The sequence below is a fragment of the Mirounga angustirostris genome, unplaced genomic scaffold, assembly GCF_029215605.1.
Source record: "Mirounga angustirostris isolate CCGP_5_RB_7025 unplaced genomic scaffold, mMirAng1.0.hap1 SCAF_6, whole genome shotgun sequence".
NCBI lineage: Eukaryota > Metazoa > Chordata > Mammalia > Carnivora > Phocidae > Mirounga > Mirounga angustirostris.
In genome coordinates, this window is record NW_026991714.1 from 71309402 (window position 1) to 71381490 (window position 72089).

The window sequence follows — 72089 nt, forward strand, 5'->3', positions numbered from 1 at the left end:
TTGTTAATACTTGATTATGTATGCATTCTTGAATAAGACCTCCTTTTACAGATTTCTGTTTCACACTTCCTTCCATACTGCCCAGTACATAACCATGCTCCCGGTTACCCATTATTGTGCTTCTGCTGGGATGCTTGCATCTGTTGGTCATTTTTTTAGTCATGGAATGGATGACTTGTCCAGACCTACAAAACCCATGTGAGACTCCAAAAAGCTGAGACTGTGGACATAAGAAACCTCAAAATCAGTATTTCTTTACAAACATGTCTAAACAATGGGTCGCTATACCAGCTTATCCACTGCAGCTCCGACCTCTCCTGGTACTACATATGTTCTGCTCAGTGAGAGAAGGGGGTGCATTTTGGTGGGTACTTGATGTAGGAGGAGGTGTGCTAAGCCCTTGTCTGTTGGGTGCTTTCACATTCATGGGTCCATTTTTTTTCTCCTCTGACCAGAATTCTCTTCATCCTTTTCTCTCTACAAGTCTTCACTGCCCACAGTCTCCAGCATCATGGGCTATGAAAGGTCTCTGTCTTCCCACATGACCTGTGGTTTGGGATTCCAGAGCTCTCTGTACATCTCTTTATGCTCCCGTAATTACTAACTTGCCATAGTCTGTCCTCATGAATGTGAGGCTCCATAGGAAGGGGGCTGTATAGTGTGGTGGATTCATGAGCTACATGTACAACAAATCGGTAGCTGTTGACTGTTTTGACTAAACCACCACCAACAGTGATTTAGGGGAGAACCGGGGTAAATATGTTTCTTTCTTAGTCTGTTTACCTCCTAATGTGTGATACACTATATTGAAAACTGAAGGCAAAAGACTAAAAGGGGGTCGTGGTATTGAGAATAAATTCCATATTAATGGCATCTTAATGCATTTTCATAGCCACTGAAAGATACTCCTTGACAACTATTGGGCCAAAAAGCTAGAAAATATTTGGGGACAGAATTGTTAACTATGCCTTGGACAAAGTATAGCCTAATTATAGTATCTGACAAGTAGTAATGGGATTTGTAGTTGTTTTACTACTTATTAAATAATACAGTATATTATAATTAGTAAAATTTATTAATCTTAGCTCATAGTTATATTATTTATTGATCCTGTCATGCACCGGGTGTTAGATTAATCAGTCTACATAGGTAATGTCATTTAATTATTCTAGCGACACTGGACCCAATTTTACAGCTGAGTAAACTAAGATGTCGAGGCGTCAACTGAATTCTTTAGGGTCAACTCACAAGTAAGGAGTAAAGTCAAGATTCCGACTGTGTCTCTAAATTCAAATCCTTCCTGTTTACACCTAGAATTGCCACTCCAAAGATGGTAGATCTTGGTTTTCTTCTTGTTCATCATTTCTTTAATATTACTACTCTTTCTCCTTATCTTCAATTGCAGTTTTTTCACTAGAAGCTTCATTGAAATTGCTTATAAAACACAAATATTCACCCTGTTCAGTGCTTGGTTTTCTATTTAGGGCAGGCATTAAGTCCATCCAAAGTCCTTGGCGAACGCTGGAAAGGCTGCTACCAGAAGGGCCCGTGGGCACCAGGAGCCGTCCCTGCACACACATGTGGTAATAGCTCTAGGAAAAGCAAAGACAGGCCTCCACATGGTGGGGGGCGGGAGGGGTGAGGCTGTGAGGGGCAGAAGAGGTCAGGTTGCTTCTTCCTGCCTGCAGTGTGGGAGGGGTTAAGGACTGAGCCCTGTGATTTCCTTCCCCCCCTCAGACAGCCTCCTGAAGGCAGGCAGAACTGGCAGCCCACTTCCCAAGGAGAGCTACTGATCTCTAGCCATAGTTTGGCACGATGAACTGAGCTTTCTGCCTGGGAAGCATCACATTGTGTGACCTGGGATTTCTCCCAGCATGCATCCCATCAGAGAGCATTGCTTCATCATATTAGTTTTGACTGGCTGGGGTAAGACTGCAGGTTTTGCTTTTCTGAAAATCAACCTGCAGCAAATCAGCTTTGTGTATGGATTGAATTTATAAAGCTGTTCACTCCTCGTTTCATTCCCTGGTCTCAGAAACTCTAGAGTGAAATCCAGCAGGCTACCACATTGTGTCCTATCACCTAGTTTCCAGCTTCTGAACCTGGCTGGAGAGGTTTTGTTTTTGTTTTAACACAAGTGAAAATTCAGTCTTGCCATTTCATTCAAAAAGTGAACCTGTTCCAGCTCCCCTGTCAGTTTCAGGGAAACCAGTAGAATATTAAGATAAACTGCATACTTTGTTTCTAAAAGTGAGTCCTAGCTTTTTATCAATCACTCTTTGTGATGCTTGGTTTTAGAGGACCTTGTGGGGAAAACAGCCCAGTGGAAATGTCCACTAAAGATTGAAAAAACAGCAACTATAATCACAATGATGATACTTATGACAGCATAATATCATGTATTAAATATTCACTATGTACTAAGCTGGGCTAAACCCTTTAAATGTATTTTCTAAGTTAATTTTCACAATAATCCTAATAAGTAGGAAATACCATTTCTCACTTTGTTTTAACCACAGATTTAGAGACTTGAGTTAATGATACTCATCAGTTCCCAGCACACTTTCATGACTGGCCTGTGTATGCGAACCCCACTTCTTGCATTTTTAATGTTTTCTTCCTTTGTTCCTAATCTCTGTGCCCATTATCTTCCTCACCAGGCAAATCAACACTTAAGTGTGTCAGTGTATGTCCCTGGATAAGCATGTATTTACCTATCTTTGCTAAACACAGAGCTGTATGTGTTCTTACTTTATGTAACTGCTATTAGAGATTTCTTTTACAGAATCATTTGACACTAAGTTATAAAGCTCTACCTGTGGTGTGGACTTGTGTACGGATTCTGTTGGTTCTAGCCACTACACAGGATTATTATCGACCACATTTGACCTAACCCATGATAGGCAACTGTGGTATTCTACTCCCCACTATCAAAACTCTGCACAATAGTGAACGTACAATGGAAATCACCATTTGTAGGTCAAACATAGTTGAATATTCACAAGATCATGCTATTAAGATAGAAGCTTAGTATCTGGGCAAGCTATACTCAAGATCATATAGACTTTTTAAAAAGACATTGGGAGCAGTTGTAGGTACACAACAGAATTGAGAGGAAAGTACAGATTTCCCACATGCCCCTGCCTCCCACGCGTACACTATCCACACTATCCCCGACTGTCCGCATCCCCACCAGAATGCTACATTTCTTACAACTGGTGAACCTACACTGACAAATCATTATCACCAGCGTCCATTATGACTCGCTCCATGTTGTGCATTCTGTGGGTGTAGACAACTCATAATGACGTGTATCCATCGTGACCAAATGGTACAGAGTAGTTATGCTGCCATAAATAAGAGTCCTCTGTGCTACCTGTTTACCCCTCCTGCCCCCATCTTTTGACTGTGTCCCTAGTTCTGCTTTTCCCAGAATGTCCTGTAGTTGGAATCCTGCAGTAGGTAGCCTTTGAAGATTGGCTGCTTTTACTTTGTAGTATCATTTCATGGCTTCACAGCTCATTCCTTTCTCACACACGTATTCAGTTGTCTGGTTGCACCACCGTGTCTTTATCCACACCCCTGATGAAGAAAATCTTCATTGCTGTCAGGTTTTGGTAATTAAGAATCAAACTGTTGTAAATCTGTGTGCAGGTTTTTGCGTAGACCTTTTCTCAGCCCCAGTAAGGGGCATGATTGCTGGATCCCAAGCTAAGATCCTAAGCTACATTTGGTTTTGTAAGAAACTGCCACATTGGCAGAATTTTTTTGAAGGGCCATAGGTCGGTCATACAAATCTTAGTTTCAGTATGTCCTGTAAATTCTCAGCAGAATTATTATAATGGTTTTGTCAAGTCAGCTTTGTTGGAAGGTCACCATTTCCACATCCTCCCTTCCTAACAGTATTATCAGAATTTCTAGTTTTTGAAACTCAGATTATATTCATACAGAGAGCATCTAGCTATTTCTAATTTCTGTTTCTCTGATGCATGAGGAGGAGTGCCTCTTTTCCTCTGTTAGCCATTTTCTTTTCCTTTTTCTCTGCACTGCCTGGTCACTCTGCCCACTTTTCTGCTAAACATTCTCTTTTTCATATATTTTTTTCAGAATTTTTAGTTTCATGTATGGATCAATTTTCAGTTTTATATGTTGTACATATTTTCTCCTGGCCAGTTACCCTCTCAAACTTAGTTTATGGTGTCCAACGAGTTGTATTTTTGATGTTTCATTTAACAAGTGTTGCTTGCCCTGGGGTTAGATTTTCTTCCATGAATTTTCTATATTAAATTTTAGTTTTGATATTTGGGTATTAATCCAACTGAATTTCATCTTGGAAGAATGAAGTACAGCTCTACCTAGGTTTGGTTTCCCCCAAACCAACTCTTAGACAAGAATTCCAGACAATATGGGCCCCTGGGTGGCTCAGTCGTTAAGCGGCTGCCTTCAGCTCAGGTCATGATCCCAGAGTCCTGGGATCGAGCCCCACATCGGGCTCCCTGCTCAGCGGGAAGCCTGCTTCTCCCTCTCCCACTCCCCCTGCTTGTGTTCCTGCTCTTGCTGTCTCTGTCTATGGCAAATAAATAAATAAAATCTTAAAAAAAAAAATCCAGACAATGCAAGTGATTTATGAGATAATATCTTAGAAGAAAAATCAGCGGGGGAGTGGTTAAGTGAAAAAAGGAAGAGACCTAGTGGAAGATGTGTCTTCCAGCAAGCTACCATGGTGTGTAACTGGGGCGTAACACCACCCTGGGGTCATGTCCCATGGAGGGACATTTGGACTCTCTGCCACTTCTGGGTCACCCTGCCAGTAGATGGGTGGACTCTGGCCCTCACAGAAAGCTCTCAGAGGGTGGATGCTGTGGGCTGCCAAAACCAAGGGCACTTGTCCTGCAACTCATAACAGAGCTCCTCATTTTCTCATTGATCGATTTTATATTGCCATATTTGTCATATGCCCTTTTTCTAGATGCATGGATCTGTTTTCATGATCGTCATGTTTATGTACCTGCATGCATATTTAAAAAAACAGAACTCAAATGGATGGCATTGCACATGATTTGTTAGGCTATTTTGTAGATGAAATATTGATTTGTTGCTGTCTTATTTCTTCCCTTTCTGCCTTAGTAATTGCTAACGATGAGGTGGGGAGATATCCCTGACTTTTCAAAGTTAATCCTTTCAGCCAATCTGTTAACACTCATTCTCTTAATTGATTCTGTTGCATTTTCTATGAGATTTTATATCACTTGCAAAAAAAAATTTTAACCTTTCCATATATTTACCTGTTTGTCTTTCATGTAATGTTACATTAGCCAGGATCACTAGTACCATTTTATACGGTGGCAATGATAAAGTACCATCTTGTATGTCTAATATAAGAGGAGTACCTCTAAAATATTTATATGTGGAATTAATTTTACTGCTCATTCTGAAATCAACTTAAGTTGTCTTTAGGTCTAATTTTTTGAGAATTTGTATCATAATTGAAAGTTAATTTCATCAAATTTTATGTGTCTGACAGAATAATGTCAATATCTCAGTTCATTGATAGGTGTTATTTTAACAGATACACGGATTATATAGTCACCTTTTGTATATCTGGAATGAATTACACTTGGATATTATATTTTTGACCTAGTGAGCTGATGTTTTTTTAGTCCTCTAAAATTCAAATCGTTTTCATTGGCAGTAAGATCACATTTTAGATACTTTCTTTGAATGCACACACACATATATATATCCAGGGATTATTTCATGTGGCCCTTTGTTTCACAGTGGTTTTACACTAAAAACATGTGTTAGATATTCATACCTATTACAATTCTGATTTTTAAGTAGACCTATTTTTAACCATGAAAGCTTTATGTGCAGTTCTCCGTGTGAAATGCCCATTTCAGATCCAGAAACATCCTGATGTACCGGAAAGGGGTTTGGTGAACTAAATCCTTGCGCTCTTAAGATCACAGAAGGGTTTATTCTCCTCAGGTTTTCCCTGCCATCAGATGATCTGCAGTTATTTTTCCTAAGTAAAATGTAAAGCCTTCCCTTGACAGTCTTGCCCGTCAGTTGTCTTCCCATATTTCTGCTCACGTTTTCTGCAAAACTGCTCACGTGTTTCCAGCTCTGCAGCTTGTGTTCTTCCTTTCACCTTTTCCCACCAGACTTTCATCCCTGTCACGTCACTGCCCCATCTGCTCAAGGTCGTGGGGATCCTCCCTCTCACATACCCATGGTCCATTTTCAGCTCTCAGTTTTGTTTACCTCATTTTCCTTTTTTTTTTTCTCCTTTCTTTTTTGAACTAGTTTTCTTTACTGGTCATTATGTTTGTATCCTCTTTTACTTGTCACTCTATCTCATTTTCTGACATCTCTTTTTCTGCTTGTCATCATTGAAGTGCCCCAGGATTGCCATTCTCCCTGCACTTCCAGGTAATGGGACACCTCTCCTTCTCCTGGTGTTCCTACCCACTATATGCTGTAAATGCTTTCTATACCTAGTGACTCCCACACTTCTGTCTATAGCTCAGACCTCTCTCCTGAACTCCACTCTTGAACCTCCAACCGCCTACTCCACACCTGTGCTTCTGTCCGACCTGCCCATCTTCCCACCAAACCGGCATGTGTCATGGCCTCCATTGGCCTACCCAGTCCCCAAACCTTAGTGTCCTATTTAACTCCTACCATTGTCTCTCATAGGTGATTAACCCATTATAAAATTTCTCAAAATATATTCTGACCAATTTTTACCATTTTCACTATAACTAAGGTCCAGGGACAACCTCTCTGTTAGATGATTACAGTGGGCTTGTGAGTAGTTTCCCTGATTCTACTCAACACATGACCAGAGTCATATTTATGCAGTGTGTGCTCATGTTAGCCATCTGTCAAACATCCAGCTCCATGTCCTCACTCCACTCCTGGTGAGGGCACAGTCTTCTCCTGCCTGTAGGCTCTTAGACAGGTTAGACCCCACTTCTTTTCCTGGCCTCATCTCGTGCTGGATTTCTAGCCCATGCTTCTGCAGGCACACTGACCTCCTCCTATTACCACAGCTGGACTCTCCTACTCGGGAATCTTAGACTGGAATGGCCAGCTAACACCTTCTGGTCCTTCATGGTTTCACTCAGCTGTCACTTTCTTTTCTTTTTTTTTTTTTTTTGGCTTTTAAACAACAGAAATTTATTTCTTACACTTCCAGAGTCTGGAGGTCCAAAATCAAGAAGCAACAGATTCCATGTCTGTTGAGGGCCTCACATGACTCGGGGACTCTTATATAAGGGCACTAATCCCTTCATGAGGGCTCTCCCCTTGTGACCTAATCACCTCTCCAAAGCCCCACGCCTAAATACTATTACCTTGGGGATTAGATTTCAAAATATAAATGTGGAGGGGGCACACGAGCATTCAGTCTATAGCATTTCCTAATGTATTTCTTTTTTAAAATTTTGTATTGTTATGTTAATTACCATAAATTACATCATCAGTTTTTCATGTAGTGTTCCATGATTCATTGTTTATGCATAACACCCAGTGCTCCATGCAGAACGTGCCCTCCTTAATACCCATCATCAGGCTAACCCATCCTCCCACCCCCCTCCCCTCTAGAACCCTCAGTTTGTTTTTCAGAGTCCATCGTCTCTCATGGTTCGTCTACCCCTCCTATTTCCCCCGCTTCATTCTTCCCCTCCCGCTACCTTCTTCTTCTTTTTTTTTCTTAACATATATGCATTATTTGCTTCAGAGGTACAGATCTGAGATTCAACAGTCTTGCACAATTCACAGCGCTCACCATAGCACATGCCTTCCCCAGGGTCTATCACCCAGCCACCCCATCCCTCCCACCCCACCCCCCACTCCAGCAACCCTCAGTTTGTTTCCTGAGATTAAGAATTCCTCATATCAGTGAGGTCATATAATACATGTCTTTCTCTAATTGACTTATTTCACTCAGCATAACATACTCTAATCCCATCCACGTCATTGCAAATGGCAAGATCTGATTCCTTTTGATGGCTGCATAATATCCCATTGTATATATATACCACATCTTCTTTATCCATTCATCTGTCGATGGACATCTTGGCTCTTTCGACAGTCTGGCTATTGTGGACATTGCCGCTATATACATTGGGGTGCATGTACCCCTTTGGATCCCTACATTTGTATCTTTGGGGTAAATACCCAGGAGTGCAATTCCTGGGTCGTATGGTAGCTCTATTTTCAACTTTTTGAGGAACCTCCATGCTGTTTTCCAGAGTGGCTGCACCAGCTTGCATTCCCACTAACAGTATAGGAGGGTTCCCCTTTCTCCGCATCCCCGCCAACATCTGTCCTTTCCTGACTTGTTAATTTTAGCCATTTTGACTGGTGTGAGGTGGTATCTCATTGAGGTTTTGATTTGGATTTCCCTGATGCCGAGCGATGTTGAGCCCTTTTTCATGTGTCTGTTGGCCATTTGGATGTCTTCTTTGGAAAAATGTCTGTTCATGTCTTCTGCCCATTTCTTGATTGGATTCTTTGGTCTTTGGGTGTTGAGTTTGATAAGTTCTTTATAGATTTTGGATACTAGCCCTTTATCTGATATGTCATTTGCAAATATCTTCTCCCATTCTGTTGGTTGTCTTTTGGTTTTGTTGACAGTTTCCTTTGCTTTGCAAAAGTTTTTATCTTGATGAAGTCCCAATAGTTCATTTTTGCCCTTGCTTCCTTTGTCTTTGGCGATGTTCCTAGGAAGTTGCTGTGGCGTAGGTCGAAGAGGTTGCTGCTTGTGTTCTCCTTTAGGATTTTGATGGACTCCTGTCTCACATTGAGGTCTTTCAACCATTTGGAGTCTATTTTTGTGGGTGGTGTAAGGAAATGGTCCAGTTTCATTCTTCTGCATGTGGCTGTCCAATTTTCCCAACACCATTTGTTGAAGAGACTGTCTTTTTTCCATTGGACATTCTTTTCTGCTTTGTCAAAGATGAGTTGGCCATAGAGTTGAGGGTCCATTTCTGTGCTCTCTTTTTTTTCCATTGATCTATGTGTCTGTTTTTGTGCCAGTACCATGCTGTCTTGATGATGACAGCTTTGTAATAGAGCTGGAAGTCCGGAATTGTGATGGGGCCAGCTTTACTTTTCTTTTTCAACACTCCTCTGGCTATGCGGGGTCTTTTCTGATTCCATACAAATTTTAGGATGATTTGTTCCATGTCTTTGAAAAAAGTGGATGGTATTTTGATGGGGATTGCATTGAATGTGTAGATTGCTCTAGGTAACATTGACATCTTCACAATATTTGTTCTTCCAATCCATGAGCGTGGAACATTTTTCCATTTCTTTGTGTCTTCCTCAATTTCTTTCATGAGTATTTTATAGTTTTCTGAGTACAGATCCTTTGCCTCTTTGGTTAGATTTATTCCTAGGTATCTTATGGTTTTGGGTGCAATTGTAAATGGGATCGACTCCTTAATTTCTCTTTCTTCTGTCTTGTTGTTGGTGTATAGGAATGCCACTGATTTCTGTGCATTGATTTTATATCCTGCCACTTGACTGAATTCCTGTATGAGTAGTAGCAGTTTTGGGGTGGAGTCTTTTGGGTTTTCCACATAAAACACCATATCATCTGCAAAGAGTGAGAGTTTGACTTCTTCTTTGCCGATTTGGATGCTTTGATTTCTTTTTGTTGTCTGATTGCTGTGGCTAGGACTTTTAATACTGTGTTGAATAGCAGTGGTGGTAGTGGACGTCCCTGCCGCATTCCTGACCTTAGGGGGAAAGCTCTGTTTTTCCCCATTGAGAATGATATTCGCTGTGGGTTTTTCATAGATGGCTTTTATGATATTGAGGTATGTACCCTCTATGCCTAAACTCTGAAGAGTTTTGATCAAGAAAGGATGCTGTACTTTGTCAAATGCTTTTTCTGCATCTCTTGAGAGGATCATACGATTCTTGTTCTTTCTTTTGCTAATGTATTATATCATGTTGTTTGATTTGCAGAGGTTGAACCAACCTTGCAGCCCAGGGATAAATCGCACTTGGTTGTGTTGAATAATCCTTTTAATGTACTGTTGGATCCTATTGGCTAGTATTTTGGTGAGAATTTTTGCATCCATGTTCATCAGGGATATTGGTCTGTAATTCTCCTTTTTGATGGGGTCTTTGTCTGGTTTGGGGATCAAGGTAATGCTGGCCTCATAAAATGAGTTTGGAAGTTTTCCTTCTGTTTCTATTTTTTGGAACAGTTTCAGAAGAATAGGTATTAATTCTTCTTGAAATGTTTGGTAGAATTCCCCTGGGAAGCCATCTGGCCCTGGGCTTTTGTTTGTTGGAAGGTTTTTGATGACTGCTTCAATTTCCTTAGGGTTATAGGTCTGTTCAGGTTTTCTATTTCATCCTGGTTCAGTTTTGGTAGTTGATACATCTCTAGGAATGCATCCATTTCTTCCAAGTTATCTAATTTGCTGGCATAGAGTTGCTCATAATATGTTCTTATAATTGTTTGTAGACACATAGATCAATGGAACAGAATAGAGAGCCCAGAAATGGACCCTCAACTCTATGGTCAACTAATCTTCGACAAAGCAGGAAAGAATGTCCAATGGAACAAAGACAGTCTCTTCAACAAATGGTGTTGGGAAAATTGGATAGCCACATGCAGAAGAATGAAACTGGACCATTTCCTTACACCACACACAAAAATAGACTCCAAATGGTTGAAGGACCTCAATGTGAGACAGGAGTCCATCAAAATCCTAAAGGAGAACACAGGCAGCAACCTCTTCGACCTCAGACACAGCAACTTCTTCCTAGAAACATCGCCAAAGGCAAGGGAAGCAAGGGCAAAAATGAACTATTGGGACTTCATCAAGATAAAAAGCTTTTGCAAAGCAAAGGAAACAGTCAACAAAACCAAAAGACAACCGACAGAATGGGAGAAGATATTTGCAAATGACATATCAGATAAAGGGCTAGTATCCAAAATCTATAAAGAACTCATCAAACTCAATACCCAAAGAACAAAGAATCCAATCAAGAAATGGGCAGAAGACATGAACAGACATTTTTCCAAAGAAGACATCCAAATGGCCAACAGACACATGAAAAAGTGCTCAATATCGCTCAGCATCAGGGAAATCCAAATCAAAACCTCAATGAGATACCACCTCACACCAGTCAGAATGGCTAAAATTAACAAGTCAGGAAACGGCAGATGTTGGCGGGGATGCGGAGAAAGGGGAACCCTCCTACACTGTTGGTGGGAATGCAAGCTGGTGTAGCCACTCTGGAAAACTGTATGGAGGTTCCTCAAAAAGTTGAAAATAGAGCTACCATATGACCCAGCAATTGCACTACTGGGTATTTTCCCCAAAGATACAAAAGTAGGGATCCGAAGGGGTACGTGCACCCCGATGTTTAGAGTAGCAATGTCCACAATAGCCAAACTGTGGAAAGAGCCAAGATGTCCATCGACAGATGAATGGATAAAGAAGAGGTGGTATATATATACAATGGAATATTATGCAGCCATCCAAAGGAATGAGATCTTGCCATTTGCAACGACGTGGATGGAACTGGAGGGTATTATGTTGAGTGAAATAAGTCAAACAGAGAAAGACATGTATCATATGATCTCACTGATATGAGGAATTCTTAATCACAGGAAACAAACTGAGGGTTGCTGGAGTGGGGGGTGGGGTGGGAGGGATGGGGTGACTGGGTGATAGACACTGGGGAGGGTATGTGCTCTGGTAAGCGCTGTGAATTGTGCAAGACTGTTGAATCTCAGATCTGTACCTCTAAACAAATAATGCAATATATGGTAAGAAAAAAAAAAAGAAGAAGAAGGTCGCTGGAGGGGAAGAATGAAGCGGGGGAAATCGGAGGGGTAGACGAACCATGAGAGACGATGGACTCTGAAAAACAAACAGGGTTCTAGAGGGGAGGGGGGTGGGAGGATGGGTTAGCCTGGTGGTGGGTATTGAGGAGGGCACATTCTGCATGGAGCACTGGGCGTTATGCACAAACAATGAATCATGGAACACTTCATCTAAAACTAATGAGGTAATGTATGGGGATTAACATAAGAATAAAAAAAAAGAATGCTTAAAAAAATTGTATTTCTTTGGTGTTGGTTGTGATCTCTCCACTTTCATTCATGATTTTGTTGATTTGGGTGATTTGTCTTTTCTTTTTGATAAGTCTGGCCAGGGGTTGATCAATCTTGTTAATTCTTTCAAAGAACCAGCTCCTAGTTTCGTTGATCTGTTCTACTGTTTTTTTAGTTTCTATTTCATTGATATTTGCTCTGATCTTTATTATTTCTCTTCTCCTGCTGGGTTTAGGCTTTATTTGCTGTTCTTTCTCCAGTTCCTTTAGGTGTAGGGTTAGGTTGTGTACTTGAGACCTTTCTTGTTTCTTGAGAAAGGCTTGTATTGCTATATACTTTCCTCCTAGGACTGCCTTTGCTGCATCCCAAAGATTTTGAATAGTTGTGTTTTCGTTTTCATTGGTTTCCATGAATTTTTAAAATTCTTCTTTAATTTCATGGTTGACCCATTCATTCTTCAGCAGGATGCTCTTTAGCCTCCATGTATTTGAGTTCTTTCCGACTTTCCTCTTGTGATTGAGTTCTAGTTTCAAAGCATTGTGGTCTGAAAATAGGCAGGGAATGAGTGCAATCTTTTGGTACCGGTTGAGACCTGATTTATGACCTAGGATGTGATCGATTCTGGAGAATGTACCATGAGCACTAGAGAAGAATGTGTGTTCCATTGCTTTGGGATGGAGTGTTCTGAATATGTCTGTGAAGTCCATTTGGTCCAGTGTGTCATTTAAAGTCTTTATTTCCTTGTTGATCTTTTGCTTAGACGATCTGTCCATTTCAGTGAGGGGGATGTTAAAGTCCCCCACTATTATTGTATTGTTGTCAATGTGTTTCTTTGCTTTTGTTATTAATTGTCTTATATAATTGGCTGCTCCCATGTTAGGGACATAGATATTTACAATTGTTAGATCTTCTTGTTGGATAGACACTTTAAGTAGGATATAATGTCCTTCCTCATCTCTTATTACAGTCTTTGGTTTAAAATCTAATTTGTCTGATATAAGGATTGCCACCCTAGCTTTCTTTTGGTGTCCATTAGCATGGTAAATTGTTTTCCACCCCTCACTTTCAATCTGGTGGTGTCTTCCGGTTTAAAATGAGTCTCTTGCAGACAGCATATCAATGGGTCTTGTTTTTTAATCCAGTCTGAGAGCCTGTGTCTTTTGATTGGGGCATTTAGCCCATTTACATTCAGGGTAACTATTGAAAGATAGGAATTTAGTGCCATTGTATTGCCTGTAAGGTGACTGTTACTGTATATTGTCTGTGTTCCTTTCTGGTCTATGTTTTTTTAGGGTCTCTCTTTGCTTAGAGGACCCTTTTCAAGATTTCCTGTAGGGCTGGTTTTGTGTTTGCAAATTCCTTTAGTTTTTGTTTGTCCTGGAATCTTTTTATCTCTCCTTCTATTTTCAATGACAGCCTAGATGGATATAGTATTCTTGGCTACATATTTTTCTCATTTAGTGTTCTGAATATATCCTGCCATTCCTTTCTGGCCTGCCAGGTCTCTCTGAATAGGTCTGTTGCCAATCTATCTGATGTCACTTTCTTATCAAGGGTGACCCTACTCGATTTCAAACCACCTCTACCTCCTCCTACCACTTAAATTCCCTATTCCACTTACCTGTTTTTTTTTTTCCATAACCTTTCTAGTCTTCTGACAAACTAAACATTTTCCTGTTATATCTAAGTTCCAAAAAGGCAGGGATTTTTTTTGTCTGTTTTTCCACCAGTATATCTCAATAGTATAGAACAGCACAGTCTCCCTGGGAAAGCAGTTGTGGAATTTCCAGAGCATCTTTGGCTCATTAGATTGAGGAACTGTGGTGGTCGATCCGTTAATGTAAAATATTCTTGATCTTTGTCAGCATGGGCTACTCCACTGGTTGAGTTAGTAAGTTGGTCTTCTGCCGTGGGCCTTACGGGTATATTCCCCAGGCTCTGCTCTTCCTAATACTCCAGTACACCAAAAAGGAAGTTGGGAATATTTTTACTCATCTAATTTTGAAAGTTACATGTTGGCTGTATCTATAACTTAGTAATTGCTATTGATAGCATGGATAACTGCCAGTGTGACATGACCATTCTCCACTTTTAACTCTTAAGGAATTTCTGACCACCCAAACTTCTGTTACTAGTGACAACTCCTAAAAAGTGAATACCGTCAACATAAACATTATCTGCTCCTTTCATCTGGTGTTTAATCTGGGAAGCTACTTGAGTAGTTGTCATTGGCTCTGAAGTTATCCATAACCTAGAAATCTGAAAAAAAATCCCTTGAAATTAATTGGAGTTTTCTTCCCCAAGTGTTTATGCCAAATCACTCTATGAGGCATCAGTAAAAAGAGCAATGGACTTATTCTGCAAATTAAGATTCTTTTCCTAAGAAAGCAATTCTATATGAAGCACCATGTATCGCCCAAGTGTGAAATGATAAATAGGAATATGTACCCAGCCAGGGACCTTTGCAATTAGAGAAAACATTCTTTGCTTCATCTTCTTGCAAGGTCGGGTTCAATTAGCATGTTCATTGGCAGTGGAGTCCTGGCTTTTCTTTACAACCTGTAATAGACTCAATTATTTTTCAGGGTTGCTTCCATTCTGTAAATATGCCAGTATTGCTTGGTTGAAAACTAAACATTTTAACAAGAACTGTAGCTCCTAATTCCTCTTGTTTCTGGAAATCCCCTATAGTGGCAGAAATTCCATACCAAGCATGATGAGTAGCCAAACAGTAAATGGTTTTGCCCAAATGTGCATTGTACATCAAGTGTATACTTGGTGTACTAATAGAAATTCCAACCTTACCTTTGGTTGTCTTCCCTTTCTCTAAATCGGGGCGATCATTTTAACATAGCATGATCAGGCAGATATGTGTAAAATAATGGATAGTCCAACATACTTCTATCAAATGTCAGTGTGACAAAAAAGTACATGAAAAAGTAGGGAGTTCTGCCTGTCAGCGACTCCCCATCTGTTCTCTGCCACAGGAACAACCTATTGGCGGAAATTGTCAGGGTTCAGGCCTCTGGATTACAAATATGGTGATATACTGTGGACAGGATCACAATACCATCAATTCTGTCCCCTTTTCTCTATCATTTCTAGGGCCCAGTTCCTCCCATATGGCTGTGAATTATGTAGCAGAAACTGACAAAAAAAAATGGAATCTCCTAAGTGAATGCTAAGTAAACATATAATTTACAGGCTGCTCTAGCAGATAGTCTTACCATTTTTAAGCTACCATCCTTGTCCACAGAACAGAGCAAACCACGGTCTTATCTCTTTGTTTCTGGACCTTGCTCATTCTGCCATGCAGGAGTCCATATTTTAAAAGCTGGGAGTGTTCCAGAAGTTAATTTGTGAATCAATTGTTTGGAACTTGGAATACATTTTCTCATAGAAACAATATTAAAAATGGTTAGGTTCCCAGGACAACGTATAACATACCGATTTATTCTGTAATAAACATTAATCTAGAACCTAACCAGGCTGGATAAAGCAGGCTTGATTTATTAGTTTCAACGGGAATATATTTTTACCAGAGAGGGAGGCAGAACTCTGTCTTAGCTCCTGCCCTGTCTCAAATGTACACACGTAGGCGTATCCCAACTCCTCGGTACCTGGATTGTGAAAGTGCAGAGCTAGGCTGTGGGGCCACTGTACCAGTCAGTCAGGGCTTCATCTGAGAGATGAAAAGGGGGCATTTAGGAAACTCTATGGAAGCTTAGGGAGAGTGACACATGCAAAATCACCAAAACACAAAAATGCGAACAAAACAAAAAACCCCTGAATACACCGTGTAAAGAACATTTGTTAGAGTGTGAGGCCCTTTTTTGACCTCAGCTGGAGGTGCTCTTCAGGTGACCCCAACTGATAACTGCTCTGTGCGTGCCTGGGAATGGCCATGAGCACACCCAGGTATTGACTCTGGAAAGCTTTATACTTAGAGAAGTCTAAATTATGTTGTGTAACAACCACATCAACTTTAATGGCTTAAAATAGCAAAGCTTTATTCCTCTCTCCATCACATTTTGGAGGCAGGGTTTGGATGCAGAGTTCCTGCTGAGTGTAATCACTCAGAATCCCGAGATAACAGCCCAGCCAACATCATGGTTTCCGTGCATCATGCCAGGGAGAGAAAGCTCAGGAGGACCCCCCCCTCCAGCAGTGAAGTCCTCAGCCTGGAAATGGCCCCTGTTTCCTTCAAATCATTAGCCAGAACTAATCACACATGTTCCCCACCCAGAAAAGGACCAGGAGTGCCATCTTACCATGTATCTAGAAGCAGGGTGAGATGAATGCCTGGGAAGGAAACCAGAAATATTTGTTGAAGGTTTTAAGACTGCCACACGATGATTAACAAACTATACCTAAGCAGGATTGAATAATTACTGTGCAAATTTCTGCTAGTTTTGAAGATCTTAGCTAGGTGCTAGGAGGATGATGGTAAGCAAGGCTTGCAAGCTCAAATGCCTGAATAATTATTGAGGCTGGATTCTGAATGTGCTTTTATAGGCTGTTTTTACCTATATTATAGAACTATCTTTGTGTTCCATTGAACCAAATAGTGAATTTTTCTCGCAAGACAAATACACTCTAACAGAAGGAATTGACTTGAAGCCTTCTCCTGCTGCCAGTGTGATGGAGAATCAATTACGTGATTTTCCCTTTTGTCCTTTGGTCGCAGAAGAGGCTGCTTCTCATGCCTCAGGTCTTCCTCAGGAACCCTTGATCTGTTTGCTTTCTTGTGCAAAATCAAGCATGCATTGTGAAGTGAGATTTAGTACAGTCTGTGGGTTCAAAAGCTACCGTCCCTCTGATTCTCACACCTTCTATGGCATGAAGGAAAGTTCATCATGCAGAGAGTGCCTAGTGCTTATTAGTCACTTAAGTTCTGATCTTTTGAAGAAAAAAATTTTTTTCTGATCATTATAAAAGAAACTATTTCAATATACTGGGTGGAAAATACAATTTTTTTTTATTTTAAAATTCCATGTGCTGAGTTTTTTATATGGGGAATATACCAAATAAACCAAATATTTCTGAAAAATACTGTTTTTCCATATACATAAAAATTTAAAATTTTTATTACAGTGACCTGATTTTTTTGACAAGATGAATAATCATGGCGTGATTGGTTCATTAAATCATTTGGATGTGGTAGTTATATTTTTCCATTTGTGTATGTGTGTTAGAGAATATGTATGTTTTACTTATCTGTTAACATTGTTTCTTATATTAATTTATTCTTTTAGTAATTGAGCAAATATTTATTGAGTATGTACTATGTAACCACCATATAAGAGACCTATAAAGACCCCTACATTCAGCAAGGGTAATTTTAGTGTGATGAGATGGACAGTAAACAATTAAATGAGCCAAGCATATAATATGCCAGATGGTGAGGATGCAATGAAGGGAAATAAAATCAGAAAGGAGAATGGCCCTGTTATGGTTAAGTCTGATTCTTTGAACTGGCAAATTATACTTACCAAAGTATGGATTGATTTATTTAGAACCATTCTATTGTTTAAAATGGGCTGAGAGGGAAGGAAGAGAAAGGGGGAGATAATTTTCAAAAAAGGGACCTTACACTTAATGATGTGATAAAACAGTTGTCTCCTCCACATAGAACTAATATTTTTTTTTATTGCGTTCATCGTGTGTAACTGATCAGAAAGCACCAAAGCACTTTCTGTTGACCTAATTCAGCATCTGCGGGTCTGTCCTCCAGAGAAGTGATAAAACTGAATACACTAAATCTCTCTCCCTTTTATTTATTTTCTTGCCTCTCTTGGGTTCATCCAGCAGGCTAAAGAGTTTCCATGCTGAGCTCCAGTCACTCATTTTTCAAGTGTTACAACACAAAAGCAAAACCTTTTAGGGGAAGGGAGGGAAAAATGAAACGACGAAACCAGAGAGGGAGACAAACCATAAGAGACTCTTAATCTCAGGAAACAAACTGAGGGTTGCTGGAGTGGTGGGGGGTGGGAGGGATGGGGTGGCTGGGTGATAGAAAAAAATTGTGACATCCAAAATAATAAAAAGGAGATCATTTGGGTTGGTGTGTGAGTTAGAGGACCACAGGCACACTCCAGAGTTACAGACAACCACAATAATGCAAATATTGTGATAAAGGGAGTAAAGTGATTTTTTTGGTTTCCCAGTGCATGTCAAAGTTATGTTTACACTATAGTCCGTTAGACGTGTGATAGCATTATGTCTAAAAATGTGTTCATACCTTAATTAAAAGAATAGCTTATTGCTAAAAAATCCTGTCATCTGAGCTTTCAGCGAGTTGTAATCATTTGCTGTAGTCTTTTTGCTTGCCTTGGTGTTGATGGCTGTTGATGACCGACCAGGGTGGTGGCTGCTGAAGGCTGGGGCGGCCGTGGTAAGTTATTAGAATAAGACAACAGTGAAGTGTGTTGCATCGATTGACTCTTCTTTCACAAATGATTTCTCTGTAGCATGTGATGCTGTTTGATAGCATTTTACCCACAGTAGAACTTCTCTCAAAATTGGAGTCCATCCTCTCAAACCCTGCCGCTGCTTTATCAACTAAGTTTATGGGATATTCTCAATCCTTTGTTGTCGTTTCAACAGTCTCCACAGCATCCTCACCAGGAGTAGACTCCTCTTAAGAAACTACTTCTTTGCTTATCCGTAGGAAGCCACTTGTCCATTCAAGTTCTATCATGAGATGGCAGTGATCCGGTTCCATCTTCAGGCCCCGCTTCTGATTCTAGTTCTTGTGCTGTTCCCACCACATCTGCAGTGACTTCCTCCCCTGAAGTCTTGAAACTTCAATTTGTTTATTTTATTTTATTTTATTTGAGACAGAGAGAATGAGAGAGAGAGAGCACATGAGAGGGGGGAGGGTCAGAGGGAGAAGCAGACTCCCCACCGAGCCGGGAGCCCGATGCGGGACTCGATCCCGGGACTCCAGGATCATGACCTGAGCCGAAGGCAGTCGCTTAACCAACTGAGCCACCCAGGCGCCCCCTTCAATTTGTTTTTAAATAAAAATAGTAATATCTGCGAAGTACAAAGTGAAGCACAGTAAGATGAGGTGTGCCTGCATTTCATATCCTATTTTAGCACATAGACTTCCTACATCGTATGTCAGCAAATAAAAATAATCTTTTTACCATTGGCAATGTTAGAAATGGAAATCGTCCTTTTCATCAACCCTTTTGGAAGATTAGTTCCTTCATTAGCATCTACTCTCATGTCAATCACTGGGCCTGCTCAGATTTGAAAGGCAGTGTAGAGGAGAGCCAGTAAAAAATGAAACCCCAAAACTCAAATGAATAAAATGAATAAATAGTCTTTATTTCCTTAAAGAACTTGCTATGAAAAACAAAACGAACACACACAACACGATAAATGATGACAAAGGAATGCCTTGCACTTTTCCGTGAAACATTTACGGGTAACATCCAGGACTATATTTACAAAACAAGAACTATGCTAAAAGAGTGGAATTATTTTGTAACCTGTCCAATTAAACCCAAGTGTAATAAATTCAGATTTTTTAAAATGATGGAAATTATAACTGTTCTCAGTGTTGAACAGCTTTGGAAATGTATGGGTTGTGTGTTTTGTCTGCTAGATTTTAAGAGTGTTTTATTGTGCTCAAGCTTAAGTCAATCAGAAAAAGACAAGTATCCTATGATCTCACTGATATGTGGAATTTGAGAAACAAGACAGAGGATCATAGGGGAAGGGAGGGGAAAATGAAACAAGACGAAAACAGAGAGGGAGACAAACCATAAGAGACTCTTAATCTCAAGAAACAAACTGAGGGTTGCTGGAGTGGTGGGGGGTGAGAGGGATGGGGTGGCTGGGTGATGGACATTGGGGAGGGTATGTGTTGTGGTGAGTGCTGTGAACTGTATAAGACTGATGAATCACAGACCTTTACCCCTGAAATAATATGTTATATGTTAATAAAAAATTAAAATGAATATTATGAATGATAACTAAGCAGGTGCATCAAGCTGATCTTTGATAACCTATGTAATCTTTTAGCTACTGAGCGTGGTTCTCACAGTCATTGTTGAGTAATTGATGTGTGTTGGGGTCAGTATAAAATATTCTGAAGTAGGTTGAATATAATCCCCCAATACGGACACGTTCCCATTCTAAGGACACACATACTGTGTGATATATTGCCAGAGCTAGAATGCCTCTGTGTGGAATCAGTTACTTATAGAAGAGGAATCTTTTTTTCTTTCATGGGGAGACTGATCCACCCCAGTATCTGATACAACACTAGGCTCCTGGTCAGAAGTGGTCTTAGGTTTCTGTAGCCTGTGGGGGATGGTTATCTCTGTTCTCCGCTTGAACTTACCATCATTAGACAATCCCTGATGATTCTCCTCTCTTCCTCACACACAACTGCCCAAATACGAAGCATCTTTACTAGAAACTGAAACTGCAAATCAAAGTGTATGCCCTTGTGATTTTGAATGGCAGCGAACTTACGGAACCAAAATGTGTCTCGTCTGCCAGTGTTTTTCCAGTATTTCTGGCTCTTTGGGCAACCCTACCTGTCTCTGATTAGAATTCAGCTTTCGCAACTCTGAGGGATGACAGCTCATCTGATGCCACCTGCATACGGTGTGAAGACACGCCATAAACTATGTCTTAGACCAAACTGTTAAAACGTCAAACTTTGATGAAAATCCACCCAGCTGTATTTTGGCTGGTTTGAGTATTGACAAAAGGGGAAGAAATTCAGTTAGGCAGCTAATATGCTTCCAACAGCAAAAGGCCATTCTTTGCTTGATTTCCTTAGAATAAACTAGGCCGGCATCTTCTCTTTCCTCTACAAGGGGAATCAGGCAGTGAGGACGTGTTTCAAAGTGTTGGAATGACCGAGAGGGGAGATCTCCATGCTGCTCTTCATTCTACTGATGCTGAAACATAGTTCACTTGAGAAAGAAAGCAGCTTTCCAGAAAGCATTAAATCAGTTATACTAAGTACCAAAGACATTGATACATAAGTCCTCAGTTTTTTTTTAACACTCCTGAATCCAAATGACACTAAAACTTATTTTTTTAATTTATTTTTATTTTTGGTTTATGTTCAATTAGCCAACATATAGTACATCATTAGTTTTTGATGTAGTGTTCAATGATTCATTACTTGTAACACCCAGTGCTCATCACATCACGTGCCCTCCTTAATACCCATCACCAGATTTCCCCAACCTTCCACCCCCACCTTCTGAAATCCTCAGTTTGTTTTCCAGAGTCCAGAGTCTCTCATGGTTCATCTCCCTCTCTGATTTCTTCCCCTTCAGTTTTCCCTCCCTTCCCCTGTGGTCCTCCGTGCTACTGCTTATATTCCACTGGAGGGGATTTTGCTAAGTAAAACTTACTTTTTATGTAAGTTTGCATTACTGTGCTTGTGCATGTAGCATTCATGAGATGAATTGTTGCAGGCAGGCAGATGTGGTTCCTCTGATAGAATTCAGATCAAATTCAGGCATTACTCTCATTTTATATACACTGTGCACGCTGCACTATAGAGTCTTGGTGACACAAGAGGGTGCTGACCCTAAGTTTGAAATGGAAAGAAAACCCAAGAGAAGATAGTTTCCTTCATACCATGTGCCTGTCCAGATCCACTCCTTCTTCTTTTTTTTTTTTTTAATTTTCTTTTGCTCATTTGACAATTAGGGTTTATTATTTACTGAAAAAATTAAAATACTTTCTATGGAGCTTTATAGCAATCCTCTAAAAAAATACACACTTTACATGAAAAAGTATGTACACTTAAACATGTTTTATTGATTTTCTTGCTAACATACCCAAAGACTTCACCTTTCCTGTTTTTATGGAATCATGATTTGTTTTTTGAAAATGCACTTCAAATAATTCTTCCAGAAATGTGTCCCTGGTCTTAACATTTCTGAGTCTTTGCATGTGAATGTGTTATTTTTCTCTCCCATTTGAATGCTAGTATTGTGTAGTACAGAATTTCATTTTTTAAACCATTTTTGCTCAGAACTTAGAAAATATTTTCTACTGTTTTTCAGCACTTGATATTGTTAATTTGTTTCTCGTCCATCTATACATAACTTGAGTTGTTTACATTCTGGAGATTTTTTTGGATATCTTTTCTGTTGGCATAATGAAATTTCATCATACTGTATCTATCGAGATGTTTGGGAGTGTTTTTGGTTTTGTTCAGATCCACTCCTTTTACTTAATAGTGTTAAATAATACAAGGAAGCTGGATTTCATTAGCTAATGTTAAACTAAAATTTCCAAGCTTGCTTACCTGTTTGAAGTTTCCCTTATCCTGGATTATATGAGCTAGAGAAAACTCAGACTGTATGTTTAAAAATATAAAAATATTCAACTCTGACAAGTTTAACATGTTCAATCTTAATTTTCTTTACGAAGCTGGGTTTCATTAGCTAATGTTAAACTGAAAATTTCCAAGCTTGCTTACCTGTTTGAAGTTTCCCTTATCCTAGATTATACGAGCTAGAGAAAACTCAGATGGTATGTTTAAAAATATAAAAATATTCAACTCTGCCAAGTTTAACATGTTCAATCTTAATTTTCTTTATTCATCATTGAGGGGCCATTAATACAAGCTTTGTAAAATTTTAATGTGAAATTTTATAATCAGTACCTTTCAGTAAACTAGAAAGGAGATGATCTGATTTTCATACATAATTTAATCTATAAATGAGAAACAAAAATGTTAGAAATTGAATAGTATACTGTTTGAAGATCAGATTCAACTATTAGTAACTGGTACATTTAATGGATAGCTTAAGTTAGATATTACAAGTCCTTAAACAGATTTAGAATATTTACCAGTTAGAACCGTAATACTTTGCCCATTAAAAACATACACACATACATTTTTATTTATTTTTTAAAAATATTTATTTGAGAAAGAGCGTGCACAAGCAGGGGAGGAGTAGAGGCAGAGGGTGGGCAGACTCCCTACTGAGCAGGGAGCCCCATGTAAAACTCCATCCCAGGACCCTGAGATCATGACCTGAGCTGAAACCAAGAGTCGGACGCTTAACTGACTGAGCCACCCAGGCGCCCCACATGTGAATTCTTTATGAAGGAAATCACATCTGGAATTTGCTTTCAGATAGTCTCCAGAAAGAAGGAAAAAGGAAATGAAGGAAAACAGAAGGGAAAGAAAAGTGAAGGAAATAGGAGAAATGGGACCCCCCCAAAAAATAGAAAATGAGGAAAAGAAAAAAAAAAAAGAAACTTTGTGTAATATATAAAAGAAGATGGTCCATACTTGTTGACATTGGCTAATTGATACATGGGGTTCATTCTCCATACATTTTCCTATGGTTGCAAAGTTCACTTAAAAAACCAACAAATGTTGTTCTGTAGATTTTAATTCAAGACTCTGAATCGTTGGTTTCAAGTGTGGTGTCCAGGCCACTGACATCACCTGGGCACTTCTTTGAAATAGAACTAATTATGGGGCACCTGGTGGCTCAGTCGTTAAGCGTCTGCCTTCGGCTCAGGTCATGATCCCAGGGTCCTGGGATTGAGCCCTGCATCGGGCTCTCTGCTCAGCGGCAAGCCTGCTTCTCCCTCTCCCACTCCCCCTGCTGTGTTCCCTCTCTCGCTGTGTCTCTGTCAAATAAATAAATAAAACCTTAAAAAAAAAATAGAACGAATTGGAATCTACTCCAGATCTACTAAATCGGAAACCCTGAGATTGGGGCTCAGTGATTAGTGTTAAAAAAAAAAAAAAAATTCATGTGTATCTTTGCATAAATTTGAGAACCACATCTAAGGTCCCAGAGTGGTATTGTATTTTAGTCCTATAAGTTATCTAACATGCAGGTAGTAGTAAGAACCCCTGGATGAGGTGATCTCTGAACGCAAGGGCCCTAAAATCTCATTTTAAAAGAAAAGTTGAAACTCAATAAAAGCTAGAATACACACACCTTACCTCTTGGATTTGTTTTGCTCTATGATACAGATTCCTCAAACAAAAATAAGGAAAATAATTTTCATTGAAGACTAAATAAGCTAATACATATAAAACTTTAGTGCCTGACATAGGAGCTAAATAAATGTTATTTTAATTTTTTTTAAGATTTTATTTATTTATTAGAGAATGAGAGACAGCACGAGAGGGAAGAGGGCAGAGGGAGAAGCAGACCCCCCGCTGAGCAGGGAGCCCGATGCGGGACTCGATCCCGGGACTCCAGGATCATGACCTGAGCGGAAGGCAGTCTCCCAACCAACTGCGCCACCCAGGCACCCTATTTTAATTTTTATTTTGGTTTCTGTTGCTCAATTATATTACTTTGTAAATGTCCTCTGTAAATTCTACTATGAATAAAGCTGTAAAAACTACTTTCTAGAAAAATTCTGTTTTGTACTTTCTAATATGACTTATACTAATAACCAAAAAGTCACTTACCTGTAATGAAATATATTATTTTTCATGAATATTAACTCCTATGCAAATCAAATAACAGTAGGTCTTTGATCACTTGACTTTGGCAGACCTACATCAACATTTATTTCCTTCATAACTGACTGTGTCAGGACCATTGGAATGATATTGTTCCCTGTTACGTAGGAAAGAGCAGAATTTAAGCACACTGTTGTATCTCAGTGAGCATTTCTGTAATTACCTAAGTGGATTCACTTTCCTTCAGCACTGAGTCATGGATCATCTATTTCAAAATATTTTAGCTATCATCTTTTTTTTTTTTTTTTAGGATTTTATTTATTTTTTAGAGAGCGAGCGAGAGAGAAACAGCATGAGAGGGGAGAGGGTCAGAGGGAGAAGCAGGCTCCCCACTGAGCTGGGAGCCTGATGTGGGACTCGATCCCAGGACCCTGGGATCATGACCTGAGCCGAAGGCAGACGCTTAACCATCTGAGCCACCCAGGCGCCCTAGCTATCATCTTACATTTACTTACAATATCGGTCTTTAACACAGGGCGATATGAACTCCTAGTTTAGCCAAAGACTACATTTTGATCGTTAACATTTTAATGTTTTTTTCAGTTAAGTATAGGGTTTGCTGGTCATTATTTCCTATTTTCCATGGTCTTTTAGTCTGTCATTAACCCAATGTAAACCATTTAATGCCATGGATGTTAAGTTTCTTCATCTATAATACGAATGTTTGGCTGCATCACTGTAAAACCTAAAATGTTCAATAATTTTAATGAGAAGACACCTGGCTTTTTGTTGTAAAGACGTCCACAACTAGTTTTATGACCTTTGATAAGTCATGTAACCTTCAATTCCCACATATGTAAAAGGGAGGATGAACCCGATGATCTTTGAGGTCTTTTTCAAGTCTGTGTATCTATCCACCCAGGCTCCCCATAGAAAATAGACCTTGAGAGAAAGTTACAGAATCTTATAAGCAAATAATTTTGAAAGGATGGTGGTGCATGGGAGCCAAATTTCTCACTGCTGGAGTGAGAGCTTTTAGGTAAGCAGAGAGAGAAGACTAGAATGATCTATGCATGAACTCGTGTTTAGCTCAGTGTAGATCTGGTTGGATGCACGGATATATTTGCATACATTAGTGAGTTCACACACAGTTCTTTGTTCAGGCAGTGGGGAGAGCCTGGAAGCCACCAGACTCAGTACCAGAGTGCACACTTGGTACCCAGACCTTGGTTTCTAATGCCATTCTCCAATAAAAGCAAATAAGATGCCTTGGGGAAATGGCTGGTTCTAGGATACAGGCAAGAAATATGTAACATGAGCTTGGAACATCTGATTTTTCCAGAAAGTCAGGAAGTTCTGAAAACAAAGCCCACAATCATGGGGTTGTGCCATAGGGACTCAAGAGCTTCCTGAAAGAGCTGCTGATGGCCAAATATGGAGCAATATGAACAACACAATAGAGTAATATTGGAGTGTGTAACACAAAATATAAAATATCCTTACACCCGTGCTGATATAAAGAAATGACTGAATAAATAATAGGGGGGAAAAGACAGACCTCACCTGTAGAAGAATTACCGGTAATTTATATAACTACTCCAGTCTCCAGAGGGGGAACATAGCTCCCCACTCCTGCAGTGTGGGCTGCTAGTGACTTCCCTCCAGAAAGTACTGTATGAAAAGGGCAGGAAGATCAATTTACAGTGGATAAACTTGAAAAACCCTGAGCCTAATGATCATGATCAACATCATGAAGTCATGTCGATAGTATGTACCTTTGATAAATGATGAACATGGCACATCACTGCTGTGGTCTTCCTCCGCCAAACCAGTCACCCCAATCGAACCATGGAAAAACATTTCTACAATGCCAGTTGAGGAACAATCTACAAAATACTTGACCGAGCTACTTCAAAACTGTCAAGGTCATCAAAAACAGAGTTTGGGAAGCTGTCACATCTGAAAGCCTAGGGAGACATGACAACAACTCTGCGGTATCCTGGATGGCCTGCTGTGGCAATAAAACCGCAGAACGGGCCCTGGGTACCAAAGAGGAAATCTGAATACAGCATGAACTTAAGATTAAAAGAGTATATCGGTGGGCGCCTGGGTGGCTCAGTTGGTTAAGCGACTGCCTTGGGCTCAGGTCATGATCCTGGAGTCCCGGGATCGAGTCCCGCATCAGGCTCCCTGCTCAGCAGGGAGTCTGCTTCTCCCTCTCCCACTCCCCCTTTGTGTTCCCTCTCTCGCTGTCTTTCTCTGTCAAATAAATAAATAAAATCTTTAAAAAAAAAGAGTATATCGGTATTGATTCATGAGTTACGATAAATGAACCAGAAGGTAAGATTTTAATAATAGAGAAAATGGGTGTGGAATATGTGGAAACTCTGTAATCTGCCCGCAACTTTTCAGAAAATCTAAAAATATTCCAGGGCACCTGGGTGGCTCAGTTAAGCATCTGCCTTCAGCTCAGGTCATAATCTCAGGGTCCTGGGATCGAATCCTGCGTCGGGCTCCCTGCTCTGCTCTTGCTCATGTGCTCGCTCTCTCACGCTTGCTCTCTTTCTGTTAAATAAAATCTTTAAAAAATTTTCCAAAATGAAAATTTTATTAAAAGACTTTTGTATTATAAATGTAACTACTAAATCAGGATTTGTAATGTATTCAACAGTTTGCAAGATACCAAAATTTCTTCTGGATGTTTATTTTTAATTTTTTTCACAGAGACATTATTTTTGGGTATTTAAACTTCTCCCAGACTTCAAAGACAAGACATGAGTACTGTTTCAGGTACTGGCTTCAAGATATGAATGGGGGTGGCTGAAAATTACAGTTCAGTGTTTAAGAGGCTTTGTAGGTATCTTGCTAATATGTTCCTCTCAGGAAGATAAGAAAAATGAGGCAACTTCCCAGTGTGCCAAAATTGTCCCTCTAGGATTACAGAGACATTGGGAATCTGGCTTAATAAGAGATGTGTATGGGGGCGCCTGGGTGGCTCAGATGGTTAAGCATCTGCCTTTGGCTTGGGCCATGATCTCAGGGTCCTGGGATCGAGCCCCACGTCTGACTCCTGGCTCAGCGGGGAGCCTGCTTCTCCCTTTGCCTCTCCCCCTGCTCATGCTCTCTTTATCTCTCTGTCTCGAATGAATAAATAAAAAATCTAAAAAAAAAAAAAAGATGTGTATGGATTTTGAACACTTTCTGTAAGGATGTCTCATTTCTATTTTTAACATCACTCATGACTGTGTTATCATTCCATTTGGCTTTTATTAACCGTGTTCTCGATGCTTCCGAGGAGTGACATTGTTGAAAATTATCAACTGCAAAGATTAATGCTAAACTGTACGTAGATAATTGAGAATTAAGGAAGAATATTGTATTCTGGGGATGAGTTATTTTTTGAGATGAAAAGTAGTGACTTTGCTGGCTTGTATAAAGTAGTAGAGCACAGCTGGTTTGCTGGAATATTCCCTGTATCCTACTTTCTCTTTTCAGGTGACAGCTCTTCAGCTCACCTCCCTCTCCCAGACAGCCTGCTGACTGTCTTAGTCTCACCCCGCCCCTCACTTTCCCTACTCTCCCTCTGGGAAGCTGAAATGTCCCCTTTGACTCTGAAAAAGATTGATTCACTGTAGGGTGTTCATTTCTCCTTTAAACCATTCTTCACTATATTGTTTAGATGTGCATATGCAATTATATTAACACAACTATAAGGAAGGTATGTGATCCTTATTGTTAGTTGCCTTCTTTAATAATCCAGTTAAGACCTCTCCCAGAATTATTCAGAGAGGGGACTGGTTACCTCTGATGATTTGATTCCCCTACCTGCCCTCTATCTACTAAAAACAACAACAAAGCAGGATAACTTGCAAATTTCCAATGGCTCAGTTCCAAATGATGAGGAGACATTAAAGTTCAATCCATTCCTACAAATTACGTGGCACTGCTCTGCCTAATAGATTGGTGAAGTTTAGGGAACTGGTCAATATTACTGCAAAAATCAAGTGTACCAGAATTTATGGTAGAGAAAACTTCCATTTCTTTAATTTTATAGTAAAAGTATGGTTTCTGGCTGTGGACTTTTGATAACAAATATTAGGTTCCCCATTAATATCTATTCGGTTTCTAATGAAGAGTCTTTGCAGGGTGCTTGGGTGGCTCAGTCTGTTAAGCGTCTGCCTTCAGATCAGGTCATGATCTCAGTGTCCTGGGATGGAGCCCCATGTTGGGCTCCCTGTTCGGCGGGAGCCTACTTCTCCCTCTGTCTCTGCCTCTCCCCGCTCCCCTTGCTTGTGCTGTCTTTCTCTCTCTTTCTGTCAAATAAGATTTTTTAAAAAGTCTTTGTGATTGTACATATAGAATAACATTCAGGATTTAAATTCTTATTGTTGACCTGACAGAATTTCAAAACTTGAATTTTGTTTGAAAATCCTGTGAGACCTCTCCTTCCAGGTGGATAGAAGGTCATCTTATCTGGGATCTCAGTGGAGCCTAGAACAAGTGAAGCCATCAGTTAGCCTGCACATAGGAATGTCCAAGGAAAAGTCACAGCGGGGGGCGCCCATGGGAAGGGGTCAAGGGAAGAGTAATAGTGATGAAAATTAAGTCCAGAAATGAAGATCAACTGTTAGAAAAGGATCAGTTTCCAGGAGTTATTAGACCTCTGAGTAGAATCCAGTGGAGAAATGTGGCTGAAAAGGGATGTTATACATAAGGCGGGGGAGTGACAATTTATAGGAATTATGCATTGCTAGAGAGACTGGTATTTGAGCTGTTGTGTGTATCAGGAGCATCAGGATAAAATCCTCCTGCTCAAATTACAGAAGACAGGAAGAAACCAGTGTCCACAGAAGCTCTCTGTTGCACAGAGCACTCTGCTTAAGGAAGCAGATGTGGGTCTCGGACATACAAGCAGGCTGTGCATTCAGGAATAAAATACTGGAGCCAACACATTGTAAATGATAGCCAGAAGTGATGTGAGAAAGAAGACCTATTTAGTTGCGGTTAGAAAAGGAATATGATGCAAGCATAGGCCCTAGTTAAACAGCCAAGACTTCACATCTGAAAACACTTTTTTTTTTTTAAGATTTTATTTATTTATTTGAGAGAGAGAGAGAGAGAGCACATGAGAGGGGGGAAGGTCAGAGGGAGAAGCAGACTCCCTGCCGAGCAGGGAGCCTGATGCAGGACTCGATCCAGGGACTCCAGGATCATGACCTGAGCCGAAGGCAGTCGCTTAAGCAACTGAACCACCCAGGCACCCTGAAAACTCTTTTTATTAAGGAAAACATCAAGTTGTAGTCTATGAAGTTCTAGATTCCCACAATTGGTTCCTCAGTAAATGTGACAAAGTTATAAAGGCAGATGTGAAATTATTCTGTTTTATAAAACACAGCAAACCTTAAAGAATCAAATACAAAACATTTGTTGCTTTTGTTTGGGTTTCTTTTTTTCCCTGTTTGGAAATTTGATGAATAGATTGCCAATGCTTTTTATAGATACTGTGCCATAATCAGAATGCTTTCAAACAAGAGAGGTCAGTAGAAGACTCTATGATTTGTGTCAGCTGCATATATTTATAAAGAGTCCTTCAGCTATCATGGAATGATGTAGGTTAAAATCAAACTAGCCAGCTATGTCTTATATCACAGTTGACAGCTAAGGGATATGTTGTTACTGTATTCCTATATGTCAAGAATTCCCAGACTTGTTTAACAGTGGAATTTTCCCATTCAAAGCATTTGTGTAGCTGCAATGTATAAAATAGATAAAAGCTGAATGCTTTGATTAAAGCTGGTGAGGGTGAAAGGTAGAATTTTGACCACTTTGCCTCCCCATCGGACTCTGCAGTGGTACCAAGTAACTCTGGGGGATTCTGGGGTTCTCTGGAATGTAACTACACAGCTCCAGCTCCCAAGATACTGCATTTGGGTATTACAGTTATTTTGTTGCATATCATTTGGAAGCCTTTGGGAAATCATTGAATTTCTCCACACCCCACTAATTTTAGAGAGAAATAATGGCACATGGTAAAAATGCAAAACTAAATAAATAGGAAAAATTATATAAAAAATGAGGCTGCTACCCATATTATTTTCCTGTTGTATTTCCCAGATATATTGTTTCTTACAAATCTTTCCAAAAATATTCCATGCACATGCCTGTGCACATATGTGCATATACACACCCATGCCCCTTTTTAATATGAATGAGAAAGTAAAAAGCATACTGACTTGCACTTTGCTTTATGTACCTAAGAATAAATATTAGAGTTCTCTCTGTATTTGGTATATACTTATATTTATTAAACATTGAATAAAATTTCAATATTTGAATGTTAATATTTTACCAGTCATTAACAGACTGTCCATTTTTAGACTAAAGTATTTATTATAGTGATTGAATGACCATCTTTACAGATATATTTGCAAATGTGTGCAAACAGTTATGTAGGGTGGAGTCCTAGAGGTGTATGCTGGAGAGTTATTGCAGAAATGCCCGCCAACGAGCTGTGGAGACCCAAATCCATGGTGACATGAGCGGGATGGTACCTCTATCTCCACCAGCACATGCCGGGTCATCAAATCTATTTTATCTCTGTCAGAGATCTGAAAACACTGCATCATTTTTTATTTTAAGTTGCATTCTCTAATAGCTAGTGTACTGAGAGTGTTTTCCTATATTTCAAAGCCATTTCATTAATTTTTTCCTATAAACTGCCTGTTCATGTCAGTATCCCAATTTCTAATGAATTTGTAAGAACCTTTCTAATATTAAGGAAACTACCCCTTTTTATATGGTTTAGAAAAAAAAAGTCCCATGTTTTCTTGTTTTTTAAATTGTATTTATGAGTTTGCATTTAACATTTTCTTTTATAGTTTCTGGTTTTGATGTAAAAACTAATTGTGAGTTCTTGTTAATGTCAGACGTTTTTTATATGTTATCTAGTGGCACAGATAAAATGAACCATTGAATTTTCCTTTGTGTCTAGGAAAACAGTACATACCTTCAGTAGTAGTGTTTTTTCCCTTTCAGCAATGAGAGATATATAGTCTTTTATTTTTCGTTCCTAATTCATGGCTGTTGCAAGTTTCATGGTTGAGTTTAATAGTCAAATTTGTGTTTGCTGTCATTTTTAGTATATTTTATCCTCCATTTTACAATACACTTCTCACTATGGATCAGAGTTTATCAGGTAACTTGAAAATAATGCTATTTTGGGGCACCTGGGTGGCTCAGACGGTTAGGTGTCTGCCTTCGACTTAGGTCATGATCTCAGGGTCCTGGGATCAAGCCCCAGATAGGGCTCCTGGCTCAGCGGGGAGCCTGCTTCTCCCTCTCCCTCTGCTTCTCCCCCTGCTCATGCTCTCTCTCTCTGTATCTCTGTGTCTCAAATGAATAAATAAAATCTTTAAAAAAATGATTTTAATAAAAAGAAAATGCTATTTTATGTGTTTGTGTAGATTTAGATCTGTATGTAGGAGACAGAGTGTGTGTGTGTGTGTCAGTCAGTGGGGGGAGGAAGGGGGGCAGAGAATCTGTCCCAAACAGCCATGAAGTTATTAACTGAGACAGAAATTTTAGGAATTTTGTCTTTCTTGTACTTAGAAGAATGTGTGTCCTAGTTATCTATTTCTACATAATAAACTGCCACAAGCTAACAGTATGTGATCGTTTATGATTTGGGGAGTCGGTGGGTGGAAGTAGGCTGTTGTCTGTGTGGTCCCTTGTGTACATGGTGCTGAAGCTGTCACCCTCAAAGCTTCATGGACCCCTGTCACTTGGATTGAGATGGTTGGACTGACGGGAACGAACCTGTCTCTCCATGTGACCTCTTCAGGTGACTAACTTGACCTTCTCCCCAGCCTGATAATCTCAGAAAAGTTGGATTTCTTACATGGTGGCTTAGAATTCCAAAAAAACCTAAAAGAGAAAACCTAGACCTCGGTTCTCAATGAAAGGACCATCAAAGGATTGGGGACCATCTTTAATCTCAGATGCAATGTAATTGGGTATTACTTTTTTTTTTAAAGATTTTATTTATTTATTTGAGAGAGAGACAGCCAAAGAGGGAACCCAAGCAGGGGGAGTGGGAGAGGGAGAAGCAGGGAGCCTGATGTGGGGCTCGATCCCAGGACCCTGGGATCATGACCTGAGCCGAAGGCAGACGCTTAACGACTGAGCCACCCAGGCACCCCTAAGTGGGTATTACTTTGGATGTTACTTAAGACCCCCCCCCACACACATACACCCTGTGCTACACTGCACTGAATATAGCTCTCTGTGTGCTCTAAAGGCATTTCATACCCCTTACTCCATCTCCTCACAACAGTACTGGGTGGCTATTATAATCCCCCCACCTTTTTTCTTTTTCTTTTTTCTTTTTTTTTTTTTTTTTTACATATTTGGAAATAGAATAATTTGTCTTAGGTTAGATTGCTTAATCTAGTGATGTAAGAACTTCTCATCCTGGAAATTGCTGGGATGGTGTGATTATTTGAGGAGGGGAATGGGCAGGGAATGTACCTAAATGCTTACAGATTCATAGAATCGTAGAAATGTTGAGTATGGTAGAAATTGATGGATTATTTCAACCTCATTTTTTCATGATAAAGAAATGGGTTTCCAGGAAAATTATACCTGCAGTGCTGCAAAGATTAGCGGCTGCAGTCGGACAGACAAGACTCGCAGTCCTGGCTCTGTTCTTTCTCGCTGTGAGCCTCTGAACACAGGCAGCTTCTGTTTCTCTGCCTACTGCAGCATAAAAACCTGCCCTAAAGCTTAGAGGCTTCAAACAACAAAGGTTTATTATGTCTATGGACTGTGTGGGTTACCTGGGAGGTTTCTCTGCCAATCTCACTTAAATTTGCTCAGAAACTGCTTGTTTGCCTGAGCCTGAGCTCAGCTGGGACAGCTGAATTGTCTGGAATCTTCCTGCAAGTGGTCTTCTGTTGCAAGCTTCCTCACTGCATGGCACCCTCAGGGTCCCCAGAGCACAAAGATAGAAGCTGCATTCTTGTTGAAATGAGGCCCTGGGACTCCCCATGATGTTACTTCTCCCACCATCTACTAATGAAACCGCAGGTTAAGGTGGGCAACATAGGCTCCACTTCTTGATGGCAGGAGCTGCAAATATGTTGTAGCCATACTGCATCTACAGCAGCCTCTGAATAAACCCCAAAGTGTCATAACAAAAATATAATAGATATAAAATGTCTAACGCGGTACTTAGATTTTAAGTACGTTTTCAACAAATAACTTTTGCTGTTTGGGGCAAGATAATTTTTTGTTTGTTTGTTTGTTTTTTTGAGGACTTCTTGACCAATTATTGACAAATTCCATCTGTAATCAGGTTCTGTGACACACAGTAGTATTCAGACAGTGGCTCTGGTTGATTTTCTGTCTAGCAGATACCCCCCACCTCACATAAATACATATTCGTTGATTTCCCCTCACTTTTAGAATGTGATCTTCAAGAGATGAGCAACTTTGTATGCTTGCTTTCCTTCTGGAACCGGGGCGGGGGTGGGGGGACAAGGTAACAAGTGTTTGATACGTGTTGGGTGAATGGGTGCAGGAATGAATGATTCCCACCTGTTGCAAAACCCATACCATGTTAACCAAGAGTGGCAGGAGCAACTGAGCATGGCTGACATGGGTTTTCTTGTAAGGCTGAATTAAAACTTGTTTAAACTCAGTAGCTTTCTGAATATTTGGTTTTCTTTTGTTGACATTTATATTTCAGAGAGCCCTCCCCACACCCAAGGGAAAAAAAAAAGGCACCTACTGAGCAACTCATCTTTCCTTTATGAGTATTTTAAGCATTCCTGAAATAAGTCAAATGCATCATAACCTCCAATAGCTTTCTTTTTTTAAGCATAGTGGGGGTTTTTTTGTTGTTTTTTGTGGGGTTTTTTTTAGCTCTTGGCTCACTGTCAGAGAACTTGTATTATGTTCAAGAAACCCCACCAATCCTAATAGGCCTTCTAAGGTTCCTCTGAAAAACTGTAATGACTGTTTTCTCTTTACATACTTGTTTAAGGAGTCGGATTTGGAGTCATTGTTTAAGAGCATCTATGAATAATGATACCTCATTCATTATAAAGGGCTTTTTGTGTGTGGTGCAGTTAGTATAGAAGCAGGGAGGATTACTGTGTTTGAAATTCAAAGTTAAAACCTAAGAGGCTTCACAATCACCTAATATTATTATTTTAAAAAGTCATTCTCAGTGGAAAATACTAAAGTCCCTCTCTTTAGATGGGTCAAAATGTCTTAACACAGGATATGAGATTTCAAGACAAATATTGTATGAATACCCATTTAATCTCACTTTTATTAATTTAGCTGATACAAGTGAAGATAATTGATCTCAGTAAGCATTAAAACTTTTAATGTTAATTAGGCCTTTTAATTAACAAATATTAAACCTTTTTAAAGGAAAGAACATAATGTAAATATATGCTTTTTTTCATGTATTTTTTTCCCTAAAGAGTCTGCAGGTTCTTTGAAAGTAAAAAAGGTCTTTAAAGACTGCTTCTCTACTATACTTATTATCCTAAAAACAGTCTTTTTCCCATTTATAAATGTAATTATCTCACGTGATTTGAAAATAGAACAATGAGGAAAATCGAGCCAATAGAATCCTGTGCATTCTTCAGGCAGAACTGATGAGGCTCAGAGAATTTCCATCACACATGCAAGTTGCACAGCTGGTGTGTGGCTGAACAAAGACTAGAATCTGGGTGGTCTGCCTTCTCCATGGGCTCTCCTTCCAACACTCATAATCTGAGACTTCATAAAATCTCCACAATAACCCTATAAAGTAGGGGCTATTAGCCTCATTTCTCAGATGGCAAGACTGAGGTTAAAAGGGGACGAATAGCTTGCCCTAAGGTCCTAGAGCTGACCAGTGGCAGAGTGGGCAATTGAACCCAAGTTTGTCTGCATCTGTGATAAATGAGCTTTCCATCATGCTCCTTAACCTTCCTTGGTATGTTACATGGACACTCACTTCCATTAGTGTTTTCAGAAGCTTACCAATACCATTATTGCATGAAGATTAAGGGCTTGAGCAGGTATGGAGTTGTGTATGTACTGTCTATATATCACCCTTCCCCTTCCAATTAGCCATCTCCCTCTCTCTTTCCTGCTTTTGTGGTTTTGTTTTTAAAAATTCTTAACCTCTGTACCAACTGGTACCAAATGGAAGATATTGATGTGCTATGGTGTCATTTGCTCCTTCCCAAGTTCAGGGTGCTCACATTTTTATTCTGAATGAAATTATCTCATTGAGTTTTCAAACCCCAAAAAGTAGAAAGCCTAGGACAGTGTGAGAATTCACCACTGGGATCAAGGACTTTAAAATGATTTGTGACTGTTCTTCAAACAGGGCAGAGGGGGTTAGGAATTGTTCCCTGTAAGGATGATGCTGATTTTCATCTTTTCTAAAATCTTGCCAGAATTGAAGCTATATTCATTCTTCACAAGCCAAAAATACCTTTGTCATATATATATGGGTGCTAAGATTTTTTTTTTTAAATCATCTTTCTGAGAGCTTATTTGGCCAAGAATTAGAAATAGACTACATTTGTGAATAAGTGGCTATTGGTTCCAGTTACTCAGTTCGGATTCATTAAAGACAGAATGAAATAGAGTGCCCCATAGTTCCGTTCTGGGGGCCATGGATTGAATTAGCATAGAGATCAAAATAACTGTTTTCCTTTCAGCTAGAGAATCTAGTTCTTAGATTCTTCTCCATCCACACTCCTTGTTCTATTAAGTGGTTAAATATATATCATTTTAATTATACTGGGATTAATAATTCCAGTGTCAACACATTAATTCTCTGACATTGAATTAGAAATAAGATGAAATTTGTTAAGAGCTTTTAGTCTAAGAATGCATCTGAAGGATGGTTAGGGCTCAAGGTCATGGACCTTAAGGGGAATGACTAGGGCACCTCATGTCCCAAAAACTCATGTTTAATTTAAATCATTACATAGTTATCAAATATGGACCTTTAAATAGTTTAATTGAAAATACTTATATTAAAAAATAAGGTCATTTGGGTTTAGGAAAATGCGATGTTAGAAAAAAAAAATGCTTATAAGCTGTGAAATATAGCCTAAACCTTTCTTGAGTCACTATATTTTACATACGATATTATTTGCCTACCCATTCACTTTCTGTAAATGTACAGAATTTTTCTTCTATCTTGTAATTCTTTGACTCACTGAGCTTTATCATAAGAGCATGTGTTACAAATTTCCTACATTAAAGGTGATTTTCACTTAGGATTTCAGGTAGTTGTTAAGTCTATGAACACGTATCCTTTACAGATGTCTGTGATCCACAGTGGGTATACCACGTGACCACTCTGAAGAAGAGATTCCCAAATCTGATCTGTTTCAAATCTTAATTCCATTTACTTTTTAACAAAATATCACAAAACTGTTTGTACCCCTGGAGGTTGGAATAATCAAATAGGGAAAACCAGCTCCCAGAGCATCTTCCGGCAGGAGAGTGCTGCTCCTCATCGTGGGGGACCATTCATCTCTTTAGAAAACCACAAAGGGGGCGCCTGGGTGGCTCAGTTGATTAAGCGACTGCCTTCAGCTCGGGTCATGATCCTGGAGTCCCTGGATCGAGTCCCGCATCGGGCTCCCTGCTCAGCGGGGAGTCTGCTTCTCCCTCTGACCCTCCCCCCTCTCATGTGCTCTCTCTCTCAGTCTCTCTCTCTCAAATAAATAAATAAAATCTTAAAAAAAAAAAAAAGAAAACCACAAAGATCTTTTTTTTTTGGCAAGTTATGACAGAGGTTTAGACGTGTAGCAGCTGAGTGGGAGTCCTGGGACATCTTGCTCTTTGGTGCAGTAAACCTTACACGTACTGACATCCTGCTGATGTGATGTCGTTCTGGTAACGGTGGAGCTTTCCCTGCCGATACCTACTTGACTGTTTGATCTTTTTGATGCATGCTTGGTAAGTTCCTGGGTGATGAGGAGGAAACCGAGACCAGTCTATTCATTTGGATTTGAAAGATTAGAGGTCTTGGCCGTCTTTGCCCCCATGGGAGCTCTCTTTATGTTAAAAGAAAGAACACTTTTTGGAGTCGCATGAGATACACATGGGAAGATTATTAGTTGGTTCTTTTGTGGCTCTTTGTTTAAGTTGCTCACGATGCTTTCTATTTGAAATCAACCTCTTGCTTCTGTCTCTGAAGCTGCTAGTATGAGTTGGCTTTGAGAGTGTGCTGTGGTTCTTAGTTGAAGCTTGTGTAGAATTCTTCTAGGACTTAGCAGTATCTTCTTTCCCTGAATGATCTTGTGGGAGCATCTGCTCTTTGTATTACATATATGCTAATTGAAATGAATAATTATTTTGCTGTAGACACTCCCTCTGCCATAGCTCTGACGATGTTTGGCACTCTGTATCCAGTGAGTGTGTCCAGTGGCCAAGTGTCCCACCAGACACCACCCCAAGTTACTGGTCAGTTGGACAAAGTTATCAGAGAGGGATCTACCGTGGATGGAGTTTTAGAAGTTCAAAATGAGCATTTTGGGGCCCTAAGTTTTGGCTCATTGGCTGGATCAGAGCATAAAAGAATTTGATGAGATGCAAACAAACACAAGGTTCTTGCTCAGGTGACCAACAGGCTATACACTCTAATGTCTACTTCGTTCAAATTCTCAGGGATGGTTGGATTATACCTGTTGCAGCCAATGTCCTACACTTTTCAGATCGTCACCTAATTCCAGTGCCTCCTTTAAAGGATGCTAATGATTCAAACCTTATCACGTTTACTCCATCTAGACCTAGTAGTCCACTTCCAGAATGTTCATTTAATACCCCTGGGAAAAACATGAGCCCTGTTATTCTGCTAAACACCCAAGACTTTATGGTTTGGGTCTTAATCATGGACAGACATCTTATAGTAGCAAGCATAATTAAGAACTTGGAGTAGCAGGATTCAGGACTGGTTTTAAAATTGGCCAAGTAGATCTTGGCAATAGAATTGGACAGCCAAGACCATGATGTCCTATAATTTAATTATTTTTATGAGAAATATAGACTCCTTGACTTGCAATTTATTTAGTAATCCAACTGTGCATTGACTGTTCAATCATTTACTCAAAATGTTAGAGAGTAGTAGGTTTGTTCACATTACACGAAACCGATAAAACTATATTTCTGTGAAATGTATTTGGGGCTCTGAGAACTTTCTAAATGTTATAGGGTTTAAATAGGCTTCCCTTAGAGTGTTTCTTTAAATTTGAATTTTGCTGTTTTTGGTTTTGTAGTTGACTGCAGTGCAAAAGATGTTTTCTAGATAAGAGAACCACTTGATGGAGCACATCTATTACATTATAAAAAATATAATTTCTTCAGTGAAATTTATAAACATGCTTCTTGAATAATAGTTTAGGAAAGGGAAAAAATGTTCATTCTAAAAGCAAAAGTCTCTTTTATATCTTTTCCAAACTTAATTGCTACATTTTTCTTTGAGGTCCTCTGGATTTATGTCCTGCAAAAGAAAAGCAAAAAAAAAATTATCTGAAATTTTAGAACATATTCTATTATCTAGCATAATTTAAAACTTTTAATCAGTTTTTTGTATTTTTTCTCATTAAAATATTTCAATACATGTATAAATAATCTGTGGTTCTCAAAGTGTTTTATTTTGGTTAAATGAATACCAAATCCTTTGGTAATGTGCAATGAAGGAATTCCAGTTTTCTGTCTTCTATTTAATCAAATACTGACATAATTTTTAAAAATAATAAAAAACATGAATATTGATATAATGATGGAATTATCTTTTTTGTCACCTTTTCATTGGTTGACTTCTCAATCTTTATATTAACAAAATATCAAATATATATGGAATTCCATGCATAACACAGGATTTGATATCTTTTTAAGTTACATAAAAAGTTTGACTTTATATTGTATAATTTTACCAAAACATAATAGACCTTAGATTGTAGAATACAGTATTGTTAGCTCTGTAACAGACAATTTCTAACTTATTTGGTTTTGCTTTGTCAAAATCATAAATTGTTAACTGTGATGAAGTGTGAGAATCATGTGAATTATTTTATTTTTTTATTTTGATTATTTTCTAAATGCAAATGTTAAAAACTTGCCAATATGGCCAGTATTATTACAAAAAGTGTCACAAGAAGTGGTCACAAATTAAAAAATAAGTTGGAATATTTCCTTAGGTAGCTTTGTTCAACTAGATAAAACTAGAGAAAACAAGAAAGGACTAAGAGGAGAAAGGAAAGCAGAGGGGGAAGAGTTATTTATTTACTTCTTACCAAAAAAAAATAGATAATTCAAGTCAAATTCATTGGTTATTAATGATTTGTTTCTTCATCAGAATATGGGTGTTTAAGATTTCGACTATAATCAACCATAAGTTGAGTGTTCTCATTTGAGATAGTTACAACTTGAGTATTTCATAGCCTTCCTTTGAGGTTAAATTTTATTTTATTTTTAAAGATTTATTTTTGAGAGAGAGAGTGCACATGTGCATGAGTGGGGAGAGGGGCAGAGGAAGAGGGGAAGAGAATCTCAAGCTGACTCCCTCCTGAGCACGGAGCGTGACATGGACCCAATCCCATAACCCCGAGATCATGACCTGAGCTGAAACCAAGAGTCACACTCCACCCAGGCGCCCGTGAGGTTAAATTTTAAAATATAAATGTATTAAATTTTTACAAAAGTAAACTATAAACAATTTCTCAAATCCTAGTATGGTTTGATAGTAGTATGAAATGTTATGAGTCCGAGTTTAAACTTTTGGAACATAGTTTTCTTCAAAATCAGAAGAGTTTCAGATCTTCTCAAAATCTTGCCAGCACGCCCAAAGGACATAGTTGGTGAGTAGAACAATAAAGTCCAAGACTGACCTCGATTTCCTCCCACAGGCTTTTACTTGCAAGAGATGTAAACAAGTCAGTGGATTATCATTTGACACTTTATTACCTATTAAGGAACCCTTTTATCTATACAATGCACTGGGAATCTGAAACATTCTGTATTCTTAATGCTTTTTTATATAATAACGGATCCTTGTATTCTGTTACATATGCTGTTATCTCATATGGTTAAAACATAATTGTGTATACTCTAGGATGTGCTTTTATGTGCTATTTCAAACATGTTCACTCCACAGTTACCTATGGACATAACTGGTTTCTCCATTATTAGAGGGAATGACGTGGGCTCTAGTTCTCTTCAGCCCAATCAGGTATCTTTTCAAGGATAATACATAGTTCAAGGCAGCAGGAGATGGGGATGAAAGCACACTGATGTAAATGTGTGTGAGCATCACAGAGATTTAAGCAGCTGCTTCAGAGCCTAAGGACAACCTATGAAAATCTGGGGAGCTCCCGTTCTTCTGCAGAGCAGACTCTAGCTCGCTGTACCATGGGAACTTATTCCCTAGTCAGGACCCTCCACAGTGACAGGACAAAGCTCCCACAGAGGGATTCATGGCCACAGACTGACTTTCCTACAAGTCTCCAGAAACTTAGCATCTTAAACGACACCGATTTGTTACCTTAGAGTTCTATAGGAGATAATCCGATGCAAGTCTCATGGGGCTAATAACTGGGCTCTGTACTTTTTGGAGACTCTAGCTGGGAATCTGTTCCCTTCCTCTGTCTTCAAAGCCAGCAGTGGTGGGTAGAGTCCTTCTCAAGCTGCGTTACTTGGGCCCCTTCTCTGTTTTCCTCTTCCACTTGTCAGGACCCCCATAATTGTTTTGGGCCCATCAGGACAATCCAGGATAATCTCTCTGTGTTAAGGTCTGCTGATTCTCTTTTTTCCTGTAATGTACTTCCAGGTTCCTGTGGAGACTATTATTCTGCTCACCTTTATTATTAATCATCTGGCTTGCAGTATCAGAGTGCTCTTTAAACTGTGGCCTAAAACCAATTTGTTCAGATACTTCTTAATTTATTTCCCTATGTATTTTAGTGTTATTTTTATCTGTTACTGGCCACTGAATATTTGGACAACTGCAACATCATCACTCACTCTATAATTCTTTCTTCCTACTACATCCATACCATGCCCGTCATTTCATGAGAAGTTGATAAATTGAGGGTAATAGACAATACCACACTATTTTGAATACTATAGCTTTGTAGTATATCTTGAAATCTGGGATTGTGATGCCTCCAGCTTTTTCTTTCTCAAGATTGTTTTTGCTTTTTGGGGTCTTTTGTAATTCCCTACCAATTTTAATATTCTAGTTCTGTGCAAATGCTGTTGGTATTAATAGGGATTGCACTGGATGTGTAGATTGCTTTGGGTGTTGTATTATTTTCCCCTTTCTTCTGTAGTAAACTCATTAGTGATGTTACACACATGGGGACTAGCCTTTCAGAAAGCCAAGCTACACACCCTGTTTTCAAACAGTTAAGAACTGTGCATGTGGGGATAAGTATAGTATTTTAGGGTATAGATTTTGGAGCTATACTATGTAGGTTTGACCAATTGTTCTAATACTTATTTAGCTGTACAGCCTTGAGCAAATTACTTAATTTATCCCTGTGTTAATGTGCTCATCATATGTGAAGCAGTGCTGGTCAGTAAGTAAGTAGGTGGTTAGGCCTCATTTGGCCAAGTTCATGGATTGCAGTTCTTCTACTGATGCTTCATCCGTTCACTCAGTGCTGTCTATCGCTGTGGGATTGATGAATGCCTAAGTGTTTTGTTCTGGAAACAAAGGGTTACAGATCTTCTTTCGTTCCCTTCCTAAAATATTTCTAATTTTGTGTTGACTTTTAGGCTGTCCTGGTTTAGTTTTTAATTATCATGATCATTAATATTACTAGTTTTCCCTAATTAAAACCTTATACTTTATTATTATTTTTTAAAAAGATTTATTTTAGAGAATGCAAGCAGGGGAGGGGCAGAGGGAAGCAGACTCCCCACCGAGGAGGGAGCCCCATGTGATGCCGGACTCGATATCACCACCCTGATATCAGGACCTCAGCTGAAATCAAGTCAAATGCTTAACTGACTGTGCCACCCAAGTACCCCTAAAATGTTATACTTTAATATAAAAAGTATAATTTATAAATATACTTGATAAGCCAGTTATTTTGCCACAATGTTCATATCAGGTAACAAAATCTTAAAACATGGCTAAATAAGGGGCGCCTGGGTGGCTCAGTCATTAAGTGTCTGCCTTTGGCTCAGGTCATGATCCCAGCGTCCTGGGATCGGGCCCCACATTGGGCTCTCTGCTCCGTGGGAAGCCTGCTTCTCCCTCTCCCATTCCCCCTGCTTGTGTTCCCTCTCTCGCTGTGTCTCTCTGTCAAATAAATAAATAAAATCTTTAAAAAAAATGGCTAAATAAAAAAATATGTTAACATTTTTACTAACGATTAGGTTTAGAAGACTTAATTCAAAATTGTTAGCTACATAAAGAGGAGGTAGAAGTTATATACTAGGCCTCGTTGCTATCATTCAGTTCCTTTTCTGAAACCGGTACTCCGGCCTCTGAGCCTTTACCAAAAATGGGAAAAAAATCAGTCCGTGAGAAGTTAAGCATATCCCTTTAACTCTTTTTGCTACATCAAGTAGAGTTTCAAATGTGTAGCTTCCTTTAAAGAGAGATTTATTCCTGTTTCACAGCATGCACAAAACAAAGTCTGAGAATAACATTGAATTGCAATACTGATCTCTTTCTTTCGAATTCCCAGGGCAGTTCATCATTCTCCCTTCTGATAGTTGCTTAAGTATTTGTCTCCTATCCAAGTATATTATGTAAGCAGCTTGAAGACAGGTTTCCTTTTGAAAACCTCTGCCATAGCTAGCATAGTGTCTTAAATAGTAGATGCTCAGAAAGGATGCTAAAATAAAAGCATAGAAGAATAGTGATTAGTCATACTAAACAAGGTTAGCCCAAGGTAAACCAAGTTGTACTGACCCCCAAGGGCTCAGTGTAATGCTTTAATAGAAACGTGAGGAATGCCTTGTTCTATACAGTCTTCTATGGAAAACTGGAAACATAGCAATAATAAGCTATTTTGCCTAGAAAAGTTTATGCAAACCCACATGATCCTGTTTTAAATATAAACATCAAGGAGACGTGTTTTCCTTTCCAGATTACAAATTAGTGAATAACTTATTTTAACATGTTAGAATTTGAAATACAGTCCTCCTCTCTTCTTCTGTAGAGACAACGCAAGGTAGAAAATAACATCCTTATAACCTATAGCGAAGAAAATGACTGTAGAATAATGCTTCCCTCCCTTTGTTGTAACAAAATTGCCTTGAGAATGTGACGTCCCAAGTCTGGGGTATCTGTGACCGTATTTCCAGGCTGTCCTTTGAAATGAAGGAAAACTTACTACAAGGTTAAGAGCCAAGAAGCGCTTTATAGCTGTGACACCATTACCTGTATATGAGCTAAATGTTCTTACTGGTGGTGCTTCGTCATCATTTAAACACTTAAATGCCTTGCTTACTATTGAGAAAATGCGTTCTTTTAAAATTGGCTAAGTACCTAACTTTGTTTTTTAAGATAGGTGAATAATCTTAGGCCAAGAAACAGATATTTAACTTTGTTGCTTATAACTTTCTACTATTGATATCCCATCAAATAAAGCATTAATACTTTATTTTGACCTACTTAGTAAATCTGAAGCCACTAATGTGGATGAATAACCTAAATGAAACATTTAACCCATTTTTAGACAGGTCCTATATTTTTCAGTGTTATTTCAAATTTTATTTGAAGCATTAATTAATAGATACATTGTCTCCCCGAGAACAAGAGTGAAATCCAATTTGGAATCTTGAGCCTGTAGGATAGTTTAGTTGAGAAAAAGTCAACAAAATTAAAATATTAATTACTAAAAGGTTATGCAGGAATATTACATACCTTCTTCTCTGAGTAATCAAAGCTAAAATTGGGAGTCTGGCAAACAGAAGCAGAACATGATTCAGATGAAACCCTCCTGCTCCTTGCTGAAAGGAAGCATTGCTTTAAAAACCAAGGGCAAAGAGATAAGCTTAAACAGAAGCCAGAAATCACCATCTTCCATAAATGGTGGGTCTTGTGATGAGACCTGAGAAACCAAGGGCAAGAATTCTTCTGAGGTCCAATTTTCTCATAGGTGCATGGCTCCACGTCCTGCAGGTCCTGTGGGATAATGTACCTATCATTTATCTAATTAAACACTGGGTTTACCTGTAAGAAGTAGAGGATTAAAGACTGATTTTTCCACATAGTATTTGGTTTTCTGTAGAGTTCTATACATTATCGGATGTAATTTTGAGCAAAGCTTCTAGATGAAGGGCAGCAAAGATGAAAATTTCAAATATGAGGAAATAATTATCATCTATAAACTGTTATCATTTTTAATAACCGCTTAAGGAATATAAGTGGGTGTCAGAGCCATGATCTCAATTTGATAAATATGGCCCTGAAATGTTACATTGCTTCTTAATAGGTATAGCCCTCTACTTAAAGCTTCTTTTTTAAAAACTGCTATCGCCATGTTACTTTTGAACGTTACCTACTTTTCTTAGTTGCATGTCTAGGACTGTAGTTTTAAAAAATCAAAGTGTCTATTCCTATTTTATGATCATTAAATTTCCTTTTCATTAATTTGAGTGTCTTTTTCAAGGGCAAATGTAAATGTCAGGTATGTTAATGAGCTGGGAAGAAAAAAAAAATCACCAAGCTGATTAAGCAAATGGACATCACCAGGGATCTCGGGAGGGCTAAAAGGAGAATTTTTTATTTTGGCTGAGGCAGGGGACCAAGCCCAGGTACTTTCAACTACCGGATGCAGGCAGAATAAAACTGATTTGGAGTCTCAGAAAGCAGACTAGACAGGACCTTCTCTTCTCTGCATTTAAAGAGGTGAAAGAATGAGATGTTAGCTTTTGTGACAACAGTTTCCACTACCGAAGTTGTTAATCTTAGAATGCCTCACTTAGGAATCTCCTTAAACATCACTTCCATACCATCTATATTTTATTCTTCCTTAATGAGATTTGGCACCTTTCAAGCACACTCACTGGAAAAACAGCCACATATTCAACACTTTTTGGCATAGGGAAATTGAAACCATGAGTTCTTAGCACTTTCTGTGGCAAACTCAAAATTTGAATTGACACCAAAGTCAATACCAGAAGAAGTGATTTGCCTGCTTTAAATGACCTCTGCGTGGCCAACACAACCCGTATGGGGTGATGAGTATGGGGACGTGGTCAAACAGGACATGCAGGAGACAATAGAAAATCATTACCTGGTACGTGGAGTCCAGCCTTTGTACCGATTTTGACATGGTTCCTCGTAGTGATTAAGTAGAACTTCACAGAGCGCCCCTTCTAGGATAAATTTATATTTGGGGTCAGATTAGTTCTCACTCCATTTGTTCATTTGTGGTTCTGAAGTAAGCTTATCCAGAGTTGTGCGATGCTGGTGAGGTGCCATGCCCTGGCCACCGGCCTCCCTCCCCACTTCCTCAGTGACAGTGGCATGTGGGCATTTCAAAATTAAGTTGATAATTAAGATGAAAATATTACAGTCCCCTCATCCCTTTTTGTATTTATGGTAGTGACTGCACAAATCTTGTTTTCTTGCATAAATACAAATAAGTACTTGATTTATAAATTTGAGATAAAATCCATACTGACCTGTGGCTGGGCTTCCCTGTCTTGGGTTTGCCTCTTTTTTTTTTTTTTTAATTTTATTTTTTTATTCTTAAGTTAATCCCCATACATTACATCATTAGTTCTAGATGAAGTGCTCCATAATTCATTGTTTGTGCATAACACACAGTGCTCCATGCAGAATGTGCCCTCCTCAATACCCACCACCAGGCTAACGCATCCTCCCACCCCCCTCCCCTCTAGAACCCTCAGTTTGTTTTTCAGAGTCCATTGTCTCTCATGGTTCGTCCACCCCTCCGATTTCCCTTGCTTCATTCTTCCCCTCCCGCTACCTTCTTTTTTTTTTTTTTCTTAACATATATTGCATTATTTGTTTCAGAGGTACAGATCTGAGATTCAACAGTCTTGCACAATTCACAGCGCTTACCAGAGCACATACCCTCCCCAGTGTCTAACACCTAGTCACCCCAGCCCTCCCACCCCACCCCCCACTCCAACAACACTCAGTTTGTTTCCTGTGATTAAGAATTCCTCATATCAGTGAGATCATATGATACATGTCTTTCTCTGACTTATTTCACTCAACATAATACCCTCCAGTTCCATCCACGTCGTTGCAAATGGCAAGATCTCATTCCTTTGGATGGCTGCATAATATTCCATTGTATATATATACCACTTCTTCTTGATCCATTCATCTGTCTATGGACATCTTGGCTCTTTCCACAGTTTGGCTATTGTGGACATTGCTGCTCTAAACATCGGGGTGCACGTACCCTTTTGGATCCCTACTTTTGTATCTTTGGGGTAAATACCCAGTAGTGCAATTGCTGGATCATATGGTAGCTCTATTTTCAACTTTCTGAGGAACCTCCATACAGTTTTCCAGAGTGGTTGCACAGCTTGCATTCCCACCAACAGTGTAGGAGGGTTCCCCTTTCTCCGCATCCCCGCCAACATCTGCCGTTTCCTGACTTGTTAATTTTAGCCATTCTGACTGGTGTGAGGTGGTATCTCATTGAGGTTTTGATTTGGATTTCCCTGATGCTGAGCGATATTGAGCACTTTTTCATGTGTCTGTTGGCCATTTGGATGTCTTCTTTGGAAAAATGTCTGTTCATGTCTTCTGCCCATTTCTTGATTGGATTCTTTGTTCTTTGGGTGTTGAGTTTGATGAGTTCTTTATAGATTTTGGATACTAGCCCTTTATCTGATATGTCATTTGCAAATATCTTCTCCCATTCTGTCGATTGTCTTTTGGTTTTGTTGACTGTTTCTTTTGCTTTGCAAAAGCTTTTTATCTTGATGATGTCCCAATAGTTCATTTTTGCCCTTGCTTCCCTTGCCTTTGGCGATGTTTCTAGGAAGAAGTTGCTGCGGCTGAGGTCGAAGAGGTTGCTGCCTGTGTTCTCCTTTAGGATTTTGATGGACTCCTGTCTCACATTGAGGTCTTTCAACCATTTGGAGTCTATTTTTGTGTGTGGTGTAAGGAAATGGTCCAGTTTCATTCTTCTGCATGTGGCTATCCAATTTTCCCAACACCATTGGTTGAAGAGACTGTCTTTGTTCCATTGGACATTCTTTCCTGCTTTGTCGAAGATTAGTTGAGCATAGAGTTGAGGGTCCATTTCTGGGCTCTCTATTCTGTTCCATTGATCTATGTGTCTGTTTTTGTGCCAGTACCACACTGTCTTGATGATGACAGCTTTGTAATAGAGCTGGAAAGCCGGAATTGTGATGCCGCCGGCTTTGCTTTTCTCTTTCAACATTCCTCTGGCTATTTGGGGTCTTTTCTGGTTCCATACACATTTTAGGATGATTTGTTCCATTTCTTTGAAAAAAGTGGATGGTATTTTGATGGGGATTGCATTGAATGTGTAGATTGCTCTAGGTAGCATTGACATCTTCACAATATTTGTTCTTCCAATCCATGAGCATGGAACGTTTTTCCATTTCTTTGTGTCTTCCTCAATTTCTTTCATGAGTATTTTATAGTTTTCTGAGTACAGATCCTTTGTCTCTTTGGTTAGGTTTATTCCTAGGTATCTTATGGTTTTGGGTGCAATTGTAAATGGGATCTACTCCTTAATTTCTCTTTCTTCTGTCTTGTTGTTGGTGTATAGGAATGCTACTGACTTCTGTGCATTGATTTTATATCCTGCCACTTGACTGAATTCCTGTATGAGTTCTAGCAGTTTTGGGGTGGAGTCTTTTGGGTTTTCACATAAAGTATCATATCATCTGCAAAGAGTGAGAGTTTGACTTCTTCTTTGCCAATTTGGATGCCTTTGATTTCTTTTTGTTGTCTGATTGCTGTGGCTAGGACTTCCAATACTATGTTGAATAGCAGTGGTGATAGTGGACATCCCTGCCACGTTCCTGACCTTAGGGGGAAAGCTCTCAGTTTTTCCCCATTGAGAATAATATTCGCTGTAGGTTTTTCATAGATGGCTTTTATGATATTGAGGTATGTACCCTCTATCCCTATACTCTGAAGAGTTTTGATCAAGAAAGGATGCTGTACTTTGTCAAAAGTTTTTTCTGCATCTATTGAGAGGATCATATGATCTTGTTCTTTCTTTTGTTAATGTATTGTATCACATTGATTGATTTGCGGATGTTGAACCAACCTTGCAGCCGAGGGATAAATCCCACTTGGTCATGGTGAATAATCCTTTTAATGTACTGTTGGATCCTATTGGCTAGTATTTTGGTGAGAATTTTTGCATCCATGTTCATCAGGGATATTGGTCTGTAATTCTCCTTTTTGATGGGGTCTTTGTCTGGTTTGGGGATCAAGGTATTGCTGGCCTCATAAAATGAGCTTGGAAGTTTTCCTTCCATTTCTATTTTTTGGAACAGTTTCAGAAGAATAGGTATTAATTCTTCTTGAAATGTTTGGTAGAATTCCCCTGGGAAGCCATCTGGCCCTGGGCTTTTGTTTGTTGGGAGATTTTTGATGACTGCTTCAATTTCCTTAGTGGTTATAGGTCTGTTCAGGTTTTCTATTTCTTCCTGGTTCAGGTTTGGTAGTTGATACATCTCTAGGAATGCATCCATCTCTTCCAGGTTATCTAATTTGCTGGCATAGAATTGCTCATAATATGTTCTTATAATTGTTTGTATTTCTTTGGTGTTGGTTGTGATCTCTCCTCTTTCATTCATGATTTTGTTGATTTGGGTGATTTGTCTTTTCTTTTTGATAAGTCTGGCCAGGGGTTGATCAATCTTGTTAATTCTTTCAAAGAACCAGCTCCTAGTTTCTTTGATCTGTTCTACTGTTCTTTTAGTTTCTATTTCATTGATTTCTGTTCTGACCTTATTATTTCTCTTCTCCTGCTGTCTTTAGGCTTTATTTGCTGTTCTTTCTCCAGCTCCTTTAGGTGTAGGGTTAGGTTGTGTACTTGAGACCTTTTTTGTTTCTTGAGAAAGGCTTGTATTGCTATATACTTTCCTCCTAGGACTGCCTTTGCTGCATCCCAAAGATTTTGAACAGTTGTGTTTTCATTTTCATTTGTTTCCATGTATTTTTTTAATTCTTCTTTAATTTTCTGGTTGACCCATTCATTCTTCAGTAGGATGCTCTTTAGCCTCCATGTATTTGAGTTCATTCTGACTTTCCTCTTGTGATTGAGTTCTAGTTTCAAAGCATTGTGGTCTGAAAATAGGCAGGGAATTATCCCGATCTTTTGGTACCAGTTGAGACCTGATTTATGACCTAGGATGTGATCTCTTCTGGAGAATGTTCCATGGGCACTAGAGAAGAATGTGTATTCCGTTGCTTTGGGGTGGAATGTTCTGAATATGTCTGTGAAGTCCATTTGGTCCAGTGTGTCATTTAAAGTCTTTATTTCCTTTTTGATCTTTTGCTTAGACGATCTGTCCATTTCAGTGAGGGGGATGTTAAAGTCCCCCAGTATTATTGTATTGTTGTCAATGTGTTTCTTTGCTTTTGTTATTAATTGCCTTATATACTTGGCTGCTCCCATGTTAGGGGCATAGATATTTATAATTGTTAGATCTTCTTGTTGGATAGATCCTTTAAGTATGATATAGTGTCCTTCCTCATCTCTTATTACAGTCTTTGGTTTAAAATCTAATTTGTCTAATATAAGGATTGCCACCCTAGCTTTCTTTTGGTTCCATTAGCATGGTAAATGGTTTTCCACCCCCTCACTTTCAATCTGGGGGTGTCTTTGGTTCTAAAATGAGTCTCTTGCAGACAGCATATCAATGGGTCTTGTTTTTTAATCCAATCTGTTAGCCTGTGTCTTTTGATTGGGGCATTTAGCCCATTTACATTCAGGGTAACTATTGAAAGATAGGAATTTAGTGCCATTGTATTGCCTGTAAGGTGACTGTTACCGTATATTGTCTGTGTTCCTTTCTGGTCTATGTTGCTTTTAGACTCTCTCTTTGCTTAGAGGACCCCTTTCAAGATTTCTTTTAGGGCTGGTTTTGTGTTTGCAAATTTCTTTAGTTTTTGTTTGTCCTGGAAACTCTTTATCTCTCCTTCAATTTTCAATGACAGCCTAGCTGGATATAGTATTCTTGGCTGCGTATTTTTCTCATTTAGTGTTCTGAATATATCCTGCCATTCCTTTCTGGCCTGCCAGGTCTCTGTGGATAGTTCTCTTGCCAATCTAATGTTTCTACCCTTGTAGGTTACATATCTCTTCTCCCGAGCTGCTTTCAGGATTTTCTCTTTGTCTCTGAGACTCGTAAGTTTTACTATTAGATGTCGGGGTGTTGACCTATTGTTATTGATTTTGAGAGGGGTTCTCTGTGCTTCCTGGATTTTGATTCCTGTTTCCTTCCCCAAATTAGGGAAGTTCTCTGCTATAATTTGCTCCATTATACCTTCTGCCCCTCTCTCTCTTTCTTCTTCTTCTGGGATCCCAATTATTCTAATGTTGTTTCGTCTTATGGTATCGCTCATCTCTCGAATTCTGCCCTCGTGATCCAGTAGTTGTTTATCTCTCTTTTTCTCAGCTTCTTTATTTTCCATCATTTGGTCTTCTATATTACTGATTCTCTCTTCTGCCTCATTTATTCTAGCACTTAGCGCCCCCATTTTTGATTGCACCTCATTAATAGCCTTTTTGATTTCTAGTTGGTTGGATTTTAGCTCTTTTACTTCTCCAGAAAGGGTTTCTCTAATAACTTCCATATTTTTTTCAAGCCCAGCTAGTATCTTTAAAGTGATGATTCTGAACTCTAGATCTGACATCGTACTAATGTCCGTATTGAGTAGGTCCCTGGCAGTCAGTACTACCTCTTGTTCTTTTTGTTGAGGTGATTTTTTCCGTCTTGTCATTTTGTGCAGAGGAGAATAGATTAATGAGAGAACAAAATGCTAGCAGAGTAACCACGTCCCCAGAAAATATACTCTAAGCAAATCAGAAAAGACCTGAAGCAGTGGGATAAGAAAGGGAAAGAGAGAAAAAAGAAAAAGAAACAGATAAAGATAAAAACAAAAACAAACAAAACAAAACAACAACAACAAAAGAAAAACCAGACTGTGTTCAAATATGATCTATATGGTATATAGATCAGTGCCACACACTAGATTTGGGGTGTATTTTGGTCTTTTAGAAGAAAGTGTCTCCCAAAATTTTAAAGAAAGAAAAACTTATATATTTACAAAAATAAGGGTTGATATGATGAAGGGATGGAGTATGACTGTAAAAATGGAAATTAGAAAAAATTTTATAAAAGGAACTGATAAGAAGTTGTTTGAAAAAAGAAAGAAGAGGTTTTAAAAAAAGAAAAAAGAAAAAGAAAAAAAAAGGGAGAGGATGTGATCAGGCAGGGGAATAGAAAACACCATATACTAGAGATTTAGGGTATATTTTAATCTGTTAGAAGAAACTATCTCAAAATTTTAAAGAGAGAACAACTTACATATATAAGCCAAAAATATGGGTAACTACTATGAAGGGATAGAATATGACTCTAAAAATGAAAAATAAAAATGTTTTTTTTTTTAAAAAAAGGGATTGATAAGATGTTGGTTGAAAAAGGGAAAGAGAAAAATTCAAAAAGAAATAAAAAGACAAAAAGACAGTTAAAAAAAAATTAACTTTAAAAGACTAAAGAATCATGGTAAAAAAGCCGTGAATTCTACGCGCAGTAGTCCCCTAGCGCTGGAGTTCTGCCGTTCTCATTGATCGGTAAACTTGGTCTTGGCTGGCTGTTCTCGCTGATCTTCTGGGGAGGGGCCTGTTGCCGTGGTTTCCAAATGTCTCTGCCGGAGGCGGAATTGCCCCGCCCTTGCCCCCTCCTGGCTAAGTAATCTGCTCGGGTTTGCTCTCCGGGGCTTTTGTTCTCTGCGAGCTTTCTGTACAGGTTTGGAGGCGGAGAGTGAAAATGGTGGCCTCCCAATCTCCGCTCCAGAGGAGCTGAGAACCCGGGGCCCCGTTCCTCAGTGAGCCCCCAGAGAAAAGCAGTCAGTCACTCCCGTCTCCCTGGTCTCCGGCCGCACTCCGTGCTCGCCCGGCCTGTGACCGCGCATTTCTATCTCTGGCACCCGACCCCGGGTGGAGTCTCCAAACCCAGCAGATCCCTGCCGTGCACTCCCGTGCCGCTCCTCCTTGGGGAGAAAGGTGAGTCTCCCCGGATCTGCTGCTTGTCCCTATCCAGCTGAATTCCTGAGAGGAGACGAAATCCAGGTCTCCTATTCCTCTGCCATCTTGCTCCGGCAAGCACGGGTTTGCCTCTTTTGCGTAGATTACGGGAAGCTATCCTGCTTGTCACAGGCTGCAGTTATGCCACATGATTACTGTGATCTCTCTCCAGCATGGTTACCATGGGGGATCCTCTCTCTCTCTCTCTCTCTCTCTCTCTTTCTTTCCTTACCTGTGCTTGTCTTTTATATATTAGTGTGTCCTGGATGTGATAACACAGAGCTTCCTTTTATTTAACTGCAGTTAAAAACAGTGCATGCTACCACGTTTAGTCCATATCCCTACTTCCAGCTATGTCTCTACAGAAGAAATCCTGTCCTCCTTCTAGCACAGAAATACGTAATTGATTTTCCCCCTATGTAAAGACCCTGCTCCAGCTAACTAGTCGACCTCATTGTGGTTAAAGAAATCATGGGCATTCCTCCTTCTTGACAAGCATTACTCCCATATGGAGTGGTCTCTCTATCTATGGAAATCATTAAAGGTCCAACCCGTCACCCCTCAGGTATGGAGCTTTCCCTTTTGGCAGCACAAAGTTACTTCCTCCTCTTTTGAATTCACAAGACACTTGTTGGACTCTTGACATACCTGCCTGGTAGGGTTGCTGCAATCTCCAAGTTACTGGTTCTTGCTGGAACATTGATAAGCTCCTAGAGATGCTCCCATTTTGCATATTCACAAAAACACCCCCTTGTAGAGTGATAGCCCTCTCTCAAGTTGTTCCAACTTATATTCACCTTTATAAATGCTGTTAATAAGTATAGTATATCAAAACTAATACCATATAAACTATTACCATATATTACCATATAAACTAAACCAATAAACTATTCTCTAAACCATATATATGTGTGTGTGTGTGTATATATAGCTATGAATTTCCATATATATATATATATATGGAAATTCATAGCTCTTGCATGGAGTATTCTGTGTTCTCAGTGTTTATTAGCTACTGGGAGCGAATATAGAGGAAATGAATGTGAATAGAGTGTTCTATCATGGAGGAAAGCTACTCCAGATTTTTAATGTTTTGAAGACAGAGCAACAATAGTACTGTACAATACAATAGTACAACAACAATAGTACTGTAATATAACATTGTAGCATTTTTAGGAGATTTTGATGATTACTGAGGGAACACTAATTGTGTATAGATTGCTTGCTATTTCCCAGGATGCCATGTTCACACCTCTTTGAGCATTTGCTGTTATTGGTTACTGTGGTGCAGTTTATCCCCTCTAGGGAACATTCGCAAGAGGGACAGGAAGATTTATGTTTGTTTGCTGTTTTATTTATTTTTTAAGACTTATTTTAGAGGGTCACCTGGGTGGCTCCATTGGTTAAGCATCTGCCTTCAGCTTGGGTTGTGATCCTGGGGTCCTGGGATCGAGTCCCATGTCGGGCTCCCTGCTCAGCGGTCTGCTTCTCTCTCTCCCTCTGCCCCTGCTTGTGCTCACTCTCTCTCTTCTCTCAAATGAATAAGTAAAAAATCTTTAAAAACAAAAAAAAAAGATTTCTTTGAGAGATAGCACATGCAAATGTGGGGGGCATGGAAGGGCAGAGGGAGAGAATCTTAAGCAGACTCCCCACTGATCTCATGACCCTGAGATCATGACCTGAGCTGAAATCAAGAGTTGGATGCTTAACCAACTGAACCACCCAGGTGCCTCATGTTTGTTGTTTTATTTTAAATTGTTAACATAAGTGAGGGCAAATTTGAAGTTAGGTAGTCAGGGATTGGGGTGCATAGCAAGAAGAATCCCCCTCCCCAGGTTTGAGAATCAGATTCCTGGATCATCTCCTACATCTTCACTTGGCTGATTTCTTAGTCCCAACACAGATGCAGTTTTTATTGCTAATCCCCCATAAAACACAGAATCCTGGGTGAAAAATTTACTATTCCATAAAAACTAAAATTCTGGATGGTATTTGTCACATTTTAATGTGGCACAGTTTATTTTTTCATGTTCCAATGGATCAATAAAGATGAGATTGTCCTATTTACCCTTGCATCATGTGTGTAACACAGTGCCCTCCCAAATTTCCTCAAACATTGCAGAAGGAATGGAGCAATTAATGAACACAAATAGTCTGGCATATCTTTCTGACTTTAGTAGATTTGTTGAAAGTTTAAAGATCATTCTGGTGAGCTCAATGTGCCACCCAATTACTGTGAGTAGGAAAACAAACGTTAAAAAGGAGACTACAAAAATCACAATATTTTATATCAAATGAAGATTATATAACTAATGCCATTTCTTTCAGTTATATTAGGTTGTCTTTAAAATAAGTAAATGATCTTTTGTGATACTGCAATTAACAAAGCCCTTTATTATAGAAAAATAGCATTTTGGATCAATATGGTTGTGATATTTTAATATGTATTTTATATGGTATTTTTTAAGGCCCCCACCTCAACAGAATTTAACTCTATTTTTCTGGCAGTGCCTAACATCATGCTTTGCATATGAAATGTGCTCAAAAACTGCTTGCTTGCTAAATTTAATTTAAAGTAAATATTCAGAAACTTAGTTTTATAGGCACCGTGCATGAGAGAACTTTAGACTCATCAACATAGGAAGGCCAGTATAAATCCTGACTTCGATCTGACTTTAGTCTGGAAGTTTGTCCAGTGCCAAAAGTAATGAAAAGTCTTACTTGAGGGACAGTACTCACTTCATAAAAGATTTTTTAGTAGATATCATAGTTCTAGTGTTCTCTCTATTGGTTATCTATCATCTATTTCTCTGTTTATATACATCACAAGTGAAAAAGTAATAAGACTGACTATATTTGGGCGCCTGAGTGGCTCAGTTGGTTAAGCGACTGCCTTCAGCTCAGGTCATGATCCTGGAGTCCCGGGATCGAGTCCCGCATCGGGCTCCCTGCTCAGCAGGAAGTCTGCTTCTCCCTCTGACGCTCCCCCATCTCATGCTCTCTCTGTCTCTATCTCATTCTCTCTCTCAAATAAATAAATAAAATCTTTAAAAAAAAAAAAGACTGACTATATTTATCATATATGTTTGCTCTAGTAAGGTTTACTTTTCTAATTGAAAAGTTGGTTTATTTGCAATTTATTATACAAACACTTTTAATACAGATGTGAGTGGAATCGGACGCTTATAAGGGAATTTGAGAAACCCTAATCTCTCTCCACGTTCCCATGAGGTCTTTAAATCATTAATGTCAGAAAAACGAAGAATCAAGGGGTCTGTGGATGGCTCAGTTGGTTGAGTGTCTGCCTCTTGGTTTTGGCTCAGGTCACGATCTCAGGGTCCTGGGATTGATCCCTGTGTAGGGCCCCACGCCCAGCGGAGAGTCGGCTTGAGGTCCTTCCTTTTGTGCCCCCCCCACTTGCTTGAAGCCTTGCTTTCTCAAATAAAATAAAATCTTTTTAAAAAAGAATCAGGTCTCATTTGTCCATCCTAAATACTACTATATTTCATCTGTAGAATTCTCTTTTTATGAATGACACCACTTCAAAATATCTCTTTAAAAAAGACCTAGCTTTACTGGCTTAGAGGACAAACACACTAACCCCACTATACTAAGAATTGCTTGAGGTCAGTCAGCCTTTATTGTTTTTTGAATCTTAATGTCTAACTCAGTACTAGGCTCAGAAAAGCTACTAAAACCTACTTATTGTGGTGTAGTCTCATTACCATACATGAACTTAACAAATTTTCTTTCTCCTGGTATCTTCTAGACATGAAGTGATAGAGCCTTTCTGTGAGGAGAAACTATAGAGTAGTACTTTTTTTTTTTTACTTCATTCATTTGAGAGAGAGCACAAGCAAGGGGAGCAGACTCCCCCACCCTCAAGCAGGGAGCCTGATGTGGGACTTGATCCCAGGACACTGAGATCATGACCTGAGCTGAGGCAGACGCTTAACCAACTGAGCCACCCAGGCGCCCTGGAGCAGTGCTTATAAGGTGTGTTTTCTGGAGCACTAATCTAGCGAGACACTTACGTAAAAAATACTTAATGTTTTACTTGCAGAGTATCTAACCCACATTAGCATCACTTCCCAGTTTTGCTTAAATCCATTTTCTGTGCAGTACTCAAAATCCTTTGGAGAAGACTGAACTTCTGGGATGATGTGTCCGGTGGGGCATCTTTGCAAGGCCCTGGTGGCTGGAGAGAAGCAATGAGAGAAGTTAGGGAGTTTGCTAAGTTAGCCCAAGTGCAACCATGTTCTCATTTTGGCTGAAGTTTGACCTTGCCCCACTGTTGAAATTTAAATGTGACTGTTGAAAGTGCTCTCTTTGCTCTGAAATCACATAGCACTTCTCTGATACATATAATTTTAACTATTATCCCTCACAGTCCCCACGTATATGTTTACTCTCAAAAAGTGATAACGTAATTTAAGATCAAGACCCGTGTTTCATATTTGGCATGCTGAGAAGTGGCCTCAGTAGAATGAGTTGGTGGACTACACGTCCCAGAGAGTTTGAACTGGAATGGGGTGGGTGTAGGGGATGAGGAGGGGGAACAGAGATGGGTCAGCAACTCTGGGTTAAAGTTGCGTTTCTGATGTACTTTAAAAGTAAGATCCCTCCCTGCTTTATTTCAAAACATTAAAAAATGGTGCTAACATAAAAATCAGAGATTCGTAAAGATCACTGGATATAACATTCATTATGAGTATGAACTTAAGATGTGATTTCTGAATAGAAATTTTATAACTTAGGAAAGAACACATTTATCCGAAAGAACAGTTGGTTACAGAACCAGTAATACCCTAACACGAGGGAGTCATGCGTTGTCTTTGTTCCTATAAATTCTGAAAAGGTGCATTTCTATGTGGCTCTCCAAAAGGGATGTATGACCCACGAAAATGGCATAATGAGCAGTTAATTTAAAGTAACTAAAGTGTATTAGCTTTAGTCAAGTGAACAGTTTTATTTTTGTTGCTGTCTTTAGTAATCACACATGTATGAGTCATTAAAAAGCCAATCTGGTTGGTTCAGTGCATGCTGTTTTATCTTGTTTTCTCTCTGCCAGCAAGCACATTTACCAGTAAATGGCTCACATCTGTTCTTTGTAATTTAGTGATTATGTGAAGGCCTCTGTGCCCCCTTGTTTATTTTAAAGGGACAATGGAAAGCTTCATTTGCATGTGATTTGAGGAAAAGCTTTGATTTCTGAGGTTCTTTGGTTAGTTGCAAACATTCTTTGCAAGTGGGTATCCACTCTCTACAAAATATTAAACATTTAAAATGTGTAAGTTATTGTCTATGATCTTGCCCAATTTAGCCTCTGTCATTTGATGGATGGCCCCTGATATTTTTCAAGCTATTAGCAGTACTTGGCCATTTTGATTCCTATTCAAAGAAAAACCTGGTTCACTGGGATAACCATATGTCTCAGTCCCTGTTTACAACTGTTGTTCTGATGTAATTATTGATATTCCTCCTTTCACTCTCAAAAAATTGTACACAATTGGATGACCATTTCTGTGGGCATCCTAGATCTGAGACCATAACTGAGGAATCAGTAAAGTGAGGTCTTAGTAGAATGGCTGTTAACTCTTAAATTTGTAGGAATCAAAATGAAAGGTTTGGGAATTAATCTACTTGAAAAACGGAATAAATTATAGCATATTCTGGTATATTTTAGGTGGTATTTCTAGTTTGCGTTTATGTGGTCTGTTGTAGGGTATTGGATACAGTGCAAAGTACAACACAATTTAATATGCTTCACTGTCCTGTTAGAGAAATGCTCTCTTAGGTGTCATTCAGTGAATTTTTTGGTATTGGACTAATACCATCAGGTCTTGCCTACTGTAGGTATTCCATATATGCCTTACTGATTTTCATGTATGACGCGGCTCTGTTACTTACAGAGGCCTCCGCCATCTTTTCGTTTTCCTGGAATCAGTGGGTGGGGAGAGCCAACAGCTCGACAGAGGCGAAATTGCCCCTCCAGGTGAGTGGAGAGCCAGGTACCTGCATTACAAACAATTTCATGTGTTAGTTGAAGAGCTGGGTCTCCTCCTGGGGAGTTTGCCAGGCGTTGAGAAGTCTTTGTGTCAACGTCTTCCACTTGCTTGCGTTGATGAGGTTACGTCAATAATTGCTGAAAAGCACCGTGGATACACAGAGATCGGGGCTGTGACACAGGCTGCGGGAATGACCCTGGGACGAAGAGAAAGGAGTGACCTTCAGACCACAGGCATGCCTGTGATGTTCCTGCGACGTTTCCTTCTCTCAGAAATGAGTGGAGGACCCATCCAAGCTCTATCACAACTCATAAATGGTAGTTTTATAAACTACCAGGGATAACATCTGTCTGCCTTCCCCATTAATGATTTCAACACACATCCTCTTTCAGCTGCCTGTAGTTGCCTACATATAAATAAGACATCCGTATGGTTTCAATAAAACATTCAGCAAGAACTACACCTGATCCAAATGTGAAATAGTGACATTTTCTTAGAGTTATTCATAGCCGTGGAAAGGGCACATTATACGTACTTACAGGGCTTTCAGCCAATCCTGATTCTTACTGTGCAGACTATAGTATTATTCTTAGAACTACCAAGATTACAGATATTATTAGCTATCCATTCCACAAATTATAAATAATGGCAAATACCTTTCAGAATTCAGACTGGGTACTCTAGCAGGCATAGGCCTTTCTGAGTGATTCTGAGAGCTATCTGTTCTGCAGATAGAGCAATCAATACTAAATGCTGAAGTATTTTAAGATCACACAGAGTTTTAGAGTTTCTTAGGCTTCCAGAGTTTTTTAAGGTGATCTCTAAGGAAATTCAGTGCAGAACTTCTTAAAGGTAGTCATTTTTTATTTATAAATACGCCTAACCGGGGAGGGGGGCGGTTTGCTTGTGTTTGTGGCTTATGTATGTGTACACACATATGTTAGGACAATACTATTGAATTTTTTTTAATTTAACATAAAATGATGTGATCTGAACTTTTAAAATGTATCTCTTGCTATTGTTGATTATATAGAACTATTGACAAAAATGGTATCTATGCACCAAAGGAGAGAAGGAGTAACTTTTGTATTTATTGCTCATGATATCATTTCTAAGGTATTTTGCTCTATATCAAATAAACTTTTTATCTGGAATATCCAGTTATAAGTCATAACTAACACAGAAGACAAAGACATTAAGTAGACTTAATCTTTTTTTTTTTTTTTTAAGATTTCATTTGTGTGAGAGAGTGAGTGAGCACAAGCCAGGGTGAGGGGCAGAGGGAGAAGGAGAAGCAGGCTCCCCACTGAGCAGGGAGCCCAATGCAGGACTCGATCCTATGTCCTGGGGCCTAAGGCAGACACTTTACTGACTGAGCCACCCAAGTGCCCCAGTTAGGCCAATTTTAAAACAGGATATTTCACTTTGAATTTATCTTTCTAGTTTTTCTTGAATAATTGAAATTTATGGCAACATGTAGCTCACAAAGAAGCATGACCACAACCAGAAGAACCTGAAGAAAATGTTCATGCTTTGAAAGACATGTACACAAATGCACACTCAAATTTCCCTCAAAACCCATTTTTTTTAAGATGTTATTTATTTGGGAGAGAGAGAGAGACAGAGCATGAGCAGGGGGTAGGGGCAGAGGGAGAAGCAGACTCCCTGCTGAGCAGGGAGTCCGATGTGGGACTCAATCCCAGGACCCTGGGATCATGACCTGAACCGAAGGCAGACGCTTAAACCACTGAGCCACCCAGGAACCCTAAGTGGATTTAATCTTTATGTATCAAGAGAAAAATGTATGTGTAACAGGACGGCAAGAATTTTTATACTTGAATTATTATTTAGGAAACCCTGTATTTGGAAGAAATAAGTAGATAGGTGAACAGGTTAAGAATATTAAAGTTCCAAATGACCAAAGCGGGGAGGGGTGTGGTAGGGAAAACATAAGAAACCCAATAGTCTGTGACAGAGAGACACAGACAGTATCCATTCCCGAGGTCCTCCTGATTCCTGACCGGTGGGGCGATGGCGGGGGGACAAATAGAAGTGTGCAGTGTCAAAAGTAAGCACCCCACCTCTAACTCCCCTATGACATTTTTATAGAATCAAACAAAAGGCATACCAACACACACCAAAAACAGCCGTAGCAAAACCCTTTGAAGAGGGTGAATATAGGATTTTTTCTAAGTGGTGAATTCTGCATGGAGGTCTCCACCGCTGCGCCAACTGCTGAGGTGCCGCTAGAAACTAGGGTTGGTATCTGAGCCACATGAGTAGAAAGATGGCAACACGGAACTTCTGAGATCGGTGGTGTTATTAAGGATCATTATGTCAGAATCTAACAAACCTCCTGAGTTCACAGTGCTTATGCAGCAGGAAAAAGGATATATTAGCTCCTGTTTTGAAATACTTTCAGCTTATTATAGTTAGCTTACAAGAGTGTGACAGCTTATTGAAGTTTGCTAAGAAAAATCTCTTAGGTGTGTTGAGATGTCTGATGACGGTGTACACATCGTGCTTTCTCTCCTATCTAGAAAGGAAAACAAAAGCACTTTATTATCAGGGACAGGAATGTGAATGGTTTCATTAAAATGTTACACTAGTTTTAAAGCAATTGTCTATAATGTTTATAATTATTTTACAAATATAAAAATGAATCAGTAGTATTAGAATTACTTATGTTTTATTTTGTGTGTCTATTGTAACTGTCACCCCATCATTAAAAACAATCAAAAAATGTTGTATTCATTTGCAGTGAAGATAGAAGAAGCACTCTTCACCCAACTTTTGCCTAATCATGGGGTGGGGGGTGGGGGAGGGAGCCCCTATGGGATAGAACAGTGTCTCACCAGTTTGCAGTTAAACAGTCAGCCAAGGCTGCAAGCACCTGAAGGCCTGGCCTGTCTTAGGAGATTTACGTCCATGCTCACACACACAACTGTTTGCAGGAGGCTGCGGGTCATCCCCATGTGGGCCTCTCCATAGAGCAGCTCATGACATGGCAGTGTATTCCTTCAGAGGGGATGATGCAAGCAGGGGAAGGAAGAGAGAGAGTGCCCAGCACTCTTACTGTAACTTCACTTGAAGATACCATTACTGGGGCACCTAGGCAGCTTAGTCAGTTGAGCATCCAACTCTTGATTTTGGCTCAGGCTATGATCTCAGGGTTGTGAGATTGAGCCCTGTGTCAGGCTCTGTGCTCAGCGTGGAGTCTGCTTGCATTTCTCTCTCCCTCTGCCCCTCCCCACAGTGTGTGCAAGCTTGCTCTCTCTCTCTCTCATATTAAAAAAGAAAAAAGATAACATTACTTCTGCTGCAATCTGTTAGTCAAACACATCTCTCCTACTTCAGCATAGGAAGGGATTAACCAAAGGTTAAATACCAAGGTGGGTGTGGTACATGATGGGCATCTTGTCACCTCTAAGTACAACCTACAAAGAATCCCAGAGTCGGACATACTGTCAAAGGAAAAGGCAATCAACTGATGTCAAACCTGAGAAGGACTATATGCTAAAATATTTGGACCATAACTGAGATATTATAACTGTGCTCCATGAAGAAATGGCAAACCTGTTGAAACAAATAGAAATACAAAAAGTGTCAACAGACTCATAGAAGAGTTTTAAAAAAAAAATACATGGAAATTTTAGAACTGAAAAATAAAAAAAAAGAATCACTGCAAGTGCTCAAACACAGAATGGAGATAAGGAATGAATAAGAAAACTTGAAAATAAACAATGGATATCTTCCAATCTGTAGCACTAGGGCCAGGGGAAACATTTAAAGAAAAAATTAACAGAGCTTCAGGAATCTTTGAGGGCAATATCAAGAATTCTAACATTTATGCCATAAGAATCTTGAAAAGGGGGAGAAAGACAATGGCCCGGGGGGGGGGGGGGGGCAATAATTGAAGTCCTGAAACTGAAAACTTTCTAAATTAGAGGATATGAACTTGCATAATCAAGTACTTCGGCAAAATTCAAACTAGATAATTTCAAAGAAACCTATGTCCAGTGCATCAGAAGAAAGCTTTTGAAAGCCAAAGGTATGGGAATAAGAATCCTGTAAACATCCAGAGGAAATGATATGCCTGGGAGAACAAGGATCCAGATGACTTCAGATGGCTCATCAGAAACCATAGAAAGCCAGATATCGTTTTTCAGGTGCTGATAGAAGAGAATTTTATATCCAGTGAAAATATTCTTCTAATGAAAATAAAAGATGTCAAATGAAAACAAACTAGAGGAATTTGTTGTCAGCAGATCTGTTCTAAGTAAACACTAAAAAACACTCCTCAGAAAGAAAATAACACAGATAAAATGGATGTTCAAAAATGAAAAAAAATGTGCAACATCAATTGCAGATTTGTGAGTAAATGTGATGAACTTTTTTCTCCTAAGTTTGTAAAAATGTATGCAATAGTTGAATGTAAAAGTTATAACCATCTGGTAACATTTTCACATAATACAATATTTGTAAACAAAAAGAGGGATAGCCATGAGATGATACATTTATATTGGTAAAGTTTCTACATTTCTAAATTTACTTGAAGTGGTAAAAATACTAAGTAGACTATGAAATGTTAAGCACATATATTATCCCTGAAAAAATTACATAAAAACTATACAGTCAATATATAAATTTAAAATACTAAAAAAATAAAATTTCAAGAGACAGAAAATGAGAAACAGAAGAAATAAAAAGAGCCAAACAGAAAATGTCATAAAATGATGCACACCCCCCAAAAATGATGTGTCCAAATCCAAATGTATCCATAATTAAATATAAATAGTTTAAACACACCAGTTGAAAGAGATGAAGACTGGATGTTATTTACTACTAGATGCACATTAAAACCACAGTGAAGGAGAGACTTTTGGTCTGACTCCAGCACAGCCAGGAAAATTGTTAACAATTGAAAACCGCATATATATTTATATATACAATGAGCATGGATAGAAACTGGAACACTCCTACATCACTGATAGGAATATAAAATGGCACAAGCTCTCAAAGAATTGTCAGTATCTAATAAAACTATACATGCATGCACTGTGATCTAGGAGCTGCATTCTCAGGCATTTATACCAGAGAAATGAAAATTTACATCCGCACAAAAACCTGCACATGAATGTTCATAGCAACTTTATAACAGTTAAACAGGGAAAACAAAGCCAGGTGTCTGTCATGGGTGAAGGGTTAAACCATCCGTGGTGCATTCCCGCTGTCAAATACTAAGCAATGAAGAGGAAGGAACTATTGATACATTGGCCCATGCAGGTGTGGGGATGGGTCTCTAGGAAATTATGCTGGGTGAGAGGAAAATGTATCTCAAATACTTAACAGTGTGTGTGATTCCACTTACATAACAATTTTTAGATGACAAAATGGCAGAGCTAGAGAACAGGTTCCTGGTTTCCAGGGATTAGAAAGAGGGGGGTGGGGGCAAGGAGGCAGCCATGGTATAAAAGGGCATCATGGGCAATCCTTGTGCTGATATTCTGTGCCTTGACTGTGGTTGTGATCACCTGCATGGACACATGTGAGAAAATTGCACAGACCTAAACACCTGTGCACACGCATGGGGTAATGTAAAATGGTGAATCTGAATGGGTCCATGATGATGTCTACTTTGGTCTACTGACTGTGGTATTGTGCTGTGTTCATACAAGATCTCACCGCTGGGGGAGTGTGGGTGCAAACACATCTGAACACATCAAGTTCCATTTTTTCTATTTAGGCTTATGTAGAGCAGGTACAGAGGAGACCATTTCTCCCTGAGAGCTGGCACCATCTTCTGCTCTATGACTCAGTATACCATATTGTTTATAAGTCTCACCTTCTCCCTGATGTGTGAGTTTATTGAGGAAGGCCATGGTGTCCTATCTGTTTTTGTATTCCCAGAACCTCGTCTTGTGCCCAGCACATGATAGGCGCTTGATAAATATTTCTGCAATGAATGAATGAGATGCCACTAATTAAAAAAAATGTACTCTGAGGAATTTCTTAGGCCTCTAGAGACCCATTTATTGAAAAATTATTTTAAAGAGAAATGTCAAATTTTAGGTGTTAGAATCTTGATACAGTTTCTTCTATTATGTGGAGTCTGTTTCTCTATGATAAAAGGAATTCTGCCTCATGAAAGTATGGTCTGTGTTCTATCTTAAATAGCCACAGCCAACATGAGCACATAATTTCTATTAAGGTGTGCAAAGGGAGACAGAGGCATGGCTCTCCCAACGTAAATCTTCATCCAAGAGGAGGTACTTGCTTTCAGAGCTAGCCTAGAGGAGGTGCGTGGTAAATGTAGTATGCAAATTATGACTATTGCTCTCACTTCAAAAACAAATTGCATTACCTGGTCTTAGTATTCTTTTTAAGAATAATAAAAACAAGCATGTATTCAATATAACACTGTTGTACGGTATGTGCTGGCTAGCTACCATGTGCAAGCATGCCCTGAGCGGCCCTGTTAATCACTGTCTTGAGAACATAGCGGTCCTGTCCTCCCTCCACATTCCCATCGAGCAGAATGTGCAGAATACGTTCAGTGTTCAAGGTTGGAGGCTCTGGGGACGTCAACCCACAGCATCCTCTTCATAACAACGAGTGTCTGTATGGCAGGCCCTGACCCCCTGGGAAGGCGGGCTGTGCAAGGAGGGACGTGAGTACTCAGAGCCGTTGCTGCACTCAGTTGCTGGGATCTGAGAGCTTGCTGCAGGTGCATCCCAACCGCGGATGTCCGTCCAGTCAGCCGCTCCTGGACTCCCTGTCCATCAGCTTCCCCAAAAAGCCTAAGCCTCCATTGCTGTGTCCAGGTCTCGCCTTTGGCCTCCCTGGACCATCATCCACTAGGCCTGGAGTTTGTTGGCTTGCTTGAATATCGCTATTCATCCATGATAAAATATCCCTTCCTCCGCTCCCACTGGTCCTATACCGAGAGTTAAATAAAGATTAAAAAAAAAAAATTAAAGATCTCCTTCACATTCAATAGTTTAGATACTGTTATATTGATGAGGTACACATACTCCCTATATTGTTTTATCTCTTCTATTTCCTTTACAGAGACATTATTGCTCATATATTTGAAACTACTTTCTATGGTTGGCTACTATCAAATATCCCTTTATCTTAGGTTATTTTGAAACTTTCTAAATCAAATCATAGCACAGTGAACAATGAGATTGTAATAAAAATAGTGTTAGAAGACGCTTATCAAATTTAGAAGAGGCTCATCAAATTTCTGAACTTTGTACTTAGAATATGAATATTACAGATTACAAATTTATATGAAACCACAGAGCAAAATCCTGGCTAACTGATTTTTTTTGGGTAACGTTTGACTATTAATACTTTTTGTTTAATAAAAGAATGCAAAGGTACACACCAATGAGAATTTATAAAGTAAACATAGGTAACCAGCCATGGCAGATAAAAGAAACAGTGTCACCTGGGAGCACCCTTAAGCTGTATCTTGTCTCAGTTTACCTTACCACACCGAGGGTAGCCATTGCTCAGACTTCTAACACCCTAGAATAGCTCTATTTTTGAACTTTAAGAAAATCACACAGTGTCCTATTTTGTGAATGGCTTACTTCATTCAACATGGTTTTGGAATTCCTTCGTGTTCTTGGCTATATTTGTAGTACATTCATTTTATTGCCGTGCAGTATGCTGTGAATTCCACAATTCGTTCATTCTTTTTACTATTGCTACCCACTTGGGATGTTTCTGGTTTGAGGTATTTTAAAGAGTGTTTTTATGAACATCCTTATGTGTGTCTTTTCGTGAGCTTATCTATGCATTTGTGTGTGGTGTATACAAGGGAAGGAAATGCTGGGTCCTAGCCTAGGCAATGTGTGGGTTCAGTTTAGGTTAACCGTCAAAACGTTATCCAGAGTGACTGTACCAATCTATACATTCTCTGAAAGAGATCCGGTCATCGGATATTCCTGCTGCTTCCCTTAAGCTTTTGTGGGGAGCACTTAGGGATATCCTGTTATGGTTTTAATTTGCATGGTTGTGATGATTAATCAAATTGAGCACCATTACATGATTACTAGCCATTTGGATATCCTCTTATATAGAGTACACGTTCACATTCCCCTGTTCTCCTGTTATCTTTCTGTTGTGTATATTCTCCAGATGATTCAAATTTCTTCTTCTGTCCTGTGTCCTTTCACTATCTTTTTTTTTTTTAGATTTTTATTTATTTATTTGAGAGAGAGAGAATGAGAGACAGAGAGCATGAGAGGGAGGAGGGTCAGAGGGAGAAGCAGACTCCCTGCCGAGCAGGGAGCCCGACGCGGGACTCGATCCTGTGACTCCAGGATCATGACCTGAGCCGAAGGCAGCCACTTAACCAACTGAGCCACCCAGGCGCCCAGTGCTTTTTATGTTCTAAGAAATATTTGCTTATCCTGAAGTCAGGGGTCATGAAGATATTCTTATATTTTAAACATATTGTATATAAATATTTGTATATGTTATATGCATATATATTTTATATTACTATTTATAAATTTGTTTTATGTTTATATTATAGACTATATATTATATAATAATATATGTTATATATATATCTTTTTTTACTTATATGCATATGTTTTTTATATATATATAAATCTTGTCACATTTATTTCTATAATGTACCTGGGATATTTTTTTTGTATATGGCGCAATATAGGAGTCAAGAACCATTTCTTAAAGATTTCCATAGGGATAACAAAAAGATCCAACACAATTAACTGGGGGAAAAAAACACATTCTTTTCAACTGTACTGTCATTAATCGGGTGACTGTCTACGTGTGAGTCTGTGCATTTTCTGTTTGGTTCCATTTTTTGGTCTATCTTTTCCTGTTCTGCATGGGCTTAAATGCCATAATTTTTAAAGAGATGTTGATATGTATTTATTTTTCTAGTACTTCCTTTTAAATGTGGAAAGTGGGCCATGTTACTATCCAGAGGTGCATTTGCAAGACAGATTTTGTTAGTGAACATTTTGAATAGTTTGCTTTTTTTTGAAAATTAGAATATAATTTTAAGAGTTGAACAGTTGTCTTTGATAAATCATATTACCTGCTGCAGCAAACATCAAGACTTCAGTGTCTCGATGAAGTAGAAACTTACTTTTCCTGGGGGAGCAGGCTCTTGGGTGTGTGCATTTAGCGCTCGCCTACGCCTATTGCCTGAGGTGTCCTCTTGAACGGTAGGACCATTTTCTAGCCTTCACTCCATGCCATGGAAGGGGTACACGAGTGATGTCCTAGCTGGCCATCTGTGCCCTATTGGCCAAGAGTGAGAATTTTGCCTCGGGCCATGGTACAAAACCAAACACTTGACTTCATAAACCTGCTCTGTGAGATATCATTTAGAAGCAAATTAGAAAGAACTTACTAATGAGCTATTCAAAAAATCTTGAGCACTGTTTAAAGTCACAAATCATCTTGTTGGAAGAACTTTAATTAGTTTAAGAAAGTTTTCAAATGTTATGTTCAAATTGATAGAACAGAAACATTTTTTCACCATATCCCACTTACCTAATTGTGACTCAAAATTACTAATATTATAATGTAGAGACAATGTCTTAGAGGCTCTGGGGTTTGATTCTACTTTTAAAAATAGAATCTCATTTTCTATATTTCTTTATAGGATTGTGCCAATAATATCTTAAAGTGAATAGTGAAAGGATATTGATATTAGCTCAAGTCCCACTTCTGTAATTCATCAACAGTGCACCTCGATCTCTCTGGCGCTCATAATTTTCCTTGTAAAATGGGGATTTCCACACTATCTCATAAGGCATTTCTGAAGGTCAAATGGAAAAAAGTATGCAAAACACATTTGGGGGCATAGAACACACTACACAATATGTAAGTGGTGATATTCATTATCATTAAATACTGTTTGAACTTAAACAGTGTGTTCAAGCACCTCATAGAATTGTCACAACAGCACTCCAAGGTGAGTAGCTTAAGCCTAGAGAGGGTGATAGACTCACAGCTGAGGGACACCATCCAGGACCCTTGTCCTCTGATCCCCACGACACAGATGGTTCATGGAGACCCAGAAATCACAAATTACCCGCGATGCTCTGTGGGGTGTCTGGTTAGAGTTGCATCACAGGAAAGTATTGCTGAAATATGCCCTCGAGAAGAATGAAATCACTTCATTAATACATGAGAAAACCTAGATGGTTTAGGTGAAGACCTATGTTACAAACTTTAATCCCAGTTCAGTAGTAAACTACACTAAATTACAGCCATTTCCTTCCCAAAACTTCTCTCTCTCGTCAGATACCCTTGATGAAATTTTGACCATCACAATGGAGTCAGGATATTATTAAAAGAATAAATATGGTTTCTGAGAAAAGCAACATTCTTAAAAAAACTACCATCATTATTCGATTAGTTTTATGCAATGGTTCTTAATCTCAGGTACCTTAACTCTTACGGAGATACAGGGCGCCCTGGATGTTTACATGCAAAAGTTTGCATGCATTTCTTAATTATATTTTTGTGAAGAAAGCTTCTGAATTTTTAATCTGATTTTCGGTCTGATCTGCATAATACAAGAAAGCAAGAACAGTAATTCTCAGTGTGGTCCTGGGATCCAGCCCAGAGTTGGGCTCCCTGCTCAGCGGGGAATCTGCTTCTCCCTCTGCTCCTCCCCCTGCTTGTGCTCACTCACTCGCTCTCTCAAATAGAAATTAAAAAAAAAAAAAAGATCTTTTCAAAGAACCAGGTTGGTTTTATTGATTTTTCTGTATCTTTCTATTCTCCATTTTATTTATCTCTGTTCTAATCTATTATTTCCTTCTGTTAGCTTTGGCTTTAGTTTGCTCTTTATCATTTTAAGTTATAAAGTTAGGTGGTTTTGAGATAATTCTTGTTTCTTTTTTTATGATTTATCTTAGATGAGAGAGCAGGGGGAGGGATGTAGGGAGAGGGAGCGTGAGTGGCAGCGGGGGTGGTGCAGAGGGAGAGAGAGATTCTCAAGCAGACTCTACGACGAGCAGGGAGCCCAATGTGGGATTTGATCTCTGAGATCATGACCTGAGCCAAAATTAAGAGTTGGACACTTAACCAGCTGAGCCACCCAGGTGCCCTAATCATTCTTGCTTTTTAATCTAAGCACTTATAGCTATACATTTTTCCCTTAGCACCATTTTTGCTGTGTCCTTTGGTTTTGGCATACTGTATTTCTGTTTTCATTTAAATGATTTCTAACTTCCCTTTCGATTTATTCTTTGATCTACTGGTTCAATATCCCACTCTTACTAATGGATAGAACAACCAGATAAAAGGAGAAATAAGGAAATAAAGGAATTGAGAAACACAATAATACAGAAAGTATTGTTTACTTTCCACCAGTTTTTGAATTTTTCTGATATTTCATATTTCCATTTACTCTATTGAGACTTCCTTTTGGGCCGAACATATGCCCTAACCTGCAAAATGTCCCATGTGCACTTTAGTTTGTATTCTGTTGTTTTGGCATAGAGTGCTTTGCATATGTTAAATCTAGTTGGCTTATTGTAGTACTCATGTCGTTTATTTCCTTCTCTTTATCTGGTCCGATATTGAGAGTGGAATATTGAAGTCTCCGACGATTATTGTGCAAGTATCTACTTCCCATCTCAATTCAGGCAATTTTTTGCTTTTTTATATTTATTTTTAGGGCTTATTATTAAGTCAGTGCTTATAATTGTTCTATCTTCTTGCTGCATTGGAACTTTTGTTAATATATGATTTGTCTCTTACAACATTTTTGAGATAGTCTATTTTGACTGATGTTAGTATGGCTACCATACTCTCTTCTTGTTACTATTTGTGTGAACTATCTCTTTCTATTTTATTTCATTTCCATCCTTTTATTTTTGGTCTGTGTGTGTCATTGGATCTAATTTGAGTGTTTCATAGACAGCACATGGGTGGGTCATCCTTTTTGGTTTTAATTTTTGTTTTTTTATCCATTTGGCCAATCTCTGACTTTTGATCAGAGTTAATCTATTTTCATCAGCACAATCACTGATAAGGAACAACTTGTATCATTTTGTTATGTTTCTTGTGATCCTTATTGCTTCCCCCAGCCCCCTTTGGTCATTTATTTCTTGAATTACTATCATCTTTTGTATTTAATTGTTGTTGTTGTTGTTGTTTTGTAAATAAAGGTTTAAATTCCCTTCCAATTGCTTTTGTGTAAAATCTATAGCTGTATTTTTGTGGTTTCATGAGAATTACATTTAACATCCTAAAATTATAACATTCAAATTTATACCAGCTTAACTTTGATAACCTGCAAAGCTCTGTCAGCACCTCCTTCAGTATTTCCATCACAAAAATGTTTATGCATCATGTGTCCCAAAACACAATTCTTTTAATCATGTGAGCCTCTGAAACAATGGAGAAAACTGTGGAGTTACAAACCAAAGTTACAATAATACTGTTACTGTTTTATTTTAAATGTGTCAGTCTCTTAAATCGTGTAAAACAAAAAAAGGAGTTAAAACTTGCAATAACACAGGCTTTTATACTTACCTGGGTCCTCACTTTTACTGAGATGTTCATTTGTTTTTATGGCTTTGAGTTACTGTCTAGTGTCCTTTCATCTCAACCTCCTGGACTTGCTGTAGCATTTCATACTAGGCAGATCCAGTGGTAATACTTTCCATGAGCTTTTTTTTTTTTTTTTTTTATCCTGTAATGTCTTCATTTCTCCCTCACCCGTGAAGGACAGTTTTGCCAGAGAGGGGATTCTTGGATGACAGTTTTGTCTGTCTGTCTATCTATTTCAGCACTTTGAATACATTAGCATATTACCTTCTGGTCTCCAAACTTGCTGATGAGAAATGTGATGATTGTATTGAGGATATTTTGTATATGATTGCTTGTCTCTTATTTCTTTCAAGATTATTTGTTCTTGGTTTTTAAAAGTGAGTACAATGAAGGGCACCTGGGTGGCTCAGTCAGTTGAGAGTCTAACTCTTGATTTCAGCTCAGGTCGTGATCTCAGGGTTGTGAGATCAAGCCCATTGGGCTCTGCTCTGAGGATGGAGTCTGCTTAGGATTCTCTCTCTTCCTCCCCTTCTGCCCTCCCCCTCAACCTCCCATAGGCTTGCTTGATCTCTCTCTTTCTCCAAAAAACAAAACAAAGAAGTGAGTATAATGCATGTCATTGTGCATCTCTTTGAGTTCATCTCACTTGGAGTTTCTTGAGCTTCTTAGATATTTATATTCACACCTTTCATAAAACTTTAGAATGTTTCAGTCATTACTTC

At 39.0% G+C, this 72089-nt stretch overlaps 1 pseudogene; it reads left to right on the top strand.

Annotated features, from left to right (window-relative positions):
* The first annotated feature begins 26849 nt into the window (after positions 1-26849).
* Positions 26850-38471, top strand: LOC123847025 (zinc transporter 6-like; annotated as a pseudogene).
* Positions 38472-72089: the final 33618 nt, after the last annotated feature.